This window comes from Nuphar pumila, chromosome 14 (assembly GCF_984573655.1).
Source record: "Nuphar pumila chromosome 14, dmNupPumi1.hap1.1, whole genome shotgun sequence".
NCBI classification, from domain to species: domain Eukaryota; kingdom Viridiplantae; phylum Streptophyta; class Magnoliopsida; order Nymphaeales; family Nymphaeaceae; genus Nuphar; species Nuphar pumila.
Window position 1 is genome coordinate 65,306,833 of NC_143262.1, and position 72,089 is coordinate 65,378,921.

Here is a 72,089-nt window from a genome sequence, read left to right on the forward strand (position 1 = left end):
GAAAACTGATGATTTTATTGATGTCTTGGAGGAAGGATGACAAATTTAAAGAAAGCAACTGGAGACTACATTTATTCAGAGAAGCAAAAAGCATAAATGATGGAAATGAGAAAGCATTGGCATTTGTCGTCTTCATGAATAATCAAGGAAAGGCTCGGTCAGAACGGCCGACTGGTCTTCCTCTTTAATAGGGAGATTCTTGTCAACGCAGTCTTGAACGATATTTTTGAAGACGAAGCATCGCTCAGTATCATGCCCTGTAGCTCGGTGGAATTTGCAGAAGCGATCTTTCCATTTCCCTAGGGCGACCGGAGGATTAGCAATTCTTGGAAGTTTAACCATTCCTTTGCTCAGCATGTATTCAAGGACCTCTTCGAGGGGCTGATCTAGAGGGGTAAATTCGCGATTGTAACCCCAACCGTCATGTTTTGGCTTCTTTTGACTGCTTGCTTTCTGCTGGGAGCGGGATTGAAGGGGTTTGGCTAGGACAGCCGGCTGGTCTGCTATTTTGCTTTCCCCTAAAATATTCTTATCAACATGATCCTGAACGATATTCTTGAGGACAAAACAATTTTCTGTATCGTGTCCTATTGCACGGTGAAACTTGCAAAATTGCTCTTTGAATCTGCCCATGATTGACGGAGGATCAACGACTTTTGGTAAATGGACCATGCCTTTTGCAAGCAAATTTTCTAAAATAGTCTCGAGCTTCTGATCCAGAGGGGTGAACTTTCGATCAGCGCTCCAGTCTTTGTGTTTTGGTTTTTCTTTCTCTTTCCCTTTATGCTGGGTACTGGACTGGAGAGGTTGATCATTCCGCTTGGCTGGTTCCTTTCTGGTGCTTGACTCGGGTAGCTCTAATAGCATCTTTGTCATCATTTTTTGAAACATTCTGTACATGACTGGATCAATCTCATCTTCACTTGTCTTGTCTTGCTTCTTGACTGGCCTCGAAGAACTCATCTCTTCGATACTGCTTGGTGTTGTTCTCTTTTCCGACCTTGTTTGAACTGTAGTGAAATGCCAATACTTTCTGCAGAATAAAGGAATAGTTTAGACTGAAAGATTTTTGGGAAAAATAGAGATGATAAAGGAGATGTCTAAGGACTTGGAAAGAGACAAAAATTTTGAATAGAATTTGGAAGACATATATGAAGAAGAGAAGTTTGACAATATTTGAATATTTGAAAAATTGCAGGCAGGATCAAAATAAGGTTAGAAATTCGAAGTCCAGAGGAAAGGTAGGAAAAGGAAAATCGCCTGGACTTTTGAGGAAAAATATGAGGTTTTGAAAATCGTCCAGGGTTTTTGATAAAATTGTTGAAGAACAATAGATGAAATTTGTAAAAGGAAAATAAAAGAGAATTGAGAAATAAAAGAAGAATGCATTCAATCACATCCTACACAAACAATTATGCACATACAACATTCCCTAAGAAGCTGACTCTAAATGCATCAAATTTGAAAGATCTGTAGGACCCTAATCCTGACTCTAGGCTCAGATCATCTGTGTCCAACCATGCTATGCCGATATACTCGAACCGAGGCTCGATGTACGTGGCATAAAAATTCATCTCCGGTTCTAGGCTTGTGTTTTCCCAACATCCTTGAGCACCTGCCGATATACGTTGGACTATGGCCCTTGGTACGTGGCAGGGGAGCGTTAGCCCAAATAAGTGGCCCAGTTGTGAGGCTCTGTCCCGAACTATGGTTCTGGAAGAGAGCCCAGCAACGTGAAGACCGGGTAGACATAGGTGGGGTGGTTTTTAAAATATGATCACATGCAGGCAAACAGAGGGCTCTAAATCCTAAAGAGAGAGAATTTTGAATTTTTTTTTGAAGAAGCAAACATTATTTTCATACAAGTCCTAGATTGAGGAGTGTTGTATTTCAAACCTAAGTCTATGTGAGCATGCATAATTCTCCTCAATATGGTCCTACCAAACCATGCCTAATCTATATGCAATCCATGTCAGCTGGGTTCAAGTCTAGGCTCCTAGGTTCACATGATATCAGAAATTAAAAGCTGACAGTTCATAGAGCACAATTTTGATAATTGATCTAAGTCAAAGCACATAATTGATCAGGCGAAGACAGGTCCCATCACGGTCGCCAAACCTGTTATCATCGCAAAATTTTTCCCCTCCCTTGCGAGAAAGAAAGGAATTTCATGAGTCAAACTCGACCAAAGTTTTGAAAATGGTTTTGAAAATTACTCGCCTTCGTTTTGAAAATTTGCGGGAAAATTCCGTGGAATGGGATCCGCCTGTCGATACGAGGTTCAACCGTTCCTAGCGCCTTTACCAGGGGTAATTGAACCAAGGATCAATTGCGTGCTTTAACTTGACTCAAATATCTAAATTATGCAATATTTTTCCTAGAATGCACAAAGAATCAGGCTTGTGCTATGAAATTTTGAAAAAATGCAAGTTTGAGAAAATATGATGTTTGCTTTGGAAAATTGAAATATGCTTGAAAATTGATTGAAAAAGTACTTGAAAATTGAATTCCTGGGAAAATCATTGAATTTCATTGGAAATCAGAAATTTGCATTGGAAAATGAATACTCAGGAAAACTTGTACTTTGGAAAATTAATTTTGAGATTTAGATTGCTTTTTTTGAGGAAATGGATTTGAGAATTCTAAGAAAATCTAAGAAATTCATTGGAAAATGACTTTTGAAATGAAAAATGGATTCTCAGGAAACTTAATTCTCAGGAAAATGAGAAATCTTAGAAAATCGATCTTTTTGAAAACTTGAGACTTTGAAATTTGAGAATTTTAAAACATTGGAAAATCTTGGTTTGAACTTGGGAAATGCTTTGAAATCTCTTTTGAAAACTCAGGATTTTGAGAAAATTAGATCCTGAGAAAGACTTGGAAATTCTTGAGAAAGCTGAATTTTTTGAAATTGAAATTGGAAAATGAATTTGAGAATAATGCAATTTGAATGATATGAATGAATGAATATGAATTTGAAAAGGGAATTTCAATTGAGGAATTGGAAAATCATTTTAAAACTTTGGGAAATGCAGTGCATTTTGAAGTTAGCCTAAGTGTGTAGGCTGAATGTGGCTAATACGAAGATCATAAATCTTGGTTTTCTTCGTATTCTGACTATGGCTATAAATACGAATCCCACCGAGTTTATAAACTCCATAAGAGCTTGTGCACGTGCCATTCGTGTAAACCATAGTGAATTTGAAATAATGTGCATGAATCATACATCACATATTGAAATTTGCATAAATTAAACTATATGCAATGCAGCCCTATTCTAAGCAGAAATGTAACTCTTATTCCAAATATTACATTATTTTTTACATTGAATTGAAATAAAATAAGAAAATAAAATCTTCTTCTTGAATATTCCTGCAAAACTAGAAAATAGTGTTAGCACAAAAATGTAGGTTTTTCTGAATTTATCCAAAAATATGGGAAATTATCGGATATTATTCAGATATAAACCCAAAATCATACCCCCTTTGATATAAACATGATAAATAATGAATAAATTTCAAAAATAAACTTGAAAATTCGAAATTGGGGTCAAAATGACAAAAATACCCCTGATGACCTTGAAATCAGGGTTTTATGAAAGATTTTTTGTAAATTTTGGAATTTTGAAAATCAAATGAAATAAATCAAACATAATATGATAAAATATGATGATATGCATGAAATTTTGGAGAATTAGAAATTGAAATTTCGAAATTTAGGTCAAAATGACCAAAATACCCCCGATAACAAGACTATGGCCTTGAAACCAGGGTTTTCTGAAATAAATTTTGCAAAATTGAAAAATATGAAATGCAAATGACATTAAAATTAACCCTAATATGATTCTACATGCTTATGTGCATGATAAAAACCTTAAAATGACAAAAATATCATAAAAAATCAAATTTAACCTGATTTTCACCAGATTTTCGCTTCTAAACTTAAAGATAAACTAACACATGGTGAAAATGAACTTGGAATTAAACCAAATTTGGCATGGACACCTAAAATAACCCTAAAAACAGAATGGAGCTCGAAAATCTATTTTTTTGTATTTTTAAATATGAAAATTCAAATAAAAACCCTAAATTTTGTGATTTTTGCCTAAAATGTTGATTCTAAAGGAGATTTAGGATATCAAACTTCCATAAAAAAATTCCAAATTTTATGGGGTGACAGAGGACAGTAAGTCAAGGATTTTTTTCTTTTACATTTTCTGGTTTTGACCTATGGTCGGAGCTGTGCCACTGCGGCAAGTCGGATCGGAATTCGGCGACTCTAGGATTTAGGGGAAACAGACAGGTTTCGGTAGAAAACATGGGAAAAATGGAAGACAGATGGAAAAAAGGCTGAAATTGCTGAAAAATGTTTTTGACAAATAGAGGAAAATTTGATATTTTGACACCATTGGGATTCGGGTTATGGTTTGGAAAAGGTCATACTGTTATCAGAGAACTAAATCTCTGAGATTTATAGACATTGGAATCTGTTAGACAGAAAGGAAAAATCCAGGAAAAATAATGAAACAGATCCAAAAATTCTTAAATTTTGGAAAATGACAGAACATTATGTTAGGAACAACTTTCATGTTGAAAGTTTTTGCATAAAGGTTACATATTGGATGAACTCGGTGCATTAGGGTCTGTCTATACCCTGACGAAAGAAAATCGATATTTTCCCAAGGGTCTGAGAAATCCGATTTTTTTACAGAGGTCAAAACTGCTTGGAAAAACCTCAAAATTTTCAGATATTTAGTATATTCCATATTGAATCCACTGTAATTTTTAGAGAAGCATTCGGATCTCTCATCTAAGAGATCCCATAGGTTCTTGTCTGCTAAAACAGAACCTGGAATTTTGGGAGGGTTCAAAACCGATTTAGGTTTTTATTTTTTTTATGGAGTTTTAAAACCCGAATGGATTCAAGTTTTTGGCATAATGTCACAGATAGATAAATCTAAATACAGTAAAATTTCTATGAATTATATATAAAAACACTTAAATGAAACAACAACTGGACTTTACACATAAATGAACACCTATGAATTCTAAATTATATGCTGGTAAAAACTATGAAAAATGAATACAAAATCAAGAAACTAACCTAAATGCAGCATGAAAATACACGAAATATGAAAATAAAACGAAAACCAACAGGGGCATAGTTCATTTCGATATTGGCCATTACAAGGAGAGATCCGATCCATTCATTCAGATGGATCTCCTTCTTTGTGTAGCATCATCATGAATAAGCAAGGTTTAACATTTTATTGTATATATATACATTTTTTTTTTTTACTTTTTTTTACATTAAAATCATCTTTCTAAAGAAAATATCAATGAAGTTGGATGAAACAAATAACAAAAATAACAGAAAAAGATGATGGAACCTATTGACTTACCTTGAATTCACACTTGCACCGACGGAAAAGGTAGTAATGGAAGTTGCCTTGTTTGGTGGAGGCTTCAATGGAGAAGCATTGGAGGGGAAACAGTAGTTTGCTTGCCTTGAAGGTGGAGGAGACACTGCTGGACTGTTGTTGGACGTCGGATAGCTGTGATGGAGCTGCACCAGATTTGAAGGAGGTTGCTGCTGTAATGGCTGCTGTAGTTGCTACCAAGGTATGGCTGGAGCAATGAGAGCTAGAGCAGTGAGAGTTGGTGCCAATGGAGATGCTGCAACAGTGGAGGACGACTAGAGGGGCTGCACCTTGTTGATGGACTGGAGCCAAGAGCTGATGGGCTGGTATTGTCTCAAGGCTGGAGAGACTGCAGCCCAGGAGAGGAAGATGATGGCTGGGTGTAAAGAGAGTAAGAGAGAGCTGCTGAGCGTGAGAGGCTGAGCATGTAATCCCCCTTGTGTGATTACTTAGGAAAAAAAAAAACCCTAAGTTTTGTTAATGGAAGGTGGGTTTAATGTGTGAGGGAGATGTGCGTGAGACTAGAGAGCTTCAACGTGTATTGGTTGCTGGGATTTAGAAAGAAAGGAAGCCATCTATCGGCTGGACAATGGAAAAGGGAAGGAAAAAGAGGAGGGAAGAGAAGAAGGAAAGAAAGGGAGGAAGGGAAAAAGGAAAGAAAGAAGAGAAGGAGAGGGAAAGAAGAAGAAGGAGGGGCTTACGTGAGTGGGCTGGAGAAGAAAAAGAAGGAAGAAAGAGGAAAAAAGAAGAAAGAAAAAGAAAAGAAAAAGGAAGAAAAAGGAAGAAAATAAAGAAAGAAGGAAAAGAAGGAAGGAAAGAAAAGAAGGAAGAAAAAGGAAAGGAAGGGAAGAAAAAAAGGAAGGAAGAAGGAAATGGGGCTGGAGGTTTGGGCGACCCCCTCGCGGGTCCCACCTAAAAAAAATAAAATAAAAAAATAAAAAATAAAAAACAATAAAAAAATAAAAACAAACAAGTAAAAAGAAAATTGAAAAGAAACACATTTTTTTTTAATAAAAGGGAAATGTAAATGGATGGGCCATCTCAGAGCGGGTCCAAATTCCACTTTTGAAATTCATTTTGACGATTAGAGGGGTAAAATAGTTTTTTCAGAAAATTTCTATACAAAATGAGCTATTTTTGGCAGTTTTTGAAATGAGCTCAGATTTTGAAGTTCAATACCTCGTTGCAAAGCAAATCCAATGTAGAATTTAAAATTTTAATTTTGGAAGAAATCCAGATTGTTTTTCTCAAGAAAATACTTCCAAACGAAACGAGCTATTTTTGGCAGTTTTTGAAACGAGCTCAGATTTTGAAGTTCAATACCTCGTTGTGAAGCAAATCCAATGTAGAATTTAAAATTTTAATTTTGGAAGAAATCCAGATTGTTTTTCTCAAGAAAATACTTCCAAACGAAACAAGCTATTTTTGGCAGTTTTTGAAACGAGCTCGGATTTTGAAGTTCAATACCTCGTTGCGAAGCAAATCCAATGTAGAATTTAAAATTTTAATTTTGGAAGAAATCCAGATTGTTTTTCTCGAGAAAATACTTCCAAATTTATTTCCAGACAAAACGAGCTATTTTTTGCAGTTTTTGAAACGAGCTCGGATTTTGAAGTTCAATACCCCGTTGCGAAGCAAATCCAGTGTAGAATTCAAAAATTTGAGTTTGAAATAAATCCAGATTATTTTTCTTGAGAAAATATTTCCAAATTTAGACTCCTGGGGGTAAAAATGTTAATTTTGAAAAACCCGAGGTTTGAAATTGATTTCTGAAAACTATTAAAACTCAATCTGGATTGAAATTTATAAAACTATAGTTCTGGACTTCGAAAATAAAATGAAATGTGATGAAATGTTATGAAATTCTAAGAAATGATATGAAATGATGAGAAATGACATGCGAAATGCAGACCCTGAATGAAGAATTTTAGATATTAGACCTCGATTGGCAGCTGTACCAGTTTAAAAAAACATTAAAATTGATAAAATTTATAAAATATCTCAAGAAATGGTTTTCGGGACTCTACTGGGTCAGACTGACACTGAAAATTGGGGTTCGAGCTGGATTGAACTGAGATGAGCTAGATTGAGCTGGGTTTTAGAGTTTTAGAACTCAAATGAACTGACAATGATACTGACTCAACTGACCTTTCCGACTGAATTTTCAAGAAAAATTGCCATTTTTAGAGAAATGGTACGGAATGATCATTGGAATGAAGTGAATTATGAACCTGAACTAGGTTTGAGTTGAAACAAAGGTCAGTAATACTAAGATGAACTAAAATCGAGGCTCAAACACTAGCTCAACTGACCGAACTCAGCTCAATTTCAGCTGAAAGAGCTGAAATGGACTAAAATGGGCTCCTGGACACTTAGAAATGGTTTTGAACTGAAACTGGAGCGCTTGAACTTCTGGTGAGCTCAAGTTAAACTCTGAGGAATATGACTGACTGTAAATGACTGACTCGGAGACAATTAGCTTGGATTTGGGTGAGAAATGAGCTCGTTTTTGAAGAAATGATCCCATTTTAGCAGGAATGGTCAGAAATGAAAATAACCTTCTCACTGTGAGCTCGGGTGAGCTTGAAATGTTTGGTATTCTAACTGTTCTGAACTGGCCAACGAGCTTGGTTGACTCCGACTGACTGGGGTCTGGGATGACCTAGGGGTAAAATGGTAATTTTCCTAATGAAAATGGGTAAAATGGTGATTTTCTGAAACTGACTCGGGGTTTGACTCCTACACTGACATAACAGGGTTGGCACTGCATGAGGAGGGTTGTTTGAGAATGGATGTGGAAAATTTGGGGTGTTTACATTGATGAATTCGGTGGAGTCCATATTTACGGCCCTAGTCGGAATATGGACGAGACCCAGATCCATCATCTTTCTACCAGTTACATTGAGCCTACTGTAAGACCCACAATTTTTCAGAAAATATCTGAATAAATTTATGAGGCATTTACCGGTAAAAATAGCATTTTTTCTCAGAATGCAAAACGAATCAATTCCTGCGAGCCAGTTATACTTAAGATATTCGTCGCTTAGCGAATATATGCTCAAACACTCTGGAAGCCATAACTTCCTACCTGAAAGAAATCAAAGGATTCCTACGAGCCAACTTTCTTAGTTACGTCAATACGAAGGGAATGGCGTACTCAGAATTTTTTTCGGAAAAAATCGCCGAAAACCCGAAATTTTTGCGGGACCCACGGAAATGTTGGTGGGACCTACAAAAATATTTCTCAGAAAATATTCTAGAATATTCTAGCACCTTCCAGGACCTTCCAGCTCCTTCCAGCACTGTGATCATCGCAAAAATTTTCCTCTCGTAATATTCTCTCTCTTCCTTCTCTTTTTCCTTTCCTACCTCTATGTCCTCCTTTTTGAAGGGAGAAAATAGAAGACGGAAAGAGAAAAGAGAAGAGAAAAGAAAAGAAAAGAAAAGATGAATTATTTTGCGGGTCTCACTTGACCTTAATTTTGAAATTTTTTAAAATAACTCGCCTCTGTTTTTGAAATATTTGCGGGAAAACCGGGAGACGGGATCCGCTCGTTGGTACGAGGTTCGACCGTTCCTGGCGCCTTTACCAGGGGTAATCGAACCAAGGGTCGAATCTATGCCTTTTGTTCTGCTAAGAAATTATCTAAGAATTTATCCTAAGTCTAAATGCACAAAGAATCATGCTTGTGCAAATGCAAAGATGTATGCTCTTTTTGAAAATGTTTTGAAGAATTCCCAAGTTTTTCTGAGATGAATCTGATAATGGAGTGAAGAAAATGATTTCTAACTTTAGAACTTAAGATTTAAAGTTCTAAGTTTTTAGAATAATCAGAGTTTTAGGAAAATGAATTTGGATCTTGAGAGAAATGATCTTGAAACTGAAATAAAGAGAGAAGAAAGGAAAATTCAAAGTCATAAATAAACTTTGAATTTGGAAGTTTGATCTTGGATGAATATTTGGAATGGAATTGAATTCTAAGTTTGAAGTTTTGAAATTAGAAGGAAATGTGGGAAATCTAAAGGAATTGAGAAATGGGATTGATTTAAAAGTTGGAATTTTAAGATGAAATCCGAATCCAAGATCTGGATTCTGAATAGAATTCAAAGTTGAAGTTTGAATTTAGGATCTGAAATGAGAACTTGATTTGACATCTGGAATGAAATGGAATTGTTTTTAAGGATTGGAATTAAACTGGAATTTGGATTTGAAATTTTGAATGGAATTGGATTCAAGATTTGGAATCCAAGATGGTATTTGGATCTGAAATCTGAGACCCAAGATAGGGTTGGACTCTGGATCCTAAGATGGAATTGGATTTGAAGTCCGAGATCCAAAGTAGAATTGGGTTCTGGATCCTAAATGGAATTTGGATCTTAAGCTTGAGATCCAAAGTAGAATGGGGATCTGGATCCTAGAATGAATTTTGGATCTGAAGTCTGAGATCCAAAGTGAAGTTGGATTCATACTTGAAAATATGGATCCAAGTTGAGATTAGGATCTAACTTTGGATTTTGGAATTTCAAAATGGATTTGAGGATGAATTTCAAAGTCAAATTGGACTTTGAATTTGAAACTTGAATTTGGAATTTAGAAAATGAATCAAAGTTAAATTGAACTTTGAATTTGGTTTCAAAGTCAAAATTTGGACTTTGAAGAGGAGATAGAATTGATGAGTTTGAAGTAGAAATTGAAGAAAAGATGTTCAAAATCACTTGAGTTTTTGAAAAGAATTTTGAAAATATGATGTAATTCTATCCTGAATGATGAAGTGAATTAAATAATTTTGAATTTGGATTTTGAAAAGCTATTCCATCCTTTAAATGAATTAAGAATGAGGTTGAAGATATAATATATCCCTGACTGTGGTCATTGAATATATTATATAATAACCACATTTAAATTCAAGTGAAGAATAAAATACATTTTTGGTGCTTTTATAGAATTTAAAATGAAATGAACTCTCAATATACCCTGACTATGGCCATTGGTATATATCTTGAGTCAATTTTAAGTTAAACTCTAATAAAAGAAAGAAATATTTGAAAAATATGATGATTTTTTAAAAGGATCTAGTGTGGATGCAGTGTTATTTTATAAAAGATAAAAATACTAAGTCTTGTTTACATCCCGACTATGGCCGTTGATGTAAATCATCAACTTAGGATTAATTTACCTCTTACGAAACGGTGCACGTGTCATTCGTGTTGCCATTTGTGAATTTTTGAAAAAGATAAAACAATATGAAACAAGCAATTCCAGAAGATATGTATGCTCATACATTCTATTCTAGGACTGAAATATAAAGTTTTCATTAATATTTAGCTATTACAATATTGGAATTGAAATTCGAAATCAAAATCCCTAATCTAAGAAGGAGATCAACATTTTAGATGTATTTCCTGTAAAACAAAGGGGGTTAACGTACAGCAAGAATGCCAAAGACAATGAAAAACGAATGTATATGGCTAAGTGTGATGTCTACAAGAAGGACATATATATGCAAATACACACACTAACGCTAATAAAGGAAGGTATACGTATGCATGCATGTGCAAATGAAGGAAATGTATGTACATGTATTCATGTTAAAGAGAAATATGCATTTCAGGATGTATATATAGCATACTGCTTATGTTCCTCGAGAAGATGCATACCAACATACTTGAGCAAGTCTAACACTGGTGGAAAATGTAATATGAGATTGCAGGTGCAAAGGTGTGGAAAGCACAACTAATGTGCAAATGTTGAGGCCGACTTCAATGCGGGAGGTGGATGTGATCAACACACATGCCATTCATAACAAGATATGGGAAATACAAAAGCTAATATGCTATAATGACAAAAAAAAAATGATGGCTTTGCAATGCTATGAAAGCAACATATAAAATATAAACATGGTAGTGATGGGATCATGACTACATGTGAGTGAGGTACATAAGGGTGGTTAATATGTGAGTGATGTGCCTACATGTGTGGGTATTATGAAAATGAAAAGGTTATGTAAAAGGTGCAAGCAATGAAGAGGGTGTGAAGTTGGAAAAGTTGTTGTGCTGTTGTGTAGCAGGTACAAAGTGTGGTAAGCGAGTGCACAGATGGGTATGCAAGGGGGAAATACAAGATGCAGGTAGGAGATAGAAGACAATGTGGAGCAAACATGTTGTGCACCAGGTAAATAGGTGTTGGCATGCATGGCACCTGATGTATACTGAAAGTAGTTGCAGGGGGTGAAGTGAAAGTGCAGTAGAGTGCAGGAAATGTGATAATGTAAATGGAAATGTGCTGAAGCTGGAAGGTGGAGATAGTGGATAAAAAAATGCTGGGTATAGTGTTGGTGCTTGTGAAATTACAAAGTGCAACAATGTGAGTGTTGTGAGATAGAAATGGGATATGCTGAAGGTAAGTGATGAAGGGGGTATAGGTATCTATAAGGTGAGCTGTGAAGGTTGAAAGGATGATGGTGAGTGGGACTTTGTACAGAAAGCAATAGGTAGGAGAAATGGGAAGTGAAGCACAGACATAAGCAGCACACTTTGGCTGAGTTAATCAAAATCTGACTTAATAATGCCCCTAACAGGTTTCAACCAGGATCACCTTTGGCACCATCTTCTGGGGCATCACAGCTGCATAACCCAGACGACCTTACTGCCCACAGGTCTCAATTTTATGCTTGGTCCTGAAAATACTTCTTCAACCAGCTTATCAAATCAAACTATATAGTGATTTTCCTCATAACGCTCTTCTTGGGACCCAATAGCCTATTTCTTTCGGTTTCGATCCTTGAAATATTGACTAGAGTGGAATCCACATATCTGAAAGGATCATCATCACGTGACCAGAAGAAGGATCTAGCAAACTTCAAGAGATGAAGGATTTCACAAATTTTAATCCCAATTTGAAGTAATGAGGAGATACCAGCATTCGGGCAGTATGACTGGCAATCGTAAGATGGCAGAATATCTCTACAGGATTAATAACCGACCCTGCTGTGTCCATGTCTCCTGGCAGTGTTTTAATTTTTGCAACCGGTTTTCAAATACTTCAACAAGCGGTATTATAAAAGTTTGGAGAGGAGAACCCTAGCTTTATCAAAATCTTGGACAAGGGTTTCGCAATCCATCCTCAGAACAAGTAAGATCTGGTGCAATATCAATATCTGCTCTATTCTGCTTAACTTTTCCATTATATGTACATAATTCTTTGTCACCTCTCTTGTTACAGATTATACCATAATGAGATAATGGAAAACACATTGGATCAAGTTTGGGAGCTTACTTGGGGTGATGGAGATGATAGGAACCACGAGGATTCTTCGCGCTCATTTGCCATTGACCCATCCAGATTATGGCTTCTCGCTAGATTCCTGCAATTTGCTAACAGCGTCTGCAGTGGATGCCGCCTGAAAAATCCCCTGCTAGTCCTTCTCTTCCTTCACCATGGTCAATTATATTTCTGCTTTTGGACTCAGGTTCTCCAGACCATGGGTGGCTTTTGCTTTCAGGGTCCAGCATCCTGCTGATCCATGTTTCCAATTAGAGAGACTCTTCATAAGTAGGCACTTCATGGCTTCTGTGGAAAGCCTAGTTTACTGAGCAATGACACTTAAAGAGATAGCTCCATCTCCTGAAGAACGACATAACCACCGTCCCTGCAAAACCCAGCAATCAATTGGGTGAAAGTAACAACATCAGGAACGTCCCCACCAGTACTCAGGACTTCATGAAGCAGATCATAAGCTTCATACAATCTGTTCTCCTTGCAGAGGGCCTGGATAAAAAAATGTTCACATCGTCTGCAACACTGGATTCCATCATCTCCCCGTAAACCTGTGACACTTGATCAATCCTCCCGATTCTAAGAGAACCTATCAAGATGTAATTCCAAATTCGCAAAGTGGGTTGGAGACCAAGCGTTTTCATCTCATAAAAAAAAAATCGAGGGCTTCAGAAGCCCTACCACGCCTGCAAAGTTCTGCGATGAAGCGCTAAAAAACGGAAGGCTCTGGCCTGCTGCCATTTTTGAAATTGGAAAGGAGCTCGCGGACTTCCGTCCATTTCTTGGCCTTCACCAAAGCATTAAAAGTATCGCTGAGCATTCTCTCATCATGCTTGAAGCCATCCTTGCCTGCGCTATCTATGAAGATGTGACGGGATCGCTTCGTGAGGGTTGAGTTGCCGAAGAATAGTCGTCGGAGAGTGCGGTTGCCGAAGGAAGGCTCGTCCAGGGTTTGAGAGAAGAGGGCAAGTGGGAGAAGAGAGAGAGGAGTGGAATTTGGTTGCAGATGGATCAAAACAAAATTCATTGCAAATGGGAACCCAGATAATGAAAATGAACATAAGAAAAACAGAATATAAACTAGTACTTGATGAAAATCAGAGAAAATTTAATGAGCATAAATGGAAATATTAGAACGAATGTTCCGTTGCTATTGCACAGAGGTGGATCGACGTTGCACAAGCAACTCATCACCACTAAAAGTGCGTCAATGGGACCAGATTTTGAAAATTTACGAGAAAAGCCAAGAAAAAATGAAAGGAAGCAAGGGAGAAAAACCGAGAAAAGAAGGGGGGAAGGTGGTCCACTTACCTTCTGCTGCAAGGGATTCCAAAGGGAAGAGAGAGCTCTCCTTTTGCTATCGTGAAAGACCCTCTGCTGCTGTAGAGGAAGAGGAAGGGTAGGGTAGAAGATGAATCGGATGACGATCGTGGCAGATGATGGACCTTAGAAAAAAATGGATTATAATGGATTTTGCAGAGAAAACTCAGTGACGAAGATCGGTATTCGCAAGGGAAAATGGATGCCAGTAGAGAGTCGATGGAAAAAAAATGGATGATCCCCTTCCTCTATGTGCGCCCTCTTTAAAGAGGAAGAGGGGAAAGTTCAGGAGAGAAATCCGTTCCGGATTGAGGGTTGAGGGGAGGGGAGGCTGTTGGAAGATCAACGATCGTGAATCAAGAGAGAGGATGCGCGGGAGGAGTTTGTTAGGAATTCTCCGCTTTTTCCAAAAGGAGGTTTACTTTCTAGGGATTTTTTTGAAAAAATGGTTATGAAATGAGGTTTTCAGAAAAATTGTCTTAAAAAGATTTTAAAAGCTCGAAAATCACTCGTTTTCTTGTAGCTTTTCTCATTTTTTTTTTTTTTAGGTTTTTGTGTTGTTTTTTTTCAATTTTTTTTGTATTTTTAAAATCCTAAAGTTTTACGAGAAACCAAAGATTTAAAACTATTTTTTTTGTGTTTTTGTAAAATATTTACAAAAGGGAATTTTTCTGAGCTATTTTGAGAAGATTTCTTCAGAAAATGGATTTGTGTCCGAATTTTTGAGAAATATTCGAGGTTTACGACCTCGAACTGAGAAATATAGGGTCGAGGATCCAACAGAGTGCCGGATGAGCCGCCCGAGCCTTTCAAAATCATTTTTTTGGTATTTTTGTGATTTTATTTTGGAAATCGAACAACGGGGCTCAGATTTGGATTTAAAATACTGGGTTCAGACCCAGAGTTGAATTTGAATATATCAATGTGGAATTTAATCCAGAAATATGAAGAAAGACTGAATTTTATCTTTGAAATCACTTTGATCTTATCAGAAAATAGAGTCAGGGGCAAAAAGGGTCATTTTTACAAAACTTTGAAAAATTTGGGGTGTTCACAGATGCCCCTCTTTGCTAATAAGCCGGTTGAAAGCCGAGCTTAGTGGCAAAGATAACACTCCAAATTTTGAAAAATGCCCCAGTCAGCAGATCTGAACTGGGTGTGGAAGAATTATTTTAGAAATATGGCTCTTCAGGCTTAAGATCTTATCCTGAATGGTTTTGGGGAGACGAAATCCTCGAGAATGATATGATTGAGTAGAGAATGAGGAAATCGTGATGGGACTTTGGATGAAAATCCTAAAAATGATGGAAAATCAGAATTTTGATCCGGTCTTATGGGTGAGACGAGATACTCTTTTGGAATGGTTCAGGTTTAGCCCTTAACCTGGATGGGACGAAGATACATCAAAAATGAATTTGAAATGAGGAAAGGAATACACGAGGACCTTGATGGGACATTTTTTGAAAAATGCCTCGTGAGATGAAGCTCAAGTAAAATCCTTTCTTGGATGGATATACAAAGCATGGATTCCTTAATGAGAAGAGCCATGATGGGACTGAAAGAAATCATCTCGTTAAAACGAGGAATTTTGTTGGAACGAGTCTCAGGTTTAACCCGAACCTGAAAGGAAGATACCTCGCAAAGCGAGGTTCCAGGTTAACTTTTAGTCTGAATAGGAAATCTACCATACGGGTTTTCTCAAATGGAGAAACCATAATGGGACCTTCGGAACTTGGACGAACAAATCCGAAAGGGGTTTTACGAGAGGAGGAAAATATAGGGTTCCCTAAAGCTTTTGAAAAGGGGAAGAAATTGGGCGTCTCATTGATGAGACTGAAATAGCTTTTAAAGTAAATGACCTCTCGCAGATGGTTCAGGTTTGACCCTTAACCTGAGTGGGGGAAATCTACCATACAGGTTTCTCAAAAATGGAGAAAGCATGATGGGACCTTCGGAATTTGGACGAACAAATCCGAGAGGGGTTTTGCGAAAGGAGGAAATATAGGGTCCCTAAAGCTTTAAAAATGGAGAAGAAATTGGGTGTCTCATTGCTGAGACTGAAATAGCTTTTGAAATTAAATGATCTATCGCAAATGGTTCAGGTTTGACCCTTATCCTGAGTGGGGCAAATCTACCATACAGGTTTCTCAAAAATGGAGAAAGCACGATGGGACCTTCGGAATTTGGACGAAAAAATCAGAGAGGGGTTTTTGCGAAAGGAGGAAATATAGGGTCCCTAAAGCTTTGAAAAGAGAGAAGAAACTGGGTGTCTCATTGCTGAGACTGAAATAGCTTTTGAAATCTATGATCTTTCGCAAATGGTTCAGGTTTGACCCTTATCCTGAGTGGGGGAAATCTACCATACAGGTTTCTCAAAAATGGAGAAAGCACGATGGGACCTTCGAAATTTGGACGAACAAATCCGAGAGGGGTTTTTGCGAAAGGAAGAAATATAGGGTCCCTAAAGCTTTGAAAAGGGAGAAGAAATTGGGCGTCTCATTTCTGAGACTGAAATAGCTTTTGAAATCTATGATCTTTCGCAAATGGTTCAGGTTTGACCCTTATTCTGTGTGGGGGAAATCTACCATATAGGTTTCTCAAAAATGGAGAAACCATAATGGGACCTTCGGAATTTGGACGAACAAATCCGAAAGGGGTTTTTACGAAAGGAGAAAATATAGGGTTCCCTAAAGCTTTTGAAAAGGGAGAATAAATTGGGCGTCTCATTGCTGAGACTGAAATAGCTTTTGAAATCAAATGATCTTTCGCAATTGGTTCAGGTTTGACCCTTATCCTGAGTGGGTCGTCCATACGGAATTCTTCAATGAGAAAACCGTGATGGGACAAGAAGAGATACTTCCTTCAGAGGCAACTCTTTTTGGAAAATATAAACAACGCTAGGTTGCATCAAAATGGATATTGGATGTTTATTTTATTCTTGGAATATCTGTAAAATTTTGCCAATAAGATAAAATCATAGTAGATTCAAATGCTTGGAAATGTGCACGTATGTGCAAAGATATTTTCTCTTTTACCTAGAGTATTTCCTCCAAATGAGGTTAACCCCTCAGTTCTAAGAGTCAAATTCAAAATTTTAGCGCTGATGATTTTCTTCAATGAAGCTATCCATTTCCCTGATATGAGAATAGAAGAAATATTCTTAATTTCATAAAAGCAAGTAATGAAAAGATATTGATAAAAGAATTTTGCATGAGAAAAGATAACTTCTGGCAACTTTGGCAGTTTGATATCTGGGTGTTTTCCCACGATGATCTTTTTGCACTCTTTTTTGAGTCATTGAGCTTTCCGGGCTTTCACATCATCCTTCATTTGGATGTCCTGACTTTTTTTCTCTTTTTCAGGGAAGGGTACGTCACAAACTCCTTCATCTTGGAGATGTTCCGATCCTTCTTTTTTTTTTCTCTCAGGGATCATATATGATATTGGCTCAAAAGGTCTGTAATCAAATATCTTTTAGGGTTTGTCGTTAGGCCCATCACATCCGCCTTCATCTCGACGGTGATCCGAACTTTCCCTGGAAGGATCCATCACAAACTCCGTCATCTTGGAGATGTTTCAAATCTTCTTTAGCCCCGGGGGTTTACTCGCTTAATTTGCCTTCATCTTGACGACAATTGAGAGACCCCTTTTGCGGATGTTTGATTGCAGCTTAAAAAATGAGAAGATATGGATTAAGTGGATTCTTTTGTAGCTCAGGATATTCCCACTGCCTGATTGCCAGAAAGTCATTTTAAAACACGCGCCATAGCCAAGATCAACATCAATTCGCTTCTAGCTTTTCAACATCATTGAAGATTTCTTTCATTGATCATATCGAGGTCATTTCTTATATCCTTTTGGTTGATCAACAGGAAAAGATTTGAATTTTACCTCTTTTTCGCAAAAAGTTTCACCTTTTTGGAAGGAAATACAGGAGGTAATCTGAGAAAATTCTTTTTATGGAGTAAGAATATTTAGAATCAACAAATGCTTTTAGCAAATTGGCAAAGTTTTCATGAATTCTTTGTGAAATAATCACTCAATATAGATTTTGATGAGACCTTGAGTTTGCTATCTTTTGATTTTGGAAATACATGACCAACAAAAGCTGGAACCTTTGAAATACATGACCAGCAGAAGCTGGAACGTTTGAAATACATGACCAGTGAAACTGGAACATTTGAAATACCTGACCAGCAAAACTGGAATGTGACCAACGAGTGTTGGATCTTTTGGAAATACCTGACCAGCGAAAGATGGAACGTTTGGAATACCTGACCAGCAAGAGCTGGAACGTTTGAAATACATGATCAATGAGTGTTGGATCTTTTGGAAATACCTGACCAGTAAAAGCTGGAACGTTTGGAATACCTGACCAGCAAGAGCTGAAACATTTAAAATACATGACCAACGAGTGTTGGATCTTTTGGAAATACCTGACCAGCGAAAGCTGGAACGTTTGGAATACCTGATCAGCAAGAGCTGGAACGTTTGAAATACATGACCAACGAGTGTTGGATCTTTTGGAAATACCTGACCAGCAAAAGCTGGAACGTTTGAAATACATGACCAACGAGTGTTGGATCTTTTGGAAATACCTGACCAGCAAAAGCTGGAACGTTTGAAATACATGCCCAACGAGTGTTGGATCTTTTGGAAATACATGACCAGCGAGATGCTGTATCTTTTGGAAATACATCAGATTTAAGTCAGAACTTGAATTTTGAAAGAGGAAAGAATTTGATCAGAACACTGAATTTAGAAGGTTACCGGTGCGAGGACCGGATTTTCTAAATGAGCTCAACATATGATTGAGAATTTTTGAGAAATAACCAGTGCGAGGACTGGGATGTGAAGATGAGCTAGGGAAGTAAATTTTGATGAGAGATTCTGAATTTTAATGGACCATCACGTCTTAACTGTATGTGGTCTGTCTTCAGGATTTATCCCCTTATCCTGAACTGTGAAGGAAGGAAAGAAATACCTCGTTAGCAGGAGGCATCAGGTTTATCCCTTGTCCTGAAAGGGGCACAGAAGGCTTTTTAAAGAGAATAAACCTGGATTTTTTGAACTTTGAAATGGATTAGCCGGAAGGCTGGATTTTGGAAGAATGTCCCGCCTGGCAGTTGGGATTTTTTTTTTTTGAAAAAGAAGAGAGTCTGAGTTGGGACTCGAATCTTCAGAAAATAAAAGATAAAGAGAAACCCGAGTTTTGAAAACTTAAATTTCTAAAGAAACAATTGTTTTCCAATGCGAGGATTGGATTCAGAAGGAAGTCCGAGTCGGGACTCGGAACTCCAAACGAAATTAATAGATGAAAAACCTGAGCTGGAACTCGGTTTTCTAAAGAAACGATTGATTTCCAATGCGAGGATTGGATTCAAAAGGAAGTCCTGGTCGGAACTCAGAACTTCGAGCGAAAAATAATAGAAGAAAAACCCGAGCTGGAACTCGGATATCTAAAGAAATGAATGATGTCCAATGCGAGGATTGGATTCAAAAGGAAGTCCTGGTCGAAACTCAGAACTTCAAACGAAATTAATAGATGAAAAACCTGAGCTGGAACTCGGTTTTCTAAAGAAATGATTGATTTCCAATGCGAGGATTGGATTCAAAAGGAAGTCCTGGTCGGAACTCAGAACTTTGAATGAAAAATAATAGAAGAGAAAAACCCGAGCTGGAACTCGGATATCTAAAGAAATGAATGATGTCCAATGCGAGGATTGGATTCAAAAGGAAGTCCTGGTCGGAACTCAGAACTTCAAACGAAAAATAATAGAAGAAAAACCCGAGTTGGAACTCGGTTTTCTAAAGAATTGATTGATTTCCAATGCGAGGATTGGATTCAAAAGGAAGTCCGAGTCGGAACTCGGAACTTCAAATAAAAGAATAGAGGGAAGAAGCCGAAGTGAGAACTCAGGTTTTTGACAGAAAGTTTTTAATCAAAAAGATTGAATTTTGAAAATTTGCCAGCACGAGGACTGAACCTGGGATTTTAAATGACCATTTAGAGGACTAAATTTATTTGCATGTGATCTGATTGCCCCCTTATCTTGACTGGAGAGAAAATAAAATTTAAAAAAAATTGATGAGAAGAGATAGAAATTGATGGAAGATTTGACAAAAGAGAAGAATCAAGGAAATTTTATGGAAAAGAATCTTTGTAAGAGAATTCTCACAGGTAGCATTGTTGCTCCTATGAGAGGTTTTAGGATTATCCCTTATCCTGAATGGGAAGGGAATAACATTTAGGCAAAAGTTGATGAAAAAGTTTTGATAAAGAATTGAAAGAATTAAAATTGATAAAATTGGATGAAGAAAAAGATTTAGTAGAAATTAATAAAACTTTAAAAGAAAAAGGCATTCAGGAATATCCCTTATCCCGGAGAAAGAAGGACCTCGTAGGATGAGGTTTCAGGTTTTATCCCTTAACCTGAAGGGGGGGGGAAAGAAGAAGAAAAAAGAAATACCTCATGGGAAAGAGGCATCAGGTTTATCCCTTAACCTGAAAGGGAATTCTTTGAAAATAAGAATCAAGGAGAATTAATAAAATGGATAAATAATAATAAAAATGAATAAAAATTGATAAAACTGATAAAAATGGATAAACAAAAGGTTGATAGAAGTTGAGAAAAGAGTTTGATCCTGCCTGCATGTGGGATCTTTTAAAATGAGAGAAGATGATGAGAAAATCATTTTTGGAAGAAAGGATTAACCACGAGAGCTAATCTTTGAAAGGGGATCATTCATGAGAGATCATCATGAGGGTTAATTTTTTAAAGCAATGATTTGAAAACCAATTTGTAGAAAATATGATGAACACGAGGATTGATATTTGAATGTAATGATTCAAAATCAATTTTTTAGAAAATATGATCAACGCAAGGGTTGATCGTTGAATGCAATGATTTGAAATCAATTTTTTAGAAAACATAATCAACACCAGGATTAATCTTTGAATGCAATGATTCGAAATCAATTTTCAGAAAATACGATCAACACAAGAGTTGATGTTTGAATGTAATGAAATCAAATTTTGGAAAATGAGATCAACACAAGGGTTGATCTTTGAATGTAACGAAATCAATTTTTGGAAAATGAGATCAACACAAGGGTTGATCTTTGAAATGCAATGATTCAAAATCAATTTGTAGAAAAATATGATCAACACGAGGGTTGATCTTTGAATGTAATGAAATTAAACTTTGGAAAATGAGATCAACACAAGGGTTGATCTTTAAATGTAATGAAATCAATTTTTGGAAAATGAGATCCACATAAGGGTTGATCTTTGAATGTAATGGTTCAAAACTAATTTTTAGAAAATATGATCAACACAAAGGTTGATCTTTGAATGTAATGATTCGAAGTCAATTCTTTGGAAAATATGATCAACACAAGGGTTGATCTTTGAAATGCGATGATTCAAAATCAATTTTCAGAAAATATGATCAATGCAAGGGTTGATCTTTAAAAAAGGTTGTAATAAAATATTTGAACTAAAATTTTCATGATTTTTGAAAGACCCTCATAGGTAATATCATTTCTCTCATGAATGATGTCAGGATTGTCCCAAATTTTTGAAAAAGAAATTTTAATGCCCCAATATAGCAAAAAGAAGAAAGTATTGAATATCAAAGATAAAGAAAATCAACATTTCATTGATAAGCAAAAAGTTGATAACAGAACTAAACATTTACAAGCATTTTAAAAAAGAGTCACAAAGACTGGGCTGACTTGCCCCTACAAAGCGACTGACAGAAAGGGGTGAAAGCGGAAAACTCTTGGTATTTTCAACTCTATGGAAATGGTTCGGCTGAAACTGCAGGCTGCTTTTCTCCTTCCTCTAGTACCAGAAGATCTTTATCAATGTAGTCCTGCACAATGTTTTTGAGGACGAAGCAGCGCTCCGTGTCATGTCCCCTCGCTTGATGAAACTTGCGAAAATGATTCTTCCATTTCCCTTTGGTGACAGAGGGATCATCCTGCTTCGGGAGTTTGAACATTTCTTTCTCGAGCAGATATTGGAGAACTTCTTCGATCGGCTGACCTAGAGGGGTAAGCTGACGATCATAACCCCAACCCTCATGCTTTGCTTTCTTCGGCTTGCTTGACTTCCACTGGGTGTTGTTCCTTGCCTGGTAGCTGGACTGAGCTTACATGGTTGGGAGATTTGGATGCTTTTCTCCTTCATTTTGGACAAAGAGATTTTTATCAAGGCAATCCTGAATGATATTCTTGAAGATGAAGCAATGCTCAGTGTCATGCCCTGTTACTCGATGGTATCCGCAGAACTGGTCTATATATTTTCCCATGACTGTAGAAGGGCTGGCGGCTTTTGGGAGCCTGAGTAATCTGCTAGACAACATGTATTCGAGGACTTTGTCGAGCGGTTCATCCAAAGGAGTGAAATCTTGACCCTTGCTCCAATCCTTGCGCTCTGGTTCTTCTTGCTTCTTGCCTCTTTATTGAGGACTGTATTGAAGAGGTCTATCATGGTTTTCAAAATATTTCCCAATCTGGCTTTTATGCTCTCTCAAGTTGCTGCCCTGGTTGCTTTGATTGCTGCCCCTGTTGGCTTTAGAGTTTCCTGCACTGATGTGGCTGTGTTCATTCATGGAGAGAGTGACAGGTGCCTTTCCTTTTGTGGGAGTTTTTCCGCAACTGGCTTCAGCCTGCTCAGACAATATCTCAACCATCATCTTTTTGAATAATTGGTATATCGAGGGATCGATCTCACTTTTGCTGTCCTGAATTTCCTTTCTGACGGATGTTTGAGAATCCATTCCTTACTCTCCCTGCTTGTAACTGGGATGTTAGAGCAGTGTAATCTCTGAGCTTTGCCTGACTCAATTGATAGCGCTGATGCTCTCTATAGAGTATAAATGGGTCTTTTTAGAAAAGATCTAGGAAGAAATTTTAATAAAGGAGGAAATCATAATCTGAAAATGAAAACATCTCATTACGAGGGATCGGGGGTCAGCAAAATTTGCGACAACCGCACTGTTTTTCTGAAAAAGGATAGACAAGTAAAATGTGAATAAAGATAAATTTTGAAAAGGACATATCCTGACAAAAGATGTTTTATTGTAAATGAGGGTAAGAAATAGAATATAGAAAAGAGAAATTTTGAAGAATTGCAGGCAGGATAAAAAAAAATAGAAAAAATTAAGAGAAGAAAAAAGGAAAATACACCTGGGTTTTAAAATAAAGAGGAAATTTTAAATAATATATACCCAGGATTTTGAAAAATATAGGGAATATAAAATATCATATAATCATAGATATACAAACAAGGATGCACAAACATCAATCCCTAGAGGCTGACTCTAAATGCAATTTTTGAAATGGCTTGTAGGACCTTAATCCCAACACTAGGGTTCAAATCATCTGATTCCAATCAAGATATGCCGATATACCCAAGCCGAAGCTCGAAATACGTGGCATAGAAGTATTCCTCCGGTTCTAAGGTAATGGCTTCCCAACATCCTTGAGCACCTACCGATATACCTCGGACTATGGCCCTTAGGTACGTGGTAGGGGGGCGCAAACGCAAATAAGTGGTCCAGTTGTGAGGCTCTCTCCCGAACTATGGTTCAGTGAGACAGCCCAGCAACTTGAAGACCGGGACAATATAGACAAGGAGGTTTTTCAAAATATGCTCAACATGCAGAAAATCAGATGGCTCTAATGCAAGTCCTAAAGAGATAGATTAAAAATGAAGAGAAGCATACACTTGCATACATTGTTTTTGCATTCAATCCTTAGAATTGAGGAGAGTTGTATTTAAGACCTAAGTCTAATGTGAGCATGGAATAATCTCTTCAATATGGTCCTACCAAACCATACTTAAATCCTATATGCAATGATGTCAGCTTAGGACAAAATCTAGGCCCCTAAGGTTTGCATGGAAATGTAGCTGACATTTGGAAGAATAAAGACTTAGATAATGTCAAAGCAAAAGAAAAAGGCATAATTCGACCGGACAGAGACGAGTCCCATCTCGGTCGCCAAAACTGTGATCATCGCAAAAATTTTCCTCTCGTAATATTCTCTCTCTTCCTTCTCTTTTTCCATTCCTACCTCTATGTCCTCCTTTTTGAAGGGAGAAAATAGAAGACGAAAAGAGAAAAGAGAAGAGAAAAGAAAAGAAGAGAGAAGAGGAATTATTTTGCGGGTCTCACTTGACCTTAATTTTGAAATTTTTTGAAATAACTTGCCTCCATTTTTCAAATATTTGAAAGAAAACTGGGATACGGGATCCGCTCGTTGGTACGAGGTTCGACCGTTCCTGGCGCCTTTACCAGGGGTAATCGAACCAAGAGTCGAATCTATGCCTTTTGTTCTGCTAAGAAATTATCTAAGAATTTATCCAAAGTCTAAATGCACAAAGAATCATGCTTGTGCAAATGCAAAGATGTATGCTCTTTTTGAAAATGTTTTGAAGAATTTCCAAGTGTTTCTGAGATGAATCTGATAATGGAGTGAAGAAAATGATTTCTAACTTTAGAACTTAAGATTTAAAGTTCTAAGTTTTTAGAATAATCAGAGTTTTAGGAAAATGAATTTGGATCTTGAGAGAAATGATCTTGAAACTGAAATAAAGAGAGAAGAAAGGAAATTTCAAAGTCATAAATAAACTTTGAATTTGGAAGTTTGATCTTGGATGAATATTTGGAATGGAATTGAATTCAAACTTTGAAGTTTTGAAATTAGAAGGAAATGTGGGAAATCTAAAGGAATTGAGAAATGGAATTGATTTAAAAGTTGGAATTTTAAGATGAAATCCGAATCCAAGATCTGGATTCTGAATAGAATTCAAAGTTGAAGTTTGAATTTAGGATCTGAAATGGGAACTTGATTTGAAATCTGGAATGAAATGGAATTATTTTTAAGGATTGTAATTAAAGTGGAATTTGGATTTGGAATTTTGAATGGAATTGGATTCAAGATTTGGAATCCAAGATGGTATTTGGATCTGAAATCTAAGACCCGAGATAGGGTTGGACTCTGGATCCTAAGATGGAATTGGATCTGAAGTCTGAGATCCAAAGTAGAATTGGGTTCTGGATCCTAAATGGAATTTAGATCTTAAGCTTGAGATCCAAAGTGGAATGGGGATCTGTATCCTAGAATGAATTTTGGATCTAAAGTCTGAGATCCAAAGTGAAGTTGGATTCATACTTGGAAATCTGGATCCAAGTTGAGATTAGGATCTAACTTTGGATTTTGGAATTTCAAAATGGATTTAAGGATGAATTTCAAAGTCAAATTGGACTTTGAATTTGAAACTTGAATTTGGAATTTAGAAAATGAATCAAAGTTAAATTGAACTTTGAATTTGGTTTCAAAGTCAAAATTTGGACTTTGAAGAGGAGATAGAATTGATGAGTTTGAAGTAGAAATTGAAGAAAAGATGTTCAAAATCACTTGAGTTTTTGAAAAGAATTATGAAAATATGATGTAATTCTATCCTGAATGATGAAGTGAATTAAATAATTTTGAATTTGGATTTTGAAAAGCTATTCCATCCTTTAAATGAATTAAGAATGAGGTTGAAGATATAATATATCCCTGACTATGGTCATTGAATATATTATATAATAACCACATTTAAATTCAAGTGAAGAATAAAATACATTTTTGGTGCTTTTATAGAATTTAAAATGAAATGAACTCTCAATATACCCTGACTATGGCCATTGGTATATATCTTGAGTCAATTTTAAGTTAAACTCTAATAAAAGAAAGAAATATTTGAAAAATATGATGATTTTTTAAAAGGATCTAGTGTGGATGCAGTGTTATTTTATAAAAGATAAAAATACTAAGTCTTGTTTACATCCCGACTATGGCCGTTGATGTAAATCATCAACTTAGGATTAATTTACCTCTTACGAAACGGTGCACGTGTCATTCGTGTTGCCATTTGTGAATTTTTGAAAAAGATAAAACAATATGAAACAAGCAATTCCAGAAGATATGTATGCTCATACATTCTATTCTAGGACTGAAATATAAAGTTTTCATTAATATTTAGCTATTACAATATTGGAATTGAAATTCGAAATCAAAATCCCTAATCTAAGAAGGAGATCAACATTTTAGATGTATTTCCTGTAAAACAAAGGGGGTTAACGTACAGCAAGAATGCCAAAGACAATGAAAAACGAATGTATATGGCTAAGTGTGATGTCTACAAGAAGGACATATATATGCAAATACACACACTAACGCTAATAAAGGAAGGTATACGTATGCATGCATGTGCAAATGAAGGAAATGTATGTACATGTATTCATGTTAAAGAGAAATATGCATTTCAGGATGTATATATAGCATACTGCTTATGTTCCTCGAGAAGATGCATACCAACATACTTGAGCAAGTCTAACACTGGTGGAAAATGTAATATGAGATTGCAGGTGCAAAGGTGTGGAAAGCACAACTAATGTGCAAATGTTGAGGCCGACTTCAATGCGGGAGGTGGATGTGATCAACACACATGCCATTCATAACAAGATATGGGAAATACAAAAGCTAATATGCTATAATGACAAAAAAAAAAATGATGGCTTTGCAATGCTATGAAAGCAACATATAAAATATAAACATGGTAGTGATGGGATCATGACTACATGTGAGTGAGGTACAGAAGGGTGGTTAATATGTGAGTGATGTGCCTACATGTGTGGGTATTATGAAAATGAAAAGGTTATGTAAAAGGTGCAAGCAATGAAGAGGGTGTGAAGTTGGAAAAGTTGTTGTGCTGTTGTGTAGCAGGTACAAAGTGTGTGGTAAGCGAGTGCACAGATGGGTATGCACGGGGGAAATACAAGATGCAGGTAGGAGATAGAAGACAATGTGGAGCAAACATGTTGTGCACCAGGTAAATAGGTGTTGGCATGCATGGCACCTGATGTATACTGAAAGTAGTTGCAGGGGGTGAAGTGAAAGTGCAGTAGAGTGCAGGGAATGTGATAATGTAAATGGAAATGTGCTGAAGCTGGAAGGTGGAGATAGTGGATAAAAAAATGCTGGGTATAGTGTTGGTGCTTGTGAAATTACAAAGTGCAACAATGTGAGTGTTGTGAGGTAGAAATGGGATATGCTGAAGGTAAGTGATGAAGGGGGTATAGGTATCTATAAGGTGAGCTGTGAAGGTTGAAAGGATGATGGTGAGTGGGACTTTGTACAGAAAGCAATAGGTAGGAGAAATGGGAAGTGAAGCACAGACATAAGCAGCACACTTTGGATGAATTAATCAAAATCTGACTTAATAATGCCCCTAACAGGTTTCAACCAGGATCACCTTTGGCACCATCTTCTGGGGCATCACAGCTGCATAACCCAGACGACCTTACTGCCCACAGGTCTCAATTTTATGCTTGGTCCTGAAATTACTTCTTCAACCAGCTTATCAAATCAAACTATATAGTGATTTTCCTCATAACGCTCTTCTTGGGACCCAATAGCCTATTTCTTTCGGTTTCGATCCTTGAAATATTGACTAGAGTGGAATCCACATATCTGAAAGGATCATCATCACGTGACCAGAAGAAGGATCTAGCAAACTTCAAGAGATGAAGGATTTCACAAATTTTAATCCCAATTTGAAGTAATGAGGAGATACCAGCATTCGGGCAGTATGACTGGCAATCGTAAGATGGCAGAATATCTCTACAGGATTAATAACCGACCCTGCTGTGTCCATGTCTCCTGGCAGTGTTTTAATTTTTGCAACCGGTTTTCAAATACTTCAACAAGCGGTATTATAAAAGTTTGGAGAGGAGAACCCTAGCTTTATCAAAATCTTGGACAAGGGTTTCGCAATCCATCCTCAGAACAAGTAAGATCTGGTGCAATATCAATATCTGCTCTATTCTGCTTAACTTTTCCATTATATGTACATAATTCTTTGTCACCTCTCTTGTTACAGATTATACCATAATGAGATAATGGAAAACACATTGGATCAAGTTTGGGAGCTTACTTGGGGTGATGGAGATGATAGGAACCACGAGGATTCTTCGCGCTCATTTGCCATTGACCCATCCAGATTATGGCTTCTCGCTAGATTCCTGCAATTTGCTAACAGCGTCTGCAGTGGATGCCGCCTGAAAAATCCCCTGCTAGTCCTTCTCTTCCTTCACCATGGTCAATTATATTTCTGCTTTTGGACTCAGGTTCTCCAGACCATGGGTGGCTTTTGCTTTCAGGGTCCAGCATCCTGCTGATCCATGTTTCCAATTAGAGAGACTCTTCATAAGTAGGCACTTCATGGCTTCTGTGGAAAGCCTAGTTTACTGAGCAATGACACTTAAAGAGATAGCTCCATCTCCTGAAGAACGACATAACCACCGTCCCTGCAAAACCCAGCAATCAATTGGGTGAAAGTAACAACATCAGGAACGTCCCCACCAGTACTCAGGACTTCATGAAGCAGATCATAAGCTTCATACAATCTGTTCTCCTTGCAGAGGGCCTGGATAAAAAAATGTTCACATCGTCTGCAACACTGGATTCCATCATCTCCCCGTAAACCTGCGATACTTGATCAATCCTCCCCATTCTAAGAGAACCCATCAAGATGTAATTCCAAATTCGCAAAGTGGGTTGGAGACCAAGCGTTTTCATCTCATAAAAAAAAATAGAGGGCTTCAGAAGCCCTACCACGCCTGCAAAGTTCTGCGATGAAGCTTTCAAAAACAGAAGGCTCTGACCTGTGGCCATTTTTGAAATTGGAAAGGAGCTCGCGGACTTTCGTCCATTTCTTGGCCTTCACCAAAGCATTAAAAGTATCATTGAGCATTCTCTCATCATGCTTGAAGCCATCCTTGTCTGTGCTATCTATGAAGATGTGACGGGATCGCTTCGTGAGGGCTGAGTTGCCAAAGAATAGTCGTCGGAGACTACGATTGCCGGAGGAAGGCTTGTCCAGGGTTTGAGAGAAGAGGGCGAGTGGGAGAAGAGAGAGAGGAGAGGAATTTGGTTGCAGATGGATCAAAACAAAATTCATTGCAAATGGGAACCCAGATAATGAAAATGAACATAAGGAAAATAGAATATAAACTAGTACTTGATGAAAATCAGAGAAAATTTAATGAGCATAAATGGAAATATTGGAACGAATGTTCTGTTGCTATTGCACAGGGGTGGATCGACGTTGCACAAGCAACTCATCACCACTAAAAGTGCGTCAATGGGACCAGATTTTGAAAATTTATGAGAAAAGCCAAGAAAAAATGAAAGGAAGCAAGGGAGAAAAACCGAGAAAAGAAGGGGGGAAGTTGGTCCACTTACCTTCTGCTGCAGGGGATTCCAAAGGGGAGAGAGAGCTCTCCTTTTGCTATCGTGAAAGACCCTCTGCTGCTGTAGAGGAAGAGGAAGGGTAGAAGATGAATCGGATGACGATCGTGGCGGATGATGGACCTCAGAAAAAAATGGATTATAATGGATTTTGCAGAGAAAACTCAGTGACGAAGATCGGTATTCGCAAGGGAAAATGGATGCCAGTAGAGAGTCGATGGAAAAAAAATGGATGATCCCCTTCCTCTATGTGCGCCCTCTTTAAAGAGGAAGAGGGGAAAGTTCGGGAGAGAAATCCGTTCCGGATTGAGGGTTGAGGGGAGGGGAGGCTGTTGGAAGATCAACGATCGTGAATCAAGAGAGAGGATGCGCGGGAGGAGTTTGTTAGGAATTCTCCGCTTTTTCCAAAAGGAGGTTTCCTTTCTAGGGAATTTTTTGAAAAAATGGTTATGAAATGAGGTTTTCAGAAAAATTGTCTTAAAAAGATTTTAAAAGCTCGAAAATCACTCATTTTCTTGTAGCTTTTCTCATTTTTTTTTTTAGGTTTTTGTGTTGTTTTTTTTCAATTTTTTTTTGTATTTTTAAAATCCTAAAGTTTTACGAGAAACCAAAGATTTAAAACTAATTTTTTTGTGTTTTTGTAAAATATTTACAAAAGGGAATTTTTCTGAGCTATTTTGAGAAGATTTCTTTAGAAAATGGATTTGTGTCTGAATTTTTGAGAAATATTCGAGGTTTACGACCTCAAACTGAGAAATATAGGGTCGAGGATCCAACAGAGTGTCGGATGAGCCGCCCGAGCCTTTCAAAATCATTTTTTGGTATTTTTGTGATTTTATTTTGGAAATCGGACAACGGGGCTCAGATTTGGATTTAAAATACTGGGTTCAGACCCGGAGTTGAATTTGAATATATCAATGTGGAATTTAATCCAGAAATCTGAAGAAAGACTGAATTTTAGCGTTAGGGGCAAAAAGGGTCATTTTTACAAAACTTTGAAAAATTTGGGGTGTTTACAAGCACCTTCCATGGAAGGGATTTCTGAAAAGCCAAGGGGTAAAAGCGTAGAAGTGAAACTTGGGGCCCAAGTTTCACTTCTTATAAATAGAGGAGCCCCCCTCTCTCTAAAAATCGCCAACCCCTCTCTCTCTCCTCCTTTTCCCAAACCTCCCCTAACTAGCCTAGCCCACCTGACCTGGTCTGAGCCTGCCTGACTTAGCCTGAGCCTGCCTGACTTAGCCTGAGCCTGCCTGACCTGGTCTGAGCCTGCTTGACATAGCCTGAGCCTGCCTGATTTGGTCTTAGCCTGCCTGATTTGGTCTTAGCCTGCCTGACCTGGTCCTAACCCACCTGACCTAGGTCTGAACCTACTTGACCTAAGTCCAAACCCAGTTGACTTGACTTGAACCTGGTTTAGTTCAAAGTCAAAGTCCAAGTCCTTTTTCGTCCGAAGTCCTGAGTTGATCCTTTTTCGAAGTCGAGCCTCGTTCGAAGCGTTTGAAGCAATCGGAGTTGTTTCTTCCTCAAATTGAAGTAAGTTCGCTTCATTAATCTCTCTCTCTCTCTCAAGTATTTGATTGTTTGTATATAGCATATACTTTCTGAAGTAGTATCTTGCTTTAGTTCTTGGTTGAGCCCTCTCGGACGCTTCGGTGTTCACGCGCTCGCCTCGTAACTATTGTCAGATATATATGTTCGAATGCGCAGTATATGCGTTCTTCAAAAATAGTATCTCGCCCTAGTTCTTGGTTGAGCTCTCTAGGACACTTCGGTGTTCACTGGCTTGCCTCGTAACTATCGTTGGATACAGATCTAGGTGTATATCTGCTGATTCTGCCGATGCGTCCTATATCGCACAAGCTATGTAATTTACCTTTGTCGTCGCATCGTATGATGCCAAGGCTCCCTGCTTTCTGCACTTTTCGATTAATGCACTTCGGATTATGCATTTACTTACGCCATCGCGTCGAACGATGCCAAGGCTCCTGTTTTGTTATATGTGTAGAATATTTTGTTCAGTTACACACCCTGAACACTAGTATATGCATTTTCTTTACGTCGCGCTGTATAAAGCACAGGCTTCTGCTTATACTACATATATGGTGCGTAAATGAGCGTTGAAATGGAGGTCAACTCCAAATCGCCCATGCGATTACCTGACCGCTCCTCGTTCAAGATTCTGCTTGACGAATGAAGCCCCTATTGGAAAGACTTCGATTTTTTTGGCAAAATGCTCTTTACGTAAAGACTAAGTCAATTACGTATGGCCTGGCTATGGCTCAGGGTTCCTACAACCTTGATGGATGCAAAGTACGCACAACGGTGCGCATCCATTTTTCGAGTTAAGCGTAACGATTTCCCGCAAAAGAGGGGAGATGCCATTGAAATGGATAAAAGAAACACACGCTTTCTCCGTAAAAGAGAGGAAGTGCTGCTGGAAATTCTGAAGAAGCTAAGAATAGCTCAGAAAGAACGTAGCAGGATACTCTGATATATAGCAGAGTGCTACTCGGTTCATGGAATGCCTTCTACAACGCAGAAGGGTTCGTCGCACCACTGCCGATGGAGCAGAGGAGGTGCTGACAAAACGGTTGGCAGAAGAACTGCCGGAACCAGTTGAATGGCATAATGATGTCAGTTGATGGAATAATGCCAGAACGGCTTGTATCCTTGTGCCTACGAGGGCACCTTGCTTGTAAGGGCCGCTGAGCCAGAGTAGAGGTTGCGCCTTGGCAGGGTTTGGACTCGTTGCGTAAAAATACGCCGAGTAGCCAATCTATTTAGATCGAGTCATATGCATACTCATTGAGAACGGTTACGAAACCAAACTCGTAAGGGCCGAAGAGCCAGAGTGTGTTGTTCCCACCCAAAGAGGTGTGATGCTCATGGTGGCCGAAGTGCCAAGAGCGGTGTTCTGCATGCATATGAATAAGACTTAAGGTCGCACATGCCCCGCGGTTGAAAATCGTGTTAGGGGTACCCTCTCAGTAATGACTGTGTTGGGGCAGACTGAATGGGGTCGGGTACATACTCCCGTAGTGCTAAGGCACGGGCTGCCTAAATGGCATGCAGATTCTGTCCAAGTAATTGTAAGACTGGCAGACCCCTTCAGGAATTATGCTCACTGTGGAATGACAGTGATGGTACAGTCTTGAGTGACACGTATTTTACTTTGGACCTGATAGAGTCCACGATGGCCTCAGACACTCATGGGTTTTGGGGTCGTGGTTATCCTTAAGATCTAAGGATTGAACCCAAGTACTACAAGCAGATGATGCATCCGAATATGGGCCTAGTAGAGTTCTCTCAGTTGAAACACACTGCCCTACTATGGATAGGGTCAACAGGCCTCTGGGGTATCTAAAATACATAGAATAATCAACCCCCAGAACGTCGCGTTGATGCCCGGACAATGCTTCACCCGCGTACCAATTGTGGAAGAGGTTAAATATCGAAACAATGCATTAGCTTAGGTTCAGCGATGCTTGAATATATGTGTGGATGGTCGTTGTTGAGTCAGTCCTGCATAACCTTTGGGAAGGTGTCATATTCGGTATACTTCTGGATCGACTAGGCAAAGACTCGTGTTGTATCTGCACGACTTAGCGAAGCTCGAGGAGCTGTCCTTAGATGCGTGGGATACAGATGTGCCAAGTATGAAGACTTGAGCTAGACATCACTTTGAGACCCGGAAGAGGTCAAGGCTAAGTCGTGAAGACTTGAGCAAATGTTCAACTCATAGCCCTGAGGAGGCTTTTGCGATATACGCTAAGTCTTGGAGGCTTGAGCGTCGTTATTACGAACTGCGACCCTGAGTGGTCATCGTATGTGTTTGAGTTGAATGGGCGCATGTTTGCTTGCTTACCAGACCATCAGTGGTTCTGACCCCGTTTAATGGGGATTTCAGGTGTTGGACCTGCGTGGCGATATGCGGAGCAAGGCGGCATCGAGTTCCAGGGTTTCTCTAGACAGAGTTATACTGCTTCCTTTTATTGAACCTACACTGCTTTTCTAAACAGTAGTGTTGTAATAAACATGTGTTTTCGATAAAATGGAACACTTTGGTGGTCAATGAGTTACTTGGCCACATACCTGCAACGTGCTCGGAGTTTTCTAAAACTGACGACTCATTATCGTTTGATTCCGCTGCTAAAAGCTTTTCTAAGTTCCGCTGCAAAGAAAAAAAAAAGAAATTAATGAAAATTTTAACTTAGCTTTGTTTTGAAAATCTGGGGTGTTACAGAATTGGTATCAGAGCATGTGTCTGAGAAACCTGGTTCAAGATCCGTCATGTCACGATATCGTACTGTAAGTATATTTTATACTTGTATTCTGATCTGGGTGCATCTTTGTATAGATGGCGACTCACGACTTTCAAGGGTACTGCTATCGTTGTGGAATCATGCACGACGAGTGAATATTCCCGTATGAAGTCCAAGACTGCCAATATTGTGGCGAAGAAGGGCATTCCGCCAACGAATGCCAAATGAAACATACCGCCGATATGGGTCGGCGGGGATCGCTTGGTCTTAGGGATGAGACATCGCGTGTTAGTGGTCCACATTACTCTAGTAGAGGGAGTAGCCGTACCCCAGTGACTTCTGATGAACTACCGTCTCTGGTAGGATTTGACTTGAACTTCATTGAGGGATTCGGTCAATCGCAAGGCTATCAACAGGCATCATGTATGCCTAGCTTGCACAGTCGGGATGAGGGATGCAACAACTCCTTCTATAATCCCATTATGATTTCAGATTCCTCGAATCATAGTGCTATTATATGGGGGAACGGAGCGGCTTCACAAACGTCGAGCCTGAATGGCCAAGGAGAGGGATACAACCTATATCATCCCATTATGGTCTCAGAGTCCCCGAGCCATGATGCCACTGAATGGGCAAGTGGACCGGCATCACTGATCTACCCACAAGATTCGCTTGAGAGTGCGGAAGTGCCGCCCAAGCCAAAACTAGTAGTGCCTGCACCAAGGCAATGTGGAAGCAAACGATACTTCGGGTTGTTTGGGTTAAGAAAGAAATCCAGTTCCTAGAAGAGACTAGTAGTGTTTTGGAGTCAATAGACTCATGTACATAGTTTCTCAACGCCTAAAAGTCTGCCAGTACGACATGGCGTTTTGTTTAAGGCGATGCTTGTGTAAATGTGATGTATATTAAGTAAATAAAGCTTTGCTTCGATATATACATTAAGAAACTAAAACATGTTGCTTGTATGTGATAGATAAATGGCTCCTACGACGAGGAGAACCATGCCGAGCGAGGAGTCCCATACTCAAGGATTCCTGCTAGAAACGCTCAACAACCTGGTTACCGCCATTCGCGAAACAAGGCCAGAACCAGTTGTACCACGAAACGAGCACCTGGGAGGAGTGACTTATGAGAAGTTCCTCAAGCTTGACCGGCCAGTTTTCATTGGCAGAGCCGATTCGGAGCTCGCAGAGAGTTGGATCGAAGAGATAGAACATGCCTTCTCGGTACTGGGAGTACCAGAAAAGAAGAAGACCAACTTTGGCACATATCGATTAAAGGACAATGCACGGAAGTGGTGGGATACCACTAAGCTTATCCAGTTCTCACAAGTCGAAGTCATTCCTTGGACTGACTTTCGGAGAACTTTCATGGATAACTACTTCCCATTGCATTCCAGAAACAAGAAGAAAATGGAATTTTTGGAGTTGGAACAAAGCGGTATGAGTCTAATGGACTATACCACCAAATTTCAGAATCTAGAGTGCTACTGCTCTCGATTGTTCGAAACAGACCAAGAAAGGGCTGACAAATATGTGAATGGTCTGCGCGAAGGGATGCGATCGAGAGTGGTAACAAGCATGCCTTCGACTTTTCAGGCTGCGGTAGCAGCGGCTTCAAAAATCCAAGATGATTGGGCGTGATCTAAAGTGATCATAGCAAAAAAGCCCATAGTAAATGGTGGGAACCGTAAAAGGATGTTCCCAAATGGACAGGGTTCACGACAACCCTTTCAAAAGAAGAAGTTCCAAGGAGGGAACAACACTCAACAAATCGTGAGGCCAAGACAGAACACAACTCCGAATGGTCAGTAATCCAACTTCAGCTACCCAAGGTGTCATGTGAACCACCCCGGAAAGCCATGTCCTTGTGACATTGGTGGGTGCTTATATTGTGGCAAGATGGGCCACTTTATAAAGGATCGCGCCAAGAAGGCTGCAGATGAATAGAGGAGTAATGCCGGATCTGCCGAACCCTCTCGACCAGCACCACAACGTTCTTAGTTTCAACGACCTCCACCTAGAGTAGAACAAAGGCTTGCTGCAGGTCATGTATATGCTGTAACGACTGAACAAGTCAAAAATGGTGACCTGATTGAAGGCACCGTACCTGTTAATGGACATGCAGCTTACGTCTTGTTTGATTGTGGTGCTACTCATACGTTTATCTCCGACGATTTCATCGAACAACTCCACGCCTCGGTGGAACCGATTGATAAAATGATCGAAGTGTATAACCCGTTGGGTTCACACACCAAATGTATCCGGTGTGTGAAAAACTTGAATATTGAGATAGCAGGGCAACACTTGCTTACTGATGCCATCCTGATCGATATGATACAGTACGATGTCATTCTGGGAATGAATTGGTTGGCTCAGAATAATGCCAAGATTCTGTGCCGCGAGGGCAGAGTGATTCTATCTCGACCCGGATTGCCTAATATGGAATATCGTTTATCCAAACCAGTTCCACAGAAAAGGCTCATATCAGCACTTAAGGTACAAAAATACCTTAGAAAGGGTTGTGTGGCCTTCCTGTTGAGCCTCTTGGTGGAAAAATCTAACGACCAACCCCTTGAGAGTTTGGAAGTAGTGCGGGAGTTTCCCGATTTGTTTCCTGAAGAATTGTCAGGACTTTCGCTACTTTGTGAGGTTGAATTTGGAATTCAATCCTTACCTGGAACAATGTCGATATCCAAAGCCCTGTATCGAATGGCGCCTGCTAAACTCAGTGAGTTGAAGTGTCAGTTGGAAGAACTGATGGAACAAGGGTTCATCCGTCCGAGTGTATCACCGTGGGGAGCCTCGGTGCTATTTGTAAAGAAGAATGATGGATCCCTTCGGTTATGCATCGATTATCGAATGCTTAACTAGGCAACTGTTAAAAATAAGTACCCGTTGCCTCGGATTGAGGACTTGTTCGATCAGCTTAGAACAACGAGAGTGTTCTCCAAGATCGACCTCAGGTCTGGGTACCATCAGCTTAAAGTAAAGGAAGAGGATATACCCAAGACTGCCTTCAGAACGAGATATGGCCATTATGAGTTCGTAGTAATGCCCTTCAGACTCACTAATGTGCCTGCTACCTTTATTGATCTAATGAACCGGATATTCAGACCATATTTGGATAGCTTTGTCATTGTCTTCATCGATGACATCCTCGTATATTCGGAGAACAAGGAACAACATGTGGAGCACTTGAGAATCGTCTTGAAAACCCTTTAAGATAACCAACTTTATGCCAAGTTTTCAAAATGTGAATTCTGGCTAGACAAAGTGATGTTCCTTGGCCATGTGATCTCGAAAGATGGAATCGCAGTAGATACTGCGAAGGTGGAAGCTGTGATGGACTGGAAGCAGCCAGAAAATATCACTGAGCTTCGTAGCTTCCTTGGACTTGCCGGTTATTATCAGAAGTTCATACAAGACTTCTCCCGAATCGCCGTACCCATGACGAAATTACTGAAAAAGGGAGTCAAGTTTGAATGGACTGACTAGTGTAAGGAGTTCTTTGAGGTTCTGAAACAGAGGCTTACCACCGCCCTTGTCCTTACCTTACCTTCTGGTCAGGGAGGCTTCGTGGCTTATACCGATGCCTCGGGAACAGGTCTGGGTTGTGTGTTGATGCAGCATGGCAAAGTAATCGCCTATTTATCACGACAGTTGAGAGTCCATGAGAAAAACTATCCAACCCACGACTTGGAGCTTGTCGCGGTAGTGTTCGCGCTTAAAATCTGGCGACACTACCTGTATGGAGAGAAATTTGAGGTCATGTCGGACCATAAAAGCCTAAAATACCTCTTTTCTCAAAAAGAACTTAATATGCGGCAACGGCGATGGCTGGAATTCCTCAAAGACTATGAATTCACGCTTTTCTATCACCCTGGAAAGGCGAATGTTCTAGCAGATGCCCTTAGTCACAAGACTGTTGGCACTCTGGCCAGCCTAACCGGACAATGGAAGTTGATGGAGGATTTTGTCAACTGGAAGCCATTTTTGGCTGATTCTGGCAGAATCCAAATGTCATGTTTGATGATCCACATCGAGATCCTCGATCACATTGTAGCCGAACAGTTCAAAGACCCCCAGTACTTGGAATTAAAAGCTCGTGCTGAAAAGGATGATACTTTCTTTCATTTAAAAGAAGATGGAGGAATATGGATGAAAGAAAGGATTTGGGTTCCAAATAACCCTGAGCTAAGACAGAAAGTACTCCAGGAGGCTCATGGTAGCAAGTACACTATCCACCCTGGAGGTACAAAAATGTTTCGGGACTTGCAGAGAAAGTACTGGTGGAGGGGTATGAAACATGATGTGGCTACATTTGTCTCAAAGTGTTTGATCTGCCATCAAGTTAAGATTGAACATCAGCGACCTGGTGGAAAGATGCAACGGATCGAGATTCCAGAATGGAAATGGGAAGGCATTATGATGGATTTCATCGTTGGATTGCCTCGATCCAAGAGACAACATGACTCGATATGGGTGATCGTGGACAGACTCACCAAGTCTGCTCACTTCCTACCAATCAACACTCGATATTCAACTGAGCGATTGGCAGAAATCTACATTCGGGAAATCGTTAGACTCCATGGAGTGCCAATTTCGATCATATCCGATCGTGACCCGAAGTTCACCTCTCACTTTTGGGAGCAGCTTTAGAGAGCCCTGGGGACGAAACTCAAGTTCAGTATAGCATTCCATCCCCAAACAGATGGGAAATCAGAACGAACCATATAGACTCTTGAAGATATGCTAAGAGCATGTATGCTGGAATGAAAGGGTGATTGGGATTCCCACCTAGCGTTGGTTGAATTTGCTTATAATAATAGCCACCATGCTAGCATTGGGATGGCACCGTATGAAGCCTTGTACGGGCGACCCTGTCGATCACCAATTCATTGGGGTGAAGTGGGTGAGCGAACCTTAGACTCGCCCATTATGTCACAGCATTACACTGAGCAGGTTCATATGATCAGAAAGAAGCTACTGACTGCTCAGAGTCGACAGAAGAGCTACGCCGATCAGCGGCGTAGGGAACTCACTTTTACGGTTGGAGATAAGGTTTTTATCAAGGTCTCTCTAACCAAGAGTGTGTTTCGTTTTGGAAAGAAGGGGAAGCTCAGCCACAGATTCGTTGGTCCCTTCAAAATTTTGAACCGAATCGGAAAGACGGCCTATCGAGTAGCATTGCCACCACAATACGCGCAAATACATGATATATTTCACGTGTCAATGCTAAGAAAGTACGTTCATGATCCTTCTCACGTCATTCAACATGAAGATATTGACATCCGGGAAGATATGACTGTAGAAGAAAGGCCAATAGAGATCATGGACCGTCGGGAGCAAGTGCTAAGAATGAAGGTCATTCTACTTATTAAAGTGAGATGACAACATCATGGAATCAATGATTGCACTTGGGAGCCCGAATCGGATATGTGGGATAAATATCCTGAACTCTTCACTTTGTACTCTTAACTGAATTTCGTGGACAAAATTCCTTTAAGAGGGTAATGATGTAAGACCCGCAATTTTTCAGAAAATATCTGAATAAATTCATAAGACATTTACTAGTAAAAATAGCATTTTTTCTCAGAATGCGAAACAAATCAATTCCTGCGAGCCAGTTATACTTAAGATATTCGTCGCTTTGCGAATATATGCTCAAACACTCTGGAAGCCATAACTTCCTACCTGAACGAAATCAAAGGATTCCTGCGAGCCAACTTTCTTAGTTACGTCAATACAAAGGGAATGGCGTACTCAGGATTTTTTTCGGAAAAAAATCGCCGAAAACCCGAAATTTTTGCGGGACCCACGGAAATATTTCTCAGAAAATATTCTAGCATCTTCCAGGACCTTCCAGCACCTTCCATGAAAAGGATTTCTGAAAAGCCAAGGGGTAAAAGGGTAAAAGTGAAACTTGGGGCCCAAGTTTCACTCCCCCCTCTCTCTAAAAATTGCCAACCCCTCTCTCTTTCCTCCTTTTCTCAAACCTCCCCTACCTAGCCTAGCCCACCTGACCTGGTCTGAGCCTGCCTAACTTAGCCTGAGCCTGCCTGACCTGGTCTGAGCCTGCTTGACTTAGCCTGAGCCTGCCTGACCTGGTCCTAACCCACCTGACCTAGGTCGGAACCTACTTGACATAAGTCCAAACCCAGTTGACTTGACTTGAACCTGGTTTGGTTCAAAGTCAAAGTCCAAGTCCTTTTTCGTTCGAAGTCCTGAGTTGATCCTTTTTCGAAGTCGAGCCTCGTTCGAAGCGTTTAAAGCAATCAGAGTTGTTTCTTCCTCAAATTGAAGTAAGTTCGCTTCATTAATCTATCTCTCTCAAGTATTTGATTGTTTGTATATAGCATATACTTTCTGAAGTAGTATCTTGCTTTAGTTCTTGGTTGAGCCCTCTAGGACGCTTCGGTGTTCACGCGCTTGCCTCGTAACTATTGTTAGATATATATGTTCGAATGCGCAGTATATGCGTTCTTCAAAAATAGTATCTTGCCCTAGTTCTTGATTGAGCCCTCTAGGACACTTCGGTGTTCACTGGCTCGCCTCGTAACTATCGTTGGATACAGATCTAGGTGTATATCTGTTGATTCTGCCGACGCGTCCTATATCGCACAGGCTATGTAATTTACCTTTGCCGTCGCGTCGTATGATGCCAAGGCTCCCTGCTTTGTGCACTTTTGGATTAATGCACTTCCGATTATGCATTTACTTACGCCATCGCGTCGAACGATGCCAAGGCTCTTGTTTTGTTATATGTAGAATATTTCGTTCAGTTACACACCCTGAACAATAGTATATGCATTTCCTTTACGCCACCGCTGTATAAAGCACAGGCTTCTGCTTATACTACATATATGGCGCGTAAATGAGCGTTCAAATGGAGGTCAATTCCAAATCGCCCATGCGATTCCCTGACCGCTCCTCGTTCAAGATTCTGCTTGACGAATGAAGCCCCTATTGGAAAGGCTTCGGTTTTTTTGGCAAAATACTCTTTACGTAAAGACTAAGTCAATTACGTATGGCCTGGCTATGGCCCAGGGTTCCTGCAACCTTGATGGATGCAAAGTACGCACAACGGTGTGCGTCCATTTCTCGAGTTAAGCGTAACGATTTCCCGCAAAAGAGGAGAGATGTCACTGAAATGGATAAAAGAAACGCACGCTTTCTCCGTAAAAGAGAGGAAGTGCTGCTAAAAATTCTGAAGAAGCTAAGAATAGCACAGAAAGAACGTAGCAGGATACTCTGACATATAGCAGAGTGCTACCCGGTTCATGGAATGCCCTCTACAACGTAGAAGGGTTCGTCGCACCCTTGCCGATGGAGCAGAGGAGGTGCTGACAAAATGGTTGGCAGAAGAACTGTCGAAACCAGTTAAACGGCATAATGATGTCAGTTGATGGAACAATGTCAGAACGGCTCGTATCCTTGTGCCTACGAGGGCACCTTGCTTGTAAGGGCCGCTGAGCCAGAGTAGAGGTTGCGCCTTGGCTAGGTTTGGACTCGTTGCGTAAAAATACGCCGAGTAGCCAATCTATTTAGATCGAGTCATATGCATACTCATTGAGAACGGTTACGAAACCAAACTCGTAAGGGCCGAAGAGCCAGAGTGTGTTGTTCCCACCCAAAGAGGTGTGATGTTTGTGGTGGCCGAAGTGCCAAGAGCGGTGTTCTGCATGCATATGAATAAGACTTAAGGTCGCACATGCCCCGCGGTTGGAAATCGTGTTAGGGGTACCCCCTCAGTAATGACTGTGTTGGGGCAGACTGAATGGGGTCGGGTACATACTCCCGTAGTGCTAAGACACGGGTTGCCTAAATGGCATGCAGATTCTGTCCAAGTAATTGTATGACTGACAGACCCCTTCAGGAATTATGCTCACTGTGGAATGACAGTGATGGTACAACCTTGAGTGACACGTATTTTATGTTGGACCTGATAGAGTCCACGATGGCCTCAGACACTCATGGGTTTTGGGGTCGTGGTTATCCTTAAGATCTAAGGATTGAACCCAACTACTACAAACAGAGGATGCATCCGAATATGGGCCTAGTAGGGTTCTCCCAGTTGAAACACACTGCCCTACTATGGATAGGGTCAACAGGCCTCTGGGGTATCTAAAATACATAGAATAATCAACCCCCAGAACGTTGCGTTGATGCCCGGACAATGCTTCGCCCGCGTACCAAGGGTGGAAGAGGTTCAATATCGGAACAATGCATTAGCTTAGGTCCTTACCTAACCTTAAAACCAGAGTTAAAATTATATGCCACGTACCTTGGATTTCAGTTCGGGTATATCGGCGTAACTGGATTGAACAAAGATGATCTGAACCTAGATTTAGGATTAGGGTCCTACAGCTGTTTTCAAAATGATGTATCTAAAGTCAGCCTTTTAGGGAGTGTTGTATGTGCATAAATGTTTGTGCAGGATGTGATTGCTTGTTTGTTACCTCTATTTTCTTACATTTTCCACAAAAATATTTTTCAAATATCCATATTTCTCATCCTTTCCCTTTATTTTCTCAAACCCTAGAAGATTTTCCCAAATATCCAATTTCTTTTAAAACTCCAGGTGATTTTTTCCATTCTCCCATTCTACTGGATCTCAAATTTCCAGCTTCATTTTTATCCTGCCTGCAATTTTCAAAAATCATATGTTTTCTCTCATTGGATTTTCAATCCTTTTGTCTATTTGCAAAATTCTTCATCTTATTTTCCTCGTGAATACCTTGATTTTTTGTGGTGGAAATTGTTTACCCACTTACCTTCTCCTTATTCTAAATCCGTTTGCGGATTGTTTTCCAAGAGATATCTCTTTCCTTCAAAATGGTGTTTTCCTCGTGGTTGACGACCTCGCCTAGGTAACAAGGCACATTTTCTGTTGTTTATTTCTCTTACAAAGAATAACAACACAATTGTCGTGATTTCAGCGGCGACTCCATCCCTAGCAATGGGATAATCTTCCAATGGTCTACCATATTTTCTTCAATATTTCCTTCCAAAAATCCAAAAAAAAAACTCAAAATTTGATCATGTCTTTGCCCTGCAGAGAAAGAGAAAGAGAGAGAATACAAGAAAGCCTTCACAACATTTGATGGTTCACACAAGGTCCAGAAGGAAAACATCATCGCAGCGTATCAGCTACTCATCAACATCAGAAGGAGAGATGAATTCGCCAAGGTCAGACAAAGACCAAGAGCAGCCAGAAGATGACAATATCGACTCTCAGATGTACGCGATGTTTCAGAAAATGATGAAGAGGATGATGAGTGAGCAGGCTGGCACCAGCTCAGACAAAAATCCATTCAGTCAGAGAATTAGAGATCGTGTGGCCAAGAGATCAACCAAGTCCTCTAAGAGAAATGTTCAAGATACTTCAGACGAAGATGATACCGAGGAAGAATGCAAGATCATTCCAGAGATCACTCGCAAGACAAAAGTTCATGCAGTGACAGATCCTTTGCAAGCGCAGTTCAAAGAAATGGCTAGAGTGGTAAAAGATCTACAAGCCCGTGACAAGGGCAAGAAAGTCTTTACCAATGAGGATTTTTATGACGGTTTAGAAGGGGATGAAAATCTGGAGAATTTGCCCCGCAAGTTCATTAAATTCGATGGTTCTGGTGATCCCAAAGCCCACCTTGCCATGTTCTTTGCCGAATGCTCCAAATTCAAGAAATACAATAGAGCCCTATTTCTCTGTTTTCCTCGTAGCCTAGAAGGCATTGCCGCCAAGTGGTACTCTGAGCATATCAATCCAATCGAGCTGCGAGAATTCGATAAGGTTGTCAACCTATTCATTGAGCGATTTTTGTTCAATACTGAAGCGCTCCCAACATTGAGCCATCTCTACAATCTAAGGCAGAATGAAAATGAAAAGGCAAGGGACTTCATTCGCAGATGGAGAGAGACCTGCAACAAAATGAGGGATCCTATATCAGAAAGGCATGCTCTATCGCTGATCCTCAACAATTTTTTGCAACCTCTGAGAGGATTAATCTCTACCTCACCCTCCAAATCTTTCGTTGAACTCATTGAGCGAGCAGAATGGCTCGAGCTGAGCGTAGAGAATGGAGTCTATGAAGGCTTCACAATTTTCAAGATTAACCCTCAAGGTGAACAAAAGAAGAAGGCTCACTTCACTTTTGCGACCAAATCCTTCAATAATAGCAAAGGCAACAAGAATGATCATGGCAACAGTTTGGAGAGAATCAAAAGGAAAAAAGGGAAGGACATCAACAGTGATAAACCTCTCCAATCTAGCCCTCAGCATCAAAAGAAAGATCAGAAAAAATCAAAGCGCAAAGACTGAAGAACTGATCGAGAATTCACCCCTCTGGATCAGACACTCGAGAGTATCCTCGAGTATATGCTTGCGAAAGACATTGTCCGGTTGCCTAAAGCCGTTGATCCTCCAGCAATTATGGGCAGATTCAAAGAACAGTTTTGCAAGTTTCATCGAGCAGTAGGGCACGATACAGAAAACTGCTTCGTCCTTAAGAACATTGTTGAAGACTGCATTGACAAGAAGCTCCTCATTGAAGATGAAAATGAGGACTAGTCATCCTGACAAAGATTTTTTTCCACAATCATTCCAAAAGATGACAATGCCAACACTTTCCCATTTCTCATCTTGCTTTTTCAAAAGAATAATGTAATCCCATTTTCTTTCCTTGATTTTAAAGCATCAATAAAGTCATCGAATTTTTCAATAGCTTGGCGCCATCTTATTTGTTTCTTCTTCCTTTTCACAATGTCTCTCTTGTGAGGAATAATCTTAAGGACGTCTCTTAGTCAAGAAGCTTGTCGCCTTATTCATCAATTATCCTTCTTTTATTCAAAATTTTCCTCCCTAGTTACACTGGGGCATTTTTTTTGAAAATTTATCTTTACCTCAAAACATCCTGTATGTAGGTAGGATAAACCAATATCTCATTTTGCATATATATGCACCCATTTGCATTGATTTTGCATTCATTTGCATCAATTTTCATTCAATCATATTCATTTGCATTAAATTTGCGTCAAAATTTCCCCTTGAGGTTAAGGGATAAACCTGAATCATTTTCCATAATTCTTCGATTTCGACCTCCGGGTCATCCAATTTTCAAATTACCAAAATTCTCAATTTTGACCGCCAGGTCATCCAATTTCCATTCCCCGTTCAGGATAAAGGGATAATCCTGAAACCATTCATAGAAGTGATCCAACTCTCTATAATGGTCCCCGTTCTTCATTGAACTGATAGTGTTCCAAGTGAACTGATAGTGTTCCAAGCGAACTGATAGTCATTCTTCATTGAACTGATAGTGTTCCAAGCGAACTGATAGCCGTTCTTCATTGAACTGATAGTGTTCCAAGAGAACTGATAGTCGTTCTTCATCGAACTGATAGTATTTCAACTGAACTGATAATCGTTCTTCATTGAACTGATAGTGTTCCAAGCGAACTGATAGTCGTTCTTCATCGAACTGATAGTGTTCCAAGCGAACTGATAGTCGTTCTTCATTGAACTGATAGTGTTCCAAGTGAACTGATAGTGTTCCAAGCTAGCTAATAGTCGTTCTTCATTCAACTGATAGTGTTACCAAGTCAACTGATAGTCGTTCTTCATTGAACTAATAGTGTTCCAAGTGAACTAATAGTTGTTCTTCATTGAACTGATAGTGTTCCAAGTGAACTGATAGTTGTTCTTCATTGAACTGATAGTGTTCCAAGTGAACTGATAATCGTTCTTCATTGAACTGATAGTGTTCCAAGCGAACTGATAGTCGTTCTTCATCAAACTGATAGTGTTCCAAGCGAACTGATAGTCGTTCTTCATTGAACTGATAGTGTTCCAAGTGAACTGATAGTGTTCCAAGCGAACTGATAGTCGTTCTTCATTGAACTGATAGTGTTACCAAGTGAACTGATAGTTGTTCTTTATTGAACTAATAGTGTTCCAAGTGAACTAATAGTTGTTCTTCATTGAACTGATAGTGTTCCAAGTGAACTGATAGTTGTTCTTCATTGAACTGATAGTGTTCCCAAGTAAACTGATAGTCGTTCTTCATTGAACTGATAGTGTTCCAAATGAACCGATGGTCGTTCTTCATTAAACTGATATTATTCCCAGCGATGGTCGTTCTTAATTGAACTGATATTGTTCTCAGCAAACCGATGGTCATTCTTAATTGAATTGATATTGTTCCCAGTGAACTGATGGTCGTTCTTAATTGAACTGATATTGTTCTTAGTGAAGCGATGATCGTTCTTAATCGAACTAATATTATTCCTAAAGATGATCGTTCTTAATGAAACTGATATTATTAGTCGTCTCCTTTGGAAAGGAGATGATAATTTTTGTCACGGATGTGTTGAGCCGGACCTCAAATGCTCACTTTCACCAAAGATTTCAAGAAAATTTTGTCAATTTGTCAATCAAATTATTTGTTGATTTAGAATTTTGATTGCATAAATATTTACCTCATTTCACCTTCAGCATTACTCCCAAGAGAGTGAAGCTTTTGCGAAAAAAGATTCAAAATTCAAAATCTTTTATTGGCCAACCAAAAGGATGAAGGATAAATCCTCGATATGGCCATCAAAGAAGAATCAATGTTTGTAAAGCCATAAGTGATTGATATTGATCGCAGTGAATGACACATCTCTAAAGATTATTCTTGTAAAGACGGGGCAGTGAAAATATTCTGAGCGCTAGAAAAAGAAAGAATTCACCCAAGCCCTGTCTCCTCAAAATCACCTAAGCTGTAATTAAATATTCGTAAAAGGGATCTCTCAATTGTCGTCAAGATGAAGGCGAATTAAGCAAGTAGACCTCCGGGGCCAAAGAAGATTTGAAACATCTCCAAGATGACGAAGTTTGTGACGGATCCTTCCAGAGAAAGTCCAAAGCACTGTCTAGATGAAGGCAAATGCGATGAACCTACCGACAATCTCTAAAAGATATTTAATTTCATCTATCCTTCAAAGATCTCTAATCCATAAGCCAATACCGTCAAAGAAGGATCAAAACATCTCTAAGTTGAAGGAGTTTGTGACGTACCCTTCCCAAAAGAGAGCAAGAGAGGAAAAAGAAAGAGAGAAAAGTCAGGACATCTCCAAAATAAAGGAGGGTGTAATAAACTTTCCCGAAGCCCAAAAGGGCCAAAAGAGTGCAGAAAGATTATCGTGAGAAAATCTCCCAGGATATCAAACTGCCACATTTATCAAGAATCTTCTTTAAATTTGTGAAATTCTATTATCATTACCCTTTCATCAATTGCTTTCATAATATCAAATTCTCTTTCCTGTTCATAGCAAGGAAATTGATAACTTCCTTGAAGAAGGTCAATCACAAGTAATTTGGATTTCCAATCTCGATTCTACGAAGTGAATCTCGTTTGGAGGTAGTGCTTCAGGTAGAAAAGAAAGAATGTTTTTGCCATAATATGCATCATTTTCAAATATTTTGGATCAACAACAAAATTCTCAACATTTTGACAATATTTTCTAGCTATCTGGACGCGAAGTGAGAGTGTGATGTCTGTCTTTGATACATCCAGACACCAATTTTAAATCCCTCTTAAGGACTTGATTCTCGCCCAATCAGGATAAGGGTATAAACTTGAGCTTCCTTTGATGAGGTATTCTATTTTCCACCCGATCAGGATAAGGGTATAAACCTGAGCCTCATTCAAAGAGGTATTTCATTTTCCACCCGATCAGGATAAGGTTACAAACCTGAGCCTCAATCAAAGAGGTATTTCATCTTCCGCCCGATCAGGTTAAGGGTACAAATCTGAATCTCATTTTATGAGATATTTGATTCCACAATCAGGATAAGGGTCAAACCTGAGCTTCGTTCCATGCGAGGTATTTCTGTGCCATCCAGGTTAAGGGCAAAAACCTGAACTTCACTCTCGCAGAGTGAATCTTTCTTCTTCATCCTCCATTTCATATCTACCAATCTTCACCGGGCTAATATCTCTATACCCAGTCAGATCCTTCTAACTGGGGCATTGTTTTTAGCCCAAATTTGGTGTGTTTTTCTTTGCCACTAAGCTCGGCCACAAGCCGACTTAGTAGCAAAGAGGGGCATTTGTAAACACCCCAAATTTTTACTCACCTCCCCGACATTTCCACCCAGCATCATCATTCACCTCCCCGGAAATCGTCGAAGGGCAAAATGTTCATTTTTTGAGCCCGGACCTTACAAAAGTCTAAATTGCATCTGCAACTCTCAAAATTTCTCTATTTTTGGCTTAGATGTTCAAAATTCTACTCCTGACAGGAGACAAGAATCTCCAAATCCTGGTTCAGGATTACATTTCATAAGACATGTCATTGCATAGCATTGCATGAACATTTCATATCACTGCACTGCACAGCATGTCATTTCGAGGTCCAGAACTCCTGATTCTAAAAATTGTCAATCCAGATTTGAGTTTTAAACTTTTCAAAATTTATTTCAAAACCTTGGGTCTTCAAAATTGCCAATTCTTCTCATTTTACCCCCAGGACTCTGAATTTCAAAATATTTTCTCAGGAAAACGATCTGGATAGTTTTTAATATGGATTTCAGCTGCCTTATCTCAGATTTTGCCCTTTTGTCAACAATTTCAAATATCTTCCTTTTACAAAATCGCCCTACAGGGGCTAACTCTTTTCAAAATTTCTGTTTTGCCAATTAGTCCAGATTTTTTTGAAAATTCCAAAAAAACGGTTTTGTTGTCTTGTCTTTATTTCAATAAAGAAGCAATATGGGACCCACACTGAGGTGGTGTCACATAGGCTTTTCTTTTGAAAAACCTGAATTTTGAAAAACCCAAAAATATAGGAGCCTTGTCCCTGGATTGGCGCCACTGGACCTTTTTCTCTCTCCTCCCATTGCCCTGCCATGTGTCAGCGTGGGGTTCACCTAGGGGTGACGCCACATGTCATTTTCTATCTCCTTCCATCCTCTGACACGTGTCAGTGTGGGGCCACCTTAAGATGCCGCCACATGTCATTAGACATCCTCTTCATTCCATGCCACGTGTCAGTGTCCACCATCTTCACCCTGTGCCATGTGTCATCCCAAGGTCACCCTGAGATGCCACGTTGTGATCATCGAAATTTTTTTTTCCTGTTCTCTTGTTGGTTTCTCTCTCTTCCTTCTCTTTTCCTTTTTCTAACCTCTATTCTCCTCCTTTTTTAAGGGAGTGGAATAAAAGAAAGAAAAGGAAAGGAAAGAAAGAAAGAGAGAGAAGAGGAACTATTTTGCGTAGTCTCACTTGACCTTAATTTGAAAATATTTAGCAAATAACTCGCCTCCATTTTTGAAAATATTGCGGGAAAATGGAGAGACGAGATTCGCTCGTCGGTACGAGGTTCGACCGTTCCTGGCGCCTTTACCAGGGGTAATCGAACCAAGGATAGAATCTATGCCTTTTGCTTTGCCTAAATAGAATCTAAGAATTTATTCTAACTCTAAATGCACAAAAAATCATGCTTGCGCAATGCAAAATGTATGCTCCTTTTAAAAGATGTTTTTGAAAATTTCCAAGTATTCTGAGATGAACTTGGTAAAGGAGTGAAGAAATGATTGAATCTAACTTAGAACTTGAGATAGATCAGAGGAGTTCTAAGTCTTTGAAATAAATCAGGATTCGGAAGAATAAATGAGAAGGAATGACTTGAAGTTTTAAAACGAAAGGAAATGAAGTTTCAAAGTCAGAAATGGACTTTGAACTTTGAATTTGATTTTAGGAAAGGAAATGAATACTTGAATTTAGATTTTGAAGTTTTTAAATTGGAGTAAATTGAGGAACTCAAATGGTATTTAAGAATAGAAATTGATTTAGGGAGTTTTTGGAGGAGATATGAGAATGGAATTGGATTTGAAATCTAGAAATGGGGAATGGAGTTGGATCTAAAGATGGATTTAAGATCTGAGATCCGAGATTCGAGATAAAATTAGGTTCTGGATCCTAGGATGGATTTGGATCAGAAGTCTAAGATCCAACATGTGATTGAGTTCTGGATCCTAAAATGGAACGGGATCTGAAGTCTGAGATCCAAAAGTGAAATTGGATTCTGGATCCTAAAAGGGATTTGGATCTGAAAGTTTGAGATCCAATGTATATTTGGATTCTGGATCCTATAAGGAATTGGATCTGAAGTCTGAGATCCAATTTGAGTGTTGAATCCTGGATCTTAAAATGAATTTGGAGTTTTGTTAAATTCAGAAGATGAATCAAGAATTTCCAATTTTGAATTGAATTTGGGAAAAGGAATTTTAGAAATTGAATGTTGAATATACAGATGAATCCTAAGTCAATTTAGTCCTGGGATTTGAAGCTTGAAATGAATCAAGAATCTCAAAGTTAAAATTGAACCTTGAGTTTGATTGGAGCTTTTGAAAATGAATTTGAATTTTCAAAGTAAAATTGAACTTTGAAAATGAACTGGGATTTTTGAATACGAAATGAAATTGAAATCTCAAAGTTAAATTGGACTCTGAGATGGAAAATGAAATAGAATTGAAAAAGATGAATAGGATTGAAGATTTGATTGAAGAAAGTATTTACATTACTTGGAGTTTCGAAAAAGTAATTTTTGAAAATATGATGCAGTTCTATCCTAAATGATGAATGCATTTAAATTTTTGAAATTGGATTTTGAAAAGCTATCTCATTCTTGAACTAAATCAAAATAAGATTGAAGATATAATACATCCTTGACTATGGTCATTGAATGTATTATATGATAATCTATGTTTAAATTCAGGTGAAGAATAAAACACATTTGGTGCTTTTATAGAATTTAAAATGAAATTAACTCTCAACATACCCTGACTATGGCCATTGGTATGTATTTTGAGTTGATTTTAAGTTAAATTCTGATAAAAGAAGAAAATATTTAAGGAAAATATGATGAAATTTTGAAAACGGATCCACTGTGGATCCAGTGTTATTTTGTAAAAGGTAAAAATCCTAAGTTTTGTCCACACCCTGACTATGGCCATTGATGTGGATCATCAACTTAGGATTAATTTATCTCTTACGAAATGGTGCACGTGCCATTCGTGTTTCCATTTGTGAGATTTTAGAAGATAAAAGGAAAATAATGAAACATATGTTATTTGCATGCTCATCCATTCTAATCTAATACGAAAAATGTAAAATTTTCATTAATATCTAACTATTACAATGTTGAGTTTAAATTAGAATTACAAGAGTTGCTAATTCTAGGTAAGGAAATAGCGATGCTTATGAATTAAAAAAAAAAGTGAGTTAGCATGATATGATGGAAATACAAATCATAGAAAGACCCATTAGGACTGCCTAAGCTCATGCTTATAAGTGGCCATGCTTATGATGAAATGTATGTATACACACCCTGTGAGAACATATGAGTACACGTATGCTTATACATGATGTCTGAGGTTAATGAAAATTTACATATGAGAAGGCATTCAAAATTGCCTTAGATGGATGATGAGATGCACATTTACACAACAATGTGCTGTGTAGTGAATGTTTCAGCAGGTATGTGGGTGTAGCAACAGGCATGCAGAGGTGCTAATGAAGTGTTTAGCAAACTTTGTGGTGCTCTTCAAGGGTGAAGGCGGGGGCTGTAGTGTTTGTGAATGGGAACAACTGGGTGCTGTTGGGACACCTAGGAATGCTGGTAAAGGGAAAAAGATGGATATGATGCGATATAGGGAAAATATACACAGTGGATAAATGCTAGATGTCAATGTACCTAAGCACATGATATGCTCGTGAGTACCTCTAATGACATGCTGTGTGCTGCCATTCAATGGAGTTACTGTTTTACAGTCTATCCAATAAAACTAGCTTTGGTAGTGACGGGTGCCATCATCAAAGTGAAGATCATATATATATTTTTTTTATTGTTGCCTATTTGTCGCAGGCTATAACAAGCACAGAATGACTGTTTCCCACAGATATCACTTCAAATTTATTTGAAGATTTCGTATCTTCACTTTTAGTCCATTAGCTTGGTCACTTTGGCTACGGTTCTTGAATCACTGATCTATACAGGTGATTTAAAATTTGCATGATGATCTGCACAAGTTATAAGAATGCAAGTCCAGATTTGCAGGATGACTGAGGTTAACTTAAGACAAATGCTAAAATGCACATCAGTTGTGAATTGAAAGTATATGTATATATATACGATAACACCCTGTTTAAACAAATCAAATATTTATCTAGAAGCGAAAAATTAACATGGAAAGGAGATTACGAAAATTGTAAATGATTTCGCAGGGAACTTACACTAGATGTTGCGATGAATGCAATGTGCCCAACAAATCATAATAAATTCTAAATAAAGTCTTACAACAATTTCAAAATGGAAATTAAGTCAAGAAATTGACAAAAAAAAAAAGGGAAAAAAATGGATGCTAGAAAGAAAGTTTTCAAACCTGCTGCCGGCTGATACTGTTTGGGGGTTACTGATAACCTGCCATAAATAGACATTCACCCAATCAAAAATTGATTTACAATGGTATTAGCAAGATGGGCTCTAATGATGTTAACGGGTAGGTTTTTGCTAAAAGGTGTGCTGTGGATTATGACCGAGAACCAAATAGACTGGTTCTTTAGGCTCTGAAGCTTGATGACTAATGAAGACAATCATTGCTTTTGACAATTTTATTCATCCATTGCTGAGCAGAACTGAGTTCTTCCCAGTTCAGAGGCTGATGATCTATCATTGACTCATTGGCAACCGAACCAATTTCCCACAGATCGACCCAAGGCAGCATGAGGTTCCACCAGATCATCAGGGAAGTACGTCAGTAACTCTAAAGCCTCTATGGTATATTACATCTGATAAAATGGAAAAAAAAAGAAAAAAAAAATGTTGACAGCAAAGGGGATCGTGGGGCTGGTATGTTGGTATTAGAGAGAAAAATAAGGTGGAAGTGAGACTAAAAGATACAGATGAATAGCTTAAAGTGTATGTACAGTGATACCCAGGGCATAATAAAATGACATATAGTGATAATAAAAAAAAAAAAAATGGGAGTCAATATATATCAGCAGCAATTTGAGAGACGCTCAAAACATTGGACACGAGCATTCAATTTTACCATCATAATAGCCTGGTTAGAATCGTTTACTCAGGCATCTTCATGAAGTAGGAACGTTACTTAAGCATCCTCATGGAGCAGAGACATTCACTTAATCCCTTTTCCTGGAATTTCAAGAGAAAATCTATTTAAAGCATTCCCATGGAAATTTCAACAGAAACACTTACTTAAATATCTTCAACAAAGAATCCCTTTTCAAGCATCTCTATGGAATTTCAACTTACTTAAACACCTTCAACAGAGAGCCCATTTCAAGCATCTCTAAGGAATTTCAATAGAAACACTTACTTAAGTATCTTCAAGGAACCAAGACAGTACTTAAGTATTTCCATGGAAAAGGAAAACACTACTCTAAACAATTTAGCGGAGGAGGAAAAGATGCTCGGGGTGGTGTTGAAATAGATGCACGAGAATCTACTATTAGTAGATGAACTTTGTATTAAATCTGCAGAACTGAAATCGTGAATTACTCAAATTCAATAAATAGACGAAATAAAAACATGACCAAAATAAACAACACATAATAATTGAAATGACCGATGATGCAGATGTATATAATAAAGTCACAAAAATTCATAAAGAAGGCAAGCCGTGATGGTGCTGAACATCAGCATGACATACATTGTTGATGCTTACTCCTGGAAATTGAAAAGGGACAAAACATATGGTGAAAATAACAGCATTATCAGTAAAATGTGAGAATAAATGAGGGATTACAGCAGAGTAAAACCGATCTGACGCTAAATCAGATAGGGTATCACTCGAAGAGGCCATCCTTTATCTTGATACGATCGACGTTAATACAACAATATGATAACGGAAATACGATGAACAAAAGATCATACACCATATAGCAGAAAACTTGAGCAAAGATATCAAAGAAGATATAACCCAGGCGTTAAAGCTGGGGATAAATTACACAATGTAGCCTCGGAATGCAGTGAGCATTGATACAGAGACCATGTTGTTATTGCAGTGGGCATCAACGAGACTGCGATAGGCAGGTCGGCGATACCAGTCTGCTTTTAGTGATCAGTGAAAATGAAGAAAACGCAGTGGGGAAAATGAAGAAGATAACAATAAGGAAGAGGATACGATGCTCACCTCTGATTCCCGTTGCTGGGGTCGCAGGGTTTTTTTGATCAATCAAAAGGAAGGGGACCACTGGGGAACGAGAATGGCGATCGATGGAGGCTTGCTAGACAGATATTGCTAGGTACCTGGTGTTGATTCTTCAACCAAGGAAGCAATCGGAAGATCAAGACTGGATGTAGGGGCACAATTAGGGCTTTGATTCTCAGATGTCTGAGGGCGTCGGGTGGCGGTGCTTGCTCTTTGGCCAACGAGAGATGCCTCAGCTCGATGAGTGATGATCGATCGAGAGGGGTATCAGAGTCATGTGAATCACTGATGCCAGAAATGGTGGATGCCTGATGGAAATGGATTGATGAAGCTTCCAGTGAGATGCCGCCCCCCCTTTTTCACTGCAGTGGAGGCCTGCTTATATAGGCAACGAGAGAGGGAATTGGTTGAAGATGGAGGGAGGAGAACCCAGGCGATGTTTGAAGATCGGAGGGTTGCAGAGCGAGAGGGAGGATGCGCGGGAGATGGTCATTTGCCATTTTCCCAAATTTACAAAGAGGGGGTTCCTTTTCTAAAGATTTTTGTAAAAATGGTTCAAGATGAGATTTTCGGCAAAATCTTTAAAAACCACCTAGTTTTTCCTAATTTCTTTGGTTTTTTGCATGAATTTTCCATTTTTTTGTATTTTTAGAATAAAGTCCTAAAGCTTTACGAGAAATCAAAGATTAAAACTAATTTTTTTGTGTTTTTGCAAAAATATTTACAAAAGGAAATTTTTCTGAGAATCTATTTTGAGAAAATTTCTTCAGAAATGGGTTTTGATCCGGATTTTGAGAAAATATGGATTTAAAGTACTGGACTCGGATCCGGAGTTGATTTTGAATATATCAATACGAATTTTAATTTAGAAAATCTAAAGAAATGACTTGATTTTCTTAGAAACGGGTTTAGGGGCGAAAGGGTCATTTTTATAAAATCTTTTGAAAAATTTGGGGTGTTCACACACGTGTCATGTGCTGCCTTGTCCAGAAAAAGTAGAGTTGTCTCCTTCTGAGGTGGCGCCATCTGAGGTATTCTCTCCTGCAACAGACACATGTCATTCTCTGCTCTTCTCAGAAAAAGCAAGTGACACATGTCACTCCCTGCTTTTCTCAGAAAAAGCAAGTGACATATGTCACCCTCTGCTCTTCTCAGAAAAAGCAAGTGACACATGTCACTCCCTGCTTTTCTCAGAAAAAGCAAGTGACACATATCACCCTCTGCTCTTCTCAGAAAAAGCAAGGGACACATGTCTCTCTCTGCTTTCTTTTGAAAAAGCAAGTGACACGTGTCACTTTCTGCCTCCTTCAGAAAAAGCAACAATTCAAATATTCAAACTCCAGGCTTAGGTGGCACAAATCCTGAAGTCTCCTCCCTAAATTTATTTTTTTGAGAGGGTGCCACGTGTCCCTTTCCCTCCTTTTCCTCCCTCTTGCCACATGTCATTGTAGGAGCCACCCTGAGGTGGTGCCACATGTCAGTCTCTTCTTTCCTCTAGAAAAAGCAGAAATTTAAATTTCAAACTCTCTCTGAGGTGGCACCATCTGAATCCTCTGCCTTTCCTTCTGACACATGTCAATGTGGATGCTCTGAGATGGCGCCACATGGCAGTCTCTCTTCCTTCTAGAATAAAGCAGAATTTGAATTTCAAACTCCAAGACAATACCCTTTGAGATGGTGCCACATGGAGGGCTCAGATTAAGCCTCTTTGAATTTCAAAATTTTCCAAAAATTTCTATAAATACAAGGCCCACGCCCAGCCTAAGAGAGCTTCTTTTGGGATCTGAACTTCAGTCAAAATTTTTCTTTTGAACTTCACATTTTCTTCTCTGAATTCACGCCCCCCTTGGGCCCATCTGAGAGAGTGTATCAAAGTGCTTACCTTGTTCATACCACTCCAAGCTCGACCTAGGAGCAGAGGATGATTTTTCTGACACTCGATTTGAAGAGAGAGAGGAGCCATCCGTAGCCGTTCATTTCGGGAGTTCCAAAATAGAAAAAGAACATAAGGTGCACCTCTATTCTAATTGGTTTTATCGAAATAATGCTTTTGTCTTGATTTGCACTTTCGTTTTGAAGAAAGAGCTCATCCGAATGATGGATCGAGCTATTCTCATAAAGCGACATATATTAAAAGTAAAATTATGCTTTCTTGATGATTTTAACATTCATGCATTAATTATATTTAGTTCATATTTCATTTCATTGATTTAGTATATTTTAGAAATTAATTAGATTTTTTTTTAGCCTTTGTTTCAATTCTGCTTCATTTCTGTAATTTCCTATTTTTGTCAGTCAGTCCACACGTCATTTCAAGCATCTATTTTTCATCCAAAATGCTTATAAAATCATAGAATGCGCTCTTTGGTGTCCATAACAAGCTGCCAAAAAATCGAAATTATTTGAATCTGTTTACTGCGGTAAAAGTTCAAAATGGTAGGTCGGGTTTTGTTACCCGGGATACGTTTTGAAAATTTATTTCCAACTTTTAAAATCGATATCTCTCTCATATGAGGTCCTATTTTTTATCCTAAAAATGTCCTGAACTCGAGATGATGTCTAGTATTTAATATGATTTTATCCAAGTTTTCAGAATTTTGTTTATGTCTGACAAAAATTCGAGAGTCCGGGACACGTGTCAGAGCCTTATTTGAGTCTCTGAGATTTTGGATCGACTTAAGTCGATGGGTTCTCTTTGGGTATTGCTCCAAATCCAAATCTGTAAAAAGTGAATGTCATGTTAGGGATGTCTTCTGTTTGCATCTGAAAGCTTATGAGTTTTAAAACAGTTTGATATCTGTTTCGGATTTTTCTTGTCAGTCTCCTGTTTTGTGATATTTATCTGCTCTGTTGATTTAGGCATGAAAAGTCATATTTTTATCTCTGTTCCTGTTGATCAAATGCCAAAATCATAAACATGAAAGTTGTTCCTGTGTGTGTTTCCTCAGTTAAATATCAGAAATTGCTATGGTAGGATGCTATTTTTTATGCAATTTTACATCGGATCGGGTTGATTTTTCCTCCGTCAGAACCAAATTCTCGTTACCGCACTCACCGTAGTTCAAATCCCGGGGCTGTAAAAGACACAATTTCTTATTTTCATGTCTTTTACAAGTCTGCAAAATCTCAGATGTTTCTATGGTGTAATTTTTGTATTACTGTGTTAAGTGTTACATTTGGTTCGGGTCCATAGGCGAAATTCACCCTTTTTAGGATTTTCTTTAAATTTCAGTATCTAAACCATGTTATTTCTTGAATTTTAGCATTCTAGGTTGTTTATCAGAATAGGTATATGCTTCATATCGAATTTGGTGTGATTTGGAATTCATTTGATGTTCGATCTAGCCGCATCATCAAAACAGGGCCCCGCGGGACTCGGATCCAAGCGAAAAACAAGCGAAATTTGTTATTTTGGATGAGTTGCAAAATGTCAAATTCGGATTTTACAGTCCTAAGGTGTTTAACAGCATGTCATCATATCTCATCTTGCATTTCATCATCATTTGGTCTAATTGAAATTTCAAAATCTCAATTTTACCAAAATTTCCTTAAAAAAACCTTGATTTTAAAGGTGTAACTTGAATATTGGGGGTATTTTGGTCATTTGACCACAATTTCGAATTTCAAACTATTTCTTACTGAATTTATTGCATTTACATCATTTCAAATATCAAGAAAGCATGGAAATAGGGTTTATATCCAATTAAGTCCAATAATTTCAGAATATTATTGAAAAATGTTGGAAAAACCCACATATTTGAACTAACTCCATTTCAAGCTTGGCAGGGACATTCAAAAGAAGGAACTGAAGTCTGCAATTTCCCTTTCTTTCATTTATTTAGTGATGTAATAATGTAAATTTTGGAGTAATAAATTTTATTTTCTGCTTAGATTAGGATGCATATCATATAGTTTGAATTCATGCAATATCTTGTTTAAGTGATTCATGCATTTTTATTTCAAAAGCACTATGGATGTACACGAATGACACGTGCACCAACTCTTAGGGAGTTGATGAACTCGGTGGAGTCCATATTTATGGCCCTAGTCGGAATATGGACGAGACCCAGATCCATCATCTTTCTACCAGTTACATTGAGCCTACACTCTTAGGCTATCTTAAAATGCACATCATATTTCCGATTTTGCAAAATATTGTGAATTAACTCAATTAAACTCTGAACATATTCATGGACAAAGTTAGAATATGTGAAGAATTTACTTTGGTTTAATACACATTTTTCCAACAAATTTCTTAGAAAATCTTTCCAGATATCTTTTCCAAAGTGCATTTATACATTCATATCATTTGCATCATGAAATCATTGGTTTTCTCATGATCTTCTCAAGAAAATCGATTTCTCAAGAAACTCTGAGGATTTTTCAAAATTGGTCTTCCCAAGTCAAGTTTTCCCACAGTTTTCCATGAAAAAGGTTATTTTCTCAAGATTTTCAAAAGAAGTCTCTCATCTTTCTCAAAGATCAAAATCAATTTCCAAGTGTTTCAAGGCTAAGATTCTTAGGATTTCAGTTTCCCGAGTTTCAATTTTTCCTCCCCAAAGAATTTTCCAATGAATCTCAACCATTTTCTAAAGAAAGCTTTCAAAACTTGAAGCTTTTCCTGAGAAGCATTTTCCCTTCTAGTGTTCACCTTTTTCTCAAAAATCACTTCTATTTTCCCAGGATTTTCAACCATTCATGATTTTCCCAAATCTTCATAACTTTTCTCGTGATTTCAAAACCCCTTTCATCTGAGTTTCCTAAGAAATTGACTTTCACCTTTTCCCTGAAAAATATCTTTCAACTCCAAATATTTTCCAAGCATACATCATGTTTTTCCAACTTATATTTTACCAAATCTCATAGCACATGCCTGAATTCTCTGCGCATTTAGGGTATAACACAATTTCGATAATTTCACTAAGTCAAGCACAATTTTGGTCCTTGGTTCGATTACCCCTGTTAAAGGCGGCAGGAACGGTCGAACCTCGTACCAACAGGTCGAGCCCCATCCCATGGATTTTCCCGCAAATTTTAAAAAACGGAGGCGAGTATTTCAAAACCAATTTCCAAAATCCGGTCAAGTTTGAATCGCGAAAGCATTTTTCTCTCTCTTCCGCAAGGAAGGGAAGACGGGAAAAATTTTGCGACGATAACAGGTTTGGCGATCATGATGGGACCTGCCCTCGTCTGGTCAAAGTAGTGCTTGACTTAGTTCAATTATCAAAACTGTGTTCTAAAAATGTCAGCTCTTTACTTTCTGATATCATGTGAACCTAGGAGCCTAGATTCTGACCTAGCTTACATTGATTGCATATAGACTAGGCTTGGTTTGGTAGGACCGATTGAGGAGAAATTTTGATGCTCACATAGACTTAGGTCTAAATACAACTCTCCTCAATTTAGGATCTGAATGCAAACAATGTCTGCTTCTTCAAAAGATTTTCAAAATTTATCTCTCTAGGACTTAGAGCCATCTATTTCTTGCATGTGATCATTTTTCAAACCTCCCTTACCTACTTTTGCCCGGTCTTCATGTTGCTGGGCTCTCTTCGAGAACCACAGTTCGGGACAAAGCCTCACAACTGGGCCAATTATTTGGGTTAACACCCCCTACCACGTACCGCGGGCCATAGTCCGAAGTATATCGGTAGGCGCTCAAGGATGTTGGAAAACCTTACCTTAAAACCAGAGTTAAAATTATATGCCACGTACCTTGGATTTCAGTTCGGGTATATCGGCATAACTGGATTGGACAAAGATGATCTGAACCTAGAGTTAGGATTAGGGTCCTACAGCTGTTTTCAAAATGATGCATCTAAAGTCAGCCTTTTAGGGAGTGCTGTATGTGCAAAAATGTTTGTGCAGGATGTGATTGCTTGTTTGTTACCTCTATTTTCTTACATTTTCCCCAAAAATATTTTTCAAATATCCATATTTCGTATCCTTTCCCTTTATTTTCTCAAACCCTGGAAGATTTTCCCAAATATCCAATTTCTTTCAAAACTCCAGGTGATTTTTTCCATTCTACTGGATCTCGAATTTCCAACTTCATTTTTATCCTGCCTGTAATTTTCAAAAATCATATGTTTTCTCTCATTGGATTTTCAATCCTTTTGTCTATTTGCAAAATTCTTCATCTTATTTTCCTCGTGAATACCTTGATTTTTTGCGGTGAAAATTGTTTACCCACTTACATTCTCCTTATTCTAAATCCGTTTGCGGATTGTTTTCCAAGAGATATCTCTTTCCTTCAAAATGGTGTTTTCCTCGTGGTTGACGACCTCGCCTAGGTAACAAGGCACATTTTCTGTTGTTTATTTCTCTTACAAAGAATAACAACACAATTGTCGTGATTTCAGCGGCGACTCCATCCCTAGCAATGGGATAATCTTCCAATGGTCTACCATATTTTCTTCAATATTTCCTTCCAAAAATCCAAAAAAAAACCTCAAAATTTGATCCTGTCTTTGCCCTGCAGAGAAAGAGAAAGAGAGAGAATACAAGAAAGCCTTCACAACATTTGATGGTTCACACAAGGTCCAGAAGGAAAACATCATCGCAGCGTATCAGCTACTCATCAACATCAGAAGGAGAGATGAATTCGCCAAGGTCAGACAAAGACCAAGAGCAGCCAGAAGATGACAATATCGACTCTCAGATGTACGCGATGTTTCAGAAAATGATGAAGAGGATGATGAGTGAGCAGGCTGGCACCAGCTCAGACAAAAATCCATTCAGTCAGAGAATTAGAGATCGTGTGGCCAAGAGATCAACCAAGTCCTCTAAGAGGAATGTTCAAGATACTTCAGACGAAGATGATACCGAGGAAGAATGCAAGATCATTCCAGAGATCACTCGCAAGACAAAAGTTCATGCAGTGACAGATCCTTTGCAAGCGCAGTTCAAAGAAATGGCTAGAGTGGTAAAAGATCTACAAGCCCGTGACAAGGGCAAGAAAGTCTTTACCAATGAGGATTTTTATGACGGTTTAGAAGGGGATGAAAATCTGGAGAATTTGCCCCGCAAGTTCATTAAATTCGATGGTTCTGGTGATCCCAAAGCCCACCTTGCCATGTTCTTCGCCGAATGCTCCAAATTCAAGAAATACAATAGGGCCCTATTTCTCTGTTTTCCTCGTAGCCTAGAAGGCATTGCCGCCAAGTGGTACTCTGAGCATATCAATCCAATCGAGCTGCGAGAATTCGATAAGGTTGTCAACCTATTCATTGAGCGATTTTTGTTCAATACTGAAGCGCTCCCAACATTGAGCCATCTCTACAATCTAAGGCAGAATGAAAATGAAAAGGCAAGGGACTTCATTCGCAGATGGAGAGAGACCTGCAACAAAATGAGGGATCCTATATCAGAAAGGCATGCTCTATCGCTGATCCTCAACAATTTTTTGCAACCTCTAAGAGGATTAATCTCTACCTCACCCTCCAAATCTTTCGTTGAACTCATTGAGCGAGCAGAATGGCTCGAGCTGAGCGTAGAGAATGGAGTCTATGAAGGCTTCACAATTTTCAAGATTAACCCTCAAGGTGAACAAAAGAAGAAGGCTCACTTCACTTTTGCGACCAAATCCTTCAATAATAGCAAAGGCAACAAGAATGATCATGGCAACAGTTTGGAGAGAATCAAAAGGAAAAAAGGGAAGGACATCAACAGTGATAAACCCCTCCAATCTAGCCCTCAGCATCAAAAGAAAGATCAGAAAAAATCAAAGCGCAAAGACTGGAGAACTGATCGAGAATTCACCCCTCTGGATCAGACACTCGAGAGTATCCTCGAGTATATGCTTGCGAAAGACATTGTCCGGTTGCCTAAAGCCGTTGATCCTCCAGCAATTATGGGCAGATTCAAAGAACAGTTTTGCAAGTTTCATCGAGCAGTAGGGCACGATACAGAAAACTGCTTCGTCCTTAAGAATATTGTTGAAGACTGCATTGACAAGAAGCTCCTCGCTGAAGATGAAAATGAGGACTAGTCATCCTGACAAAGATTTTTTTCCACAATCATTCCAAAAGATGACAATGCCAACACTTTCCCATTTCTCATCTTGCTTTTTCAAAAGAATAATGTAATCCCATTTTCTTTCCTTGATTTTAAAGCATCAATAAAGTCATCGAATTTTTCAATAGCTTGGCGCCATCTTATTTGTTTCTTCTTCCTTTTCACAATGTCTCTCTTGTGAGGAATGATCTTGAGGACATCTCTTAGTCAAGAAGCTTGTCGCCTTATTCATCAATTATCCTTCTTTTATTCAAAATTTTCCTGCCTAGTTACACTGGGGCATTTTTTTTGAAAATTTATCTTTACCTCAAAACATCCTGTATGCAGGCAGGATAAGCCAATCTCTCATTTTGCATATATATGCACCCATCTGCATTGATTTTGCATTCATTTGCATCAATTTGCATTCAATCATATTCATTTGCATTAAATTTGCGTCAAAATTTCCCCTTGAGGTTAAGGGATAAACCTGAATCATTTTCCATAATTCTTCGATTTCGACCTCCGGGTCATCCAATTTCCAATTTTCAAATTATCAAAATTCTCAATTTCGACTGCCAGGTCATCCAATTTCCATTCCCCGTTCAAGATAAGGGGATAATCCTGAAACCATTCATAGAAGCGATCCAACTCTTTATAATGGTCCCCGTTCTTCATTGAACTGATAGTGTTTCAAGTGAACTGATAGTCATTCTTCATTGAACTGATAGTGTTCCAAGTGAACTAATAGTCATTCTTCATTGAACTGATAGTGTTCCAAGTGAATTAATAGTCGTTCTTCATTGAACTGATAGTGTTCCAAGTGAACTGATAGTGTTCCAAGCGAACTGATAGTCGTTCTTCATCGAACTGATAGTGTTCCAAGTGAATTGATAATCGTTCTTCATTGAACTGATAGTGTTCCAAGCGAACTGATATTCGTTCTTCATAGAACTGATAGTGTTCCAAGCGAACTGATAGCCGTTCTTCATTGAACTGATAGTGTTCCAAGTGAACTGATAGTGTTCCAAGCGAACTGATAGTCGTTCTTTATTGAACTGATAGTGTTCCCAAGTGAACTGATAGTCGTTCTTCATTGAACTGGGGCTAATTTCTTCATACCCAGTCAGATCGTTCAAACTGGGGCATTTTTATGGCCCAAATTTGGTGTGTTTTCTTTGCCACTAAGTTTGTCTTCAAGCCGGCTTAGTAGCACAGAGGGGCATCTGTAAACACCCCAAATTTTCCACATCAATTTTTAGACAATCCTCCTCAGGCAGTGCCAACCCTGTTAGGCCAGTGTAGGAGTCAAACCTCGAGTCAGTTTCAGAAAATTACCACTTTACCCATTTTCATTAGGAAAATTACCATTTTACCCCTAGGTCATCCCGGACCCCAGTCAGTCGGAGTCAACAAAGCTCACTGGTCAGTTCAAAACATTTAGAATATCAGTCATTTCAAGCTCATCCGGGCTCATAATGAACAAACCATTTTCATTTCTGACAAATTCTGCCAAAATGGGATCAATTCTTCAAAAAAGAGCTAATTTCTCACTCAAATTCGAGCCAGTTGTCTCTGAGTCAGTCATGTTTCCCAGAGTCTAACTTGAGCTCACTAGGAGTTCAAGCGCTCCAGTTTCAGTTCAAAACCATTTCCAAGTGTCCAGGAGCCCATTTTAGTCCATTTCAGCTCTTTCAGTTGAAATTGAGCTCAGTTCAGCCAATTGAGCTAGTGTTCAAGCTTTGATTTTAGTTCATGTCAGTATTACTGACCTTTGTTCTAGCTCAAACCCAACTCAAATTCATAATTCGCTTCACTCCAGTGACCATTCCGTACAATTTCTCTAAAAATGACAGCTTTTCTTGAAAATTTAGTCAGAAAAGGTCAGTTGAGTCAGTGTCTGATCAGTTCATTTGAGTTCTGAAACTCTAAAGCCCAGCTCAATCCAACTCATTACAGTTCATTTAAGCTAAAACCCTTATTTTCAGTGTCACTCTGGCCCAGTAGAGTCCCGAAAACCATTTCTTGAGCTATTTTGCAAATTTTATTAATTTTAATGCTTTTTAAACTGGTACAAGTGTCAATCGGGGTCTGACATCCAAAATTCTTTATTCAGGGTCTGCATTTCGCATGTCATTTCATGTCATTTCTTATCATTTCATATCATTTCTCAGTATTTCATAACATTTCATCACATTTCATCACATTTCATTTCATTTTTGAAGTCCAGAACTCCAGTTTTATAAATTTTAATCCAGATCGAGTTTTAAAAGCTTTCAGAAATCAATTTCAAACCCCGGGTTTCCAAAATTGATATTTTTACCTCTGGGAGTCTAAATTTGGAAATATTTTCTCACGAAAAATAATCTGGATTTATTTCAAACTCAAATTTTTGAATTCTACACTGGATTTGCTTCACAACGAGGTATTGAACTTCAAAATCCGAGCCCGTTTCAAAAATTGCCAAAAATAGCTCATTTCATCTGGAAATCAATTTGGAAGTATTTTCTCGAGAAAAACAATCTAGATTTCTTTAAAAATTAAATTTTCAAATTCTACACTAGATTTGCTTCGCAACGAGGTATTGAACTTCAAAATCCGAGCTCGTTTCAAAAACTGCCAAAAATAGCTCGTTTCGTCTGGAAATAAATTTAGAAGTATTTTCTCGAGAAAAACAATGTAGATTTCTTTCAAAATTAAATTTTCAAATTCTACACTGGATTTGCTTCACAACGAGGTATTGAACTTCAAAATCCGAGCTCGTTTCAAAAACTGCCAAAAATAGCTTGTTTCGTCTGAAAATTTTCTAAAGAGACTATTTTACCCCTTTAATTGTCAAAATGAATTTCAAAAATGGAATTCGGACCATTTTAGGGTTTTATTCACCATTTTAAGGTTTTATTCATGTAAATAAGCATATATAATCATATTAGGGTTAATTTCAATCTCATTTGCATTTTACATTTTCCATTTTTGCAAAAATTATTTCAGAAAACCCTGATTTCAAGGCCATAGTCTTGTTATCAGGGGTATTTTGGTCATTTTGACCTAAATTTCGAAATTTCAATCTTTAATTTTATAAATTTTAGTGCATATCATCATATTTCATTATATTTATTTGATTTATTTTATTTAATTTTCAAAATTCCAAAATTTACAAAAATTCTTTCAGAAAACCCTGATTTCAAGGTCATCAGGGGTATTTTGGTCATTTGGACCCCAATTTCGAATTTTCAAGTTTATTTTAAAAAAAATTTCATTATTTATCATGTTTATATCAAAGGGAGTATGATTTTGGGTTTATATCTGAATAATATCTGATAATTTCCCATATTTTTGGATAAATTCAAAAAAACCTACATTTTTGTGCTAACCTTGTTTTCTAGTTTTGCAGGAACATTCAAGAAGAAGATTTAGCTTTTATTTCTTTTATTTCAATTCAATGTAAAAATCAATGTAATATTTGGAATAAGAGTTACTTTTTTGCTTAGAATAGGGTTGCATTGCATATAGTTTAATTTCTGCAAAATTCCAATATCTGATGTATGATCCATGTGCATTTATTTCAAATCCACTATGGTTTACACGAATGTCACGTGCACAAGATTTTATGAAGTTTATAAACTCGGTGGGATTCATATTTATGGCCATAGTCAGAATACGAAGAAAACCAAGATTTATGATCTTTATATCAGCCACATTAAGCCTACACTCTTAGGCTAACTTCAAAATGCACTGCATTTTTCAAAGTTTTAAAAGGATTTCCCAATTCCTCAATGAAATTCCCTTTTCAAATTCATATTCATTCATTCATATCATTCAAATTGCATTATTTTCAAATTCATTTTCCAATTTCAATTTCAGAAAAATCAATTTTCTCAAGGATTTACCAAGTCTTTCTCAGGATTGAATTTTCCCAGAATTCTAAATTTTCAAATGAGATTTCAAAGTATTTCCCAAGTTCAAATCAAGATTTTCCTATGTTTTAACATTCTCAAATTTCAAAATCCCAAGTTTTCAGAAATCCATTTTCTCAGAATTCCTGTTTTATTGAGAATTCATTTTCCCTTTTAGAAATCCCTTTTCCAATGAACTTCCTGATTTTCTCAGAATTTTCAAATCCATTTCCTCAGAAAAGCAATTCCAAATTTCAAAATCAATTTTCTAAAGTTCAAATTTTCTTGAGAAATCACTTTCCAATGCAAATTTCTGATTTCCAATAAAATTCAATGATTTTCCCAGGAATTCAATTTTCAAGTACTTTTCCAATCAATTTTCAAGCATATTTCAATTTTCCAAAGCAAATATCATATTTTCTCAAACTTGCATTATTTTCAAAATTTCATAGCACAAGCCTGATTCTTTGTGCATTCTAGGAAAATAGAGCATAATTTAGCTATTTGAGTCGAGTTAAAGCACATAATTGGTCCTTGGTTCAATTACCCCTGGTAAAGGCACCAGGAACGGTTGAACCTCGTACCGACAGGCGGATCCCATTGCACGGAATTTTCCCGTAAATTTTCAAAACGGAGGCGAGTTAATTTTCAAAAACCATTTTCAAAACTTTGGTCGAGTTTGACTTGCGAAATTCGTTTCTCTCTCGCAAGGGAGGGGAAAAATTTTGCCATGATAATAGGTTTGGCGACTGTGATGGGACCTGTCATCGCCTGATCAATCGTGTGCTTGACTTAGTTCAATTATCAAAATCATGCTCTATAAACTGTCAGCTTTTAATTTCTGATATCATGTGAACCTAGGAGCCTAGATCTGAACTCAGCTGACATGGATTGCATGTAGACTAGGCATGGTTTGGTAGGACCATATTGAGGAGAATTATTCATGCTCACTTAGACTTAGGTCTGAAATACAACACTCCTCAATCTAGGAATTGTATGAAAACAATGTTTGCTTCTTCAAAAAAATCCAAAATTCTATCTCTTTAGGACTTAGAGCCATCTCTTTGCCTGCATGTGCTCATATTTTAAAAACCACCTCACCTATGTCTACCCGGTCTTCACGTTGCTGGGCTCTCTTCCAGAACCATAGTTCGGGACAGAGCCTTATAATTGGGCCACTTATTTGGGCAAACGCCCCCCTGCCACGTACCAAGGGCCATAGTCCAACGTATATCGGCAGGCGCTCAAGGATGTTGGGAAAACACAAGCTTAGAACCGAAGATGAATTTTTATGCCACGTACATCAAGCCTCGGTTCGAGTATATCGGCATAGCATGATTGGACACAGCTGATCTGAGCCTAGAGTCAGGATTAGAGTCCTAAAGCTCTTTCAAAATTGATGCATTTAGAGTCAACTTCTTAGGGAATGTTGTATGTGCATAATTGTTTGTGATTGAATGTATGATATTCATTTCCATCTTATTTTCCCATATTTTTCTCAGTTTTTCTAAAATACTGGATAATTTGCCAAAATACTTCATTTTTCCATTTATAAAGCATTTCTTTGTAAACCCTGGACGATTTTTCCAAATTATCCACCTTTTCTTCAAAACTCCAGGAGATTTTCCATTCTTTCGTTCCTCTAGACTTCGAATTTCGAGCTTTTTATTTTATCCTGCCTGCAATTTTCAAAATTCTTGTATTTTTCCAAAAGTCTAATTTCTAATCTTCCTATCTTTCAGTCCAATGGCATCCAGTCAGCTTGATTCTGTTTTTCCTGAGGGTCACATCTCCTACGAGGTGCGACAAAGTCTTCCCGAGCATCGAGCTCTCAGCGCCGGACCCTTCTTCCCCCGGTGGTACTATATTTGGTTTAAAAACTTCTTCTGTATGTTTCTGGACCATTTCAGCGACTGTGGGTTAGAACTGACATCTGCAGTGGGAAAATTGACAGTCAACGACAATCTGATCCATGCACTGGCAGAGCGGTGGAATCCGTGCACTTGCACATTCTGGTTCCCGTGGGGTGAGATGACACTACTGATGAATGAGTTTTCAGAGATTATAGGACTGCCTAAGCCAGCCGGTCAGCCTGGAGATCCGTTAGAGCAACAATTTCTGATAAATATCAAGGGTCTGGACCCCAAAGATGCCGTAGCTCGCATGACAGGGCACAAGTCTTGGACACTGATTGACGAAAATGGAAATGACTATGTGAAACTGATCGAGATCTACCGAAAATATGGGGCGTTTGCAGAAGTCAGCTCATTATCCAGAACAACTCGAAAAAGAATTTAGTATGCGATGGTCATATGCATTGAAGAGCTCGCTTTCTTCCCAGATATACATATGTGTATGACAAGCAGTTCAAGCTACTTGGCCCATTTTCCTGTACCTACTACTATCCAGAGCGATGTGTTAGGCAATTTTCTCAGAGACAAAAGCGCATAGAAGCTCAGCTACTATCAGGGGTTATGCCAAAGTTCAACCTTGCATCAGCGCAGTGGTCTGGAACATACCATTTTGCCAAAAATGACTAAGATTCTTTCGTCACTCTCACTCTTTTCTCCAGTCCTCGTGTCTCTGCTGATCGTTAAGAGTGGTGGCAAACTGTCTATGTGCCCCTTTTTTCTCAAGTCTACTATTGATGCAATCGAAATTTTCCTTCAATAAAAAAATCCTTCAATTTTCATGGTTTGACGACCTCGCCTAGGTGACAAGGCATATTTGCAGTTATTCGTTCTCCTTGCAAAGAATGACAACACAATTGTCGTGACTCCAACGGTGACCCAATCCCTAGTAATGGGATGTTCTTCCAATTATCTACCAAATTCTCATCAAATATTTTTCCTATATTCATTTCTATCCCGAATCTTCATCATCAAAATTTAATCATCCATCATATTCTGCAGAGAATATCGGTATTTCCAAGTGGTTCAGATCAGATCAGGCAAGAAGACATCATGGTGTCAGTGCATCAGTGATTTTAGAAGCAGGCAAGAAGAAATGGATTCTCCAAAATCTGCCAAAAGACAGAGTCTGAATGATAGGGATGACATTGATCCTGCTACATATCAGATGTTCAAGAAAATGATGATTAGGATGATGTCTGAGCAAGCTGAAGACAGTCTCAGAAAGGCTCCCATCAAGGAGAAGACATCAGTCTCCTTCTCTCAGAATATTACTGGCAAGAGCAACAAGTGATTCGGCGCGGGTCTACTCGATATTTTATTCTCGCCAATGTTCTCTATCATCGTGAATTCAGTTCTGAATATTCCCGATGCCTAGACGAAGATGAAGCCAAAGAAGTTGTGCAGGAGGTACACGAAGGCATTTGCGGTGATCACATCGGCTACCAAACTCTTATCAAGCAAATCATCCGGGCAAGATATTATTGGAAGACTATGCAGCAAGATTGCTACCATTTTGTGAAGAAGTGTGCTCTATGCCAAATACATGCACCTTTCGTTCATGCGTCAACAACATATTTGCAATCTGTTATCTCTCCATGGCCGTTTTCCATGTGGATCTTTGATGTTGTGGGCCTCATCACTCCTTCTGCTTCAAACAACTACAAATATTTTCTTGCCGCAACAGAATATTTTACTAAATGGGTCGAAGCTATCACTCTACGCATAGTAGAAGGTCGACATGTGGTCTCGTTCATCCACAAGAATATCCTATGTCATTTTGGCATATCGCATGATATTGTGTCAGATAATGACAGTCATTTTAAGAATGAGAAAATAAGAACTTTTTGTTCGAAGTTCAAAATCCATCATCATTTCTCTGCTCCTTATTATCCTCAAGGGAATGGTCAAGCAGAGGCCACCAATAAGATTTTGATTCGAATCCTGGAGTGAACTTTGGAAATAGGCCGTGACTGGCATGAGAAGATTCATGATGCGTTGTGGGCGTATAGAACCACCATTCGAACTCCAACTAATGCTACTCCATCAGAACTTGTCTATGGAACTGAAGTAGTACTGCCTCTACATGTTCAGAAACCTGCTCTGAAATTTGCATCACTTCTAGAATTACCTCTTGATCAGTATCAGCAACAATGACTGGTACAACTGGATTTGCTTGATGAAAGAAGGCTCAGAGCAGCAAAGCATGCTCAATCATACCGTCAGAGGATAGCCAGACAATATGCAAAATCTGTCATTGAAAGGAAATTTTGAGTCAATGATCTAGTGCTCAGATCAACGGCCTATCTCAAGCACCGTCTGGGTGGCAAATGGTCGCCGAATTGGGAAGGTCCCTATGTTGTCAAAGAGACATTACATCGTAACTCATATCAGCTCATCAATGCCGATATAGTGGAATTACCAGATCCCATCAATGCTCAACATTTGAAAATTTTCTATACTTAAATTCTCTATTCCATCCTTTGTAATTCCTTAATATATTTTCTTCAATAATGGTCAAATTATTCTTTCCCAGTTACACTGGGGCATTATTTTGAAAGTTGTCTTCAAAACGTCCTGTATGCAGGCAGGATCACACAAATCTCTCGTTTTCCATGCATGTGCACCCATTTACATCATTTGCATTTATTTGCATTTGCATGCATGTGAATTCATTTACATCATTTTGTATACATTTGCATTTACATGCATTCATTTGCATCAAATTCATTTCCCCTTCAGGTTAAGGGATAAACCTGAACTACCCATTCAGGATAAGGGATAAATCCTGAGACCCCGACAGTTGTCTAAGTCATCGTGAGGATGAAGATTGAAAATTTCTCATCAGAATCAGTTGGGTAAATTTTTAAAAATCCAGTGTTCGTGCTGGTAAGATTTTCAAAAACCAGTGTTCGTGCTGGTAAAATTTTCTAAATCCAGTGTTTGTGCTGGTAAATCTTCAAAATCCAGTGTTCGTGCTGGTAATTCTTCCAAAAACAGTATTCGTACTGATCCATTTTCAAAATCCAGTACTTATACTGGTTCATTTCTAAAATTCGGTATTCACACTGGTACATCTTTCAAAATCCAATTGTTATTGGTCGGACTTTCAAAATCCAATTTTTATTGGTCAAACTTTCTAAATCTGATTTACTGGTTAATGTTTTCAAACCTAATCCATGCTAGTCTAGTTTTCTTTGGGATTCGAGTTTCGACTTGAATTTTCTTTCCTTCTAACCGGTCTAGTTTTCCTTCGGGATTCGAGTTCTGACTCGAATTTTCTTTCCTTCTAATTGATCTATTTTTCCTTTAGGATTCGAGTTCCGACTCGAATTTCTTTTCCTTCCACAATGGATCTAGTTTTCCTTCAAAGATTCGAGTTTCGACCCGAGTTCTCTTTTCCTTCTGAATTGGTCTAGAAAATTAGAGTTCCGACTCGAATTTTCTTTCAAATCCAATTCAAATGTCTAGAATTGGTCTAGAAAATTAGAGTTCCGACTTGAATTTTCTTTCAAAACCCAATTCATTTAGTTTCTCCTTAAAGATTTGAATTCCGATTCAAATCTTTCCTTAAAACCCAGTTTAGCACCTGGTCCATTCAAAGCTCACAAGTTGAATCCTTACTTCTTAGACTGTGATCCCTAGGTTAAATTCCTATGGAATTGATAGTTCGTAGGTCGAACCCTACCGAACCAATGTGATTTGTAGGTTGAACCCCTTTCAAACCAGTCTCATCCTCAAAAATTCAATCTATAGGTTGAATTCCTATTGATCCCCTTCGGAACTAATCCCACTGCCAAAAATTTGATTTGTAGGTTGAAGTCCTTCTGATCCACGTTCTTAGGCTGAATTCCTATTGAATCCATGTCGTTCCCAGTGAACCAATGTCATTCTCAATTGAACCAGTGTCGTTCTTAGGCTGAATTCCTATTGAACCCATGTTGTTCCCAATAAACTAATTTCCAATTTCGGCCTTCGGGTCAATCAATTTCAAAATTTCCAATTTCTAAATTCAAAATTCCAATTTCCAATTCCAATTTCGGTCCTTGGGCCACCCAATTACCAATTTCAGACCTCCGAGTCAACCAATTTCCAAATTTCTAATTTCGACCTTCGGGTCAATAAATTTCCAAATTTCCAATTTCGACCTCCGGATCAACCAATTGTCAAATTTTCAAATTCGACCTTTGGGTCAATCGATTCCAATTTCGACCTTTGGGTCAATCAATTTCCAAATTTTCAATTTCGACCTCCGGGTCAACCAATTGTCAAATTTTCAAATTTGACCTTTGGGTCAATTGCTTCCAATTTCGACCTTCGGGTCAATCAATTTCCAATTTCCAAATATCAATTTCCAAATTCCCAATTTCCAATTTCCAATTTCAAATATCAAAATTCAAATTTCAAAATTTCAAAATTTCAATTTCCATTTTCGACCCTTTCGGTCACCCAATACCAATTCCAATCATTTCCTCTTGCGAGAGA